This window comes from Chenopodium quinoa, unplaced genomic scaffold (assembly GCF_001683475.1).
Source record: "Chenopodium quinoa cultivar QQ74 unplaced genomic scaffold, ASM168347v1, whole genome shotgun sequence".
Classification (NCBI taxonomy): Eukaryota; Viridiplantae; Streptophyta; class Magnoliopsida; order Caryophyllales; family Amaranthaceae; genus Chenopodium; species Chenopodium quinoa.
The window spans coordinates 269,693-341,781 of NW_018743197.1; the positions used below are offsets into that span (position 1 = coordinate 269,693).

The 72,089-nt window shown below is 38.0% G+C and overlaps 3 protein-coding genes across 3 annotated transcripts; 2 read left to right on the plus strand and 1 right to left on the minus strand.

Annotated features, from left to right (window-relative positions):
• Nucleotides 1-23,488: 23,488 nt before the first annotated feature.
• Nucleotides 23,489-24,893, minus strand: LOC110733224 (protein FAR-RED IMPAIRED RESPONSE 1-like). Its single transcript, XM_021913241.1, has 2 exons — nt 24,278-24,893; nt 23,489-23,802 (listed from the first exon to the last, which is right to left on the minus strand). Exons 1-2 carry the CDS (start codon nt 24,891-24,893, stop codon nt 23,489-23,491), a joined length of 930 nt encoding a protein of 309 aa, XP_021768933.1.
• A 6,521-nt stretch (nt 24,894-31,414) lies between these two features.
• Nucleotides 31,415-35,684, plus strand: LOC110733225 (ATP-dependent DNA helicase PIF1-like). The gene is made up of 5 exons (XM_021913242.1): nt 31,415-31,798; nt 31,888-31,997; nt 33,679-35,140; nt 35,308-35,481; nt 35,556-35,684. The coding sequence occupies exons 1-5, from the start codon at nt 31,415-31,417 to the stop codon at nt 35,682-35,684; spliced, it is 2,259 nt and encodes a 752-aa protein (XP_021768934.1).
• Nucleotides 35,685-35,699: 15 nt separating this feature from the next.
• On the plus strand, nt 35,700-37,289 carry LOC110733226 (replication protein A 70 kDa DNA-binding subunit B-like). Its single transcript, XM_021913243.1, has 8 exons — nt 35,700-35,814; nt 35,924-36,026; nt 36,134-36,258; nt 36,334-36,412; nt 36,484-36,601; nt 36,690-36,856; nt 36,985-37,072; nt 37,182-37,289. Exons 1-8 carry the CDS (start codon nt 35,700-35,702, stop codon nt 37,287-37,289), a joined length of 903 nt encoding a protein of 300 aa, XP_021768935.1.
• The last annotated feature ends 34,800 nt before the right edge of the window (nt 37,290-72,089 follow it).

The window sequence follows — 72,089 nt, forward strand, 5'->3', positions numbered from 1 at the left end:
ACTTGTAGCCCTGCTATTTAATTGGTTTGGTTAGTGTGTATGCGCAGGTCTAAACAGAGAGAATTAATACCCTTCGATCCAGAAATCGAAAGAACTTTGAAGAGCAATCGTAAATCTCGATTGACGTCATCAAACTCTCAAGGAAAGGAACACAACACACAACAGGTTCCAATGGAAGACATACCGCGCCAACCTAATCGGCCAGCACCACGACCCCTTAAGGAGTTGGGAACTCCTGGGGCGTATAGAGCTTCAAGTGGGATTGCTCCACCCACTACTGAGGCCAATGATTTCGAGATCCGGCCAGCTATGATCACCCTCATCGAGAGAAGGCAGTTTAGTGGTGCCAAGCATGAGAGCCCTTTGGCTCATTTGAACGAATTTGAGAAGTACTGCAATACCATCAAGGTTAATGGGGTGAATCAAGAGTTCGTGAGATTGAAGCTTTTCCCCTTTTCACTTATTGGGAGAGCTCTCGAATGGTTAGGAGAAGGAGGTGAAGCCGAACTCTCTACACACTTGGGATGATGTCACGACAACATTTTTGGGAAGATTCTATTCTCAAAAGAAGACGGCCGATGCTAGAGCCTTGATTCAAGGGTTTCGGCAAAGGAGTGGCGAGTCGATCTATGAAGCATGGGAAAGGTACAAGGAGTACCAAAGAGAGTGCCCACACCACAGAATCCCAACATATCAAGTTTTACAGATTTTCTATGGAGGATTGAGTCCTCAAGGGAAGACCAGTTTGGATGCGGGAGCAGGTGGCCCAATAATGAACAAAACTGAAGAGCAAGTCATAGATATTATCGAAGATGTGGTACGACACCACATGGATTGGCAAGACGGCGAGCGAGATGCTGTGAACAAGAGTGGAGGAGCGGTCTATTCAGTGGACCACCTCAATGCCATTAGCAACCTGACATCACAAATTACGAACCTCGGGAAGGAGATGTCAGCGATTAAAGCCAAGCTCGATTCCGTACCATTGCAAGATCTCCCCTCCCAATCTAAGGGGAGAGGTATGAATCCTAATCCTTCCATTTCCAATATGCCTGTAGGATGTATTTTCTGTGAAAACTGTGGGTCTTATGATCATGATACCTTTGCCTGTAATTTTGATCCCTCATATGATCCTAATAATAATGATGGTAGTAGATATAATAATGAACAGGTCAATGCTATGTCTTATGATAACGGACCTAGGAATGATAATAATAGATATATGCCACCTAATCAAAGAGGGAACAATTATAATCAGGGAGGTAATGATTTTGATTATCAAAACCAGTGGGGAAATAGGGGCCAAAGGGACCAAAATTCCCAAGGACCCTATAATCAACATGGTGGTTTTGGAAATCAAAACCAATACCAACAGGGTAATCAAATGAATCATAATTCCCAAGGGCAATTCAATCAAGGGGGAAACGACATTAATAACAGGGGAAACTGGAATAATAATAAGGGGTACTCTAATCAAAATCCCCAACAATCTAATGTGCGTGGTTCCCGAGCTACAAATGATAACTATTATGCTCATGGACCACCACAGAGATCTAGCTTGGAGGAAATGATGGAGTCCCAGGCCAAAATGTTCAACACTTTTATGTCCACCACTGATAAAAAGTTTAGTGAAGTGATGACACATAATAAGATGCTTGAAACCCAGATTTCTCAGTTGGCTAGTGCTATAAAAGATGGGGTTGGAGTTTCAAAACTACCGCCTCAAGGTATTGACCCTAAAAACTCTGTAAATGCTATCACCACTAGGAGTGGAAAGACATTGAGGGGGAGCGATGAAGTAGTACCCCCTAGGAGTCAACCTGTGACTCCACCTATCACTGATAATGTTGTAGGAAGTGAGGATGAGAGGACCAGAGAAAAAGATAAAATTAATGAGGTCCCAAAGGAACAGGTGGGAGCACAAACCAATGAACCCGACCTATTACATAGACTCTCCTACCCCCAAAAATATGTGAGACATAAGCTAGATGCCCAATTCGGGAAGTTTTTAGAGACCTTGAGAGAAGTCCACCTTTCTATACCATTCACTGATGCTATCAAGCAAATGCCTAACTATGCTAGGTATTTAAAAGATATATTGAGTGGTAGAAGAAACTGTGAAGGGGTAGAAACTGTTAACCTCACTGAACATTGTAGTGCTATAATAATGAACAAAATGCCTCCTAAGTTAGGAGATCCGGGTAGCTTTTCAATCCCTTGTGCTATATACAAAATGAATATTGATAATGCTTTGTGTGATCTTGGAGCTAGTGTTAGTCTCATTCCATATTCTGTTTATCAACGATTAAATATAAGAGAAATTCTTCCCACTAACATATCCCTTCAATTAGCCGATCGATCGATCAAATTTCCAAAGGGTAAAGTGGAAGATGTTCCCCTAAGGGTGGGGAAGTTTGTCATACCTGTTGACTTTGTGGTCCTAGATATGGATGAGGATGTTCATATACCTATAATTCTAGGTAGTCCTTTCCTAGCTACTTCGGGGGCCCTTATTGATGTAAAGGGTGCCAAGATTTCATTGAAAGTAGGAAAGGAGGTTTTAGATTTTGATTTAAATAAAACTATGAAATATCCTTGTTCTAATTCTGATAATTGCATGATGGTTGACACTGTTGATTCTATTGTCTCTGATATGCGTAACGAATTATTCTATACTAATCATGATTTTGAGTTGAATGAGAACAAGGAAAACAGAGACATGGAGGAGCAATTTCTAGATGCATTAGATGTGGCCACTGCAAAGGAGGCTAATGAAGCACCAAAGGTAAAGCTTAAACCCCTTCCAACACATCAAGGAAGGGTTTCCCCTGTGTTTGTAGTACCTAAGAAAGGGGCGGTGACTATTGTCAAGAATAAGAATGGTGAGCTTATCTCCACTGCAATGGCAAGTATTGATTATGGGTAACCTGTAATCCATGTGTTGCGTCAAGCTAATGACGTTAAAGAAGCGCTTCCGGGAGGCAACCCGAGACCCAGTCAATGAGGTACTTTTCTCTTTCCCTTTTTGCCTTCTAGGTAGTCTCTCGATGCCTGACATTGAGGACAATGTCTATACTAGCTTGGGGGGGGGGTGAATGGTTTCCTTGTTGATTTTCCCTTGTTTTTCTTCATATTCCTATAAAAAAATAAAAAAAAAAACGAGTTTCTTTTGGTTTCGTTTTGGTTTGTTTCTATCTAACCTGTGCAGATATGAAGACTTATGGAGGTAGCATTAGGAGCTTCGCCGCATCTCATGTTGTCTTAGTGTGTTTTCAAGAAGCATTTGGTGAAATCTTTCCCTTTTTCCTTTAGTTTTTTTTGTTTTTGTGTGCAATATAGGAAAAGCTTCTGTTATGAGAATGTGTAGTCTAGTTTATATGATTTGCCTCATAGTCTTTTCCTATATTTTTGGATCGTGATAAACTTGTCTAATTGCATAAACTTTTGGAATAATGCTCATATTTGGATTCGAAACGTGAATGAATGTGTGTGGAATATCTATTTCTACTTAAGCCAGTGATGAATACACAGTTTGAGTCTATTGTTGATCAATGTAGACGAGTCTAGGCGAAGGTAGTTGGTTAGAACACTTTTGTCATGTGAAACTCTATGCCTTTGGGCTGTGGTAATATGGAGTCGCTTCCCATTTGTGGATTTGATCCCCTTAATTGGTAGTTGCTTTGTTTTTGAATCCCGTGAGGTTTTATTGTTCTAGCCTTCATCATTCTTCTTGAGTGGCATATTTGGATCCTTGATTACGCATGTTTCGATCTTTGTGTTGACTTGTAGCTCCCAAGACCGACTTGACACTTTTAAGGGAGGAAGAGGGCACCTTTTTCATTTTTCTTATTCTTGTTCCTTTTGTTTTGTTACAAATTAATTTTCTTTTTACATCATCTTACTTGCTAACCATGTTGGGCCTTTAATTCCATTCTTGGTTACCCATGTTACAAACCCGATGGCCGATGTTTTACCAACCCTTAGTTGTGAAGCGTTTACCTCGCAAGGTTTGTTTGAGCTTATTGTGTATAAATCAAGAATAATGATCGATAGTTGGTTTGAGCAAGTTTGAAAGTGAGCTTAATTGTAAAGATGTAATATGAAAATTTGTTTTTGAAAAAAAAAGAAAAAAAAAAGAAAAGAAAATCAAAAAAAAAAAAAAAGGAGAAAAGCCGTCTGAATTGTGAAAAAGGCGAGGACATATGAATAAAAGCTTTGAAGTTTGAAAAAGGTGATTTGAGTGTGTATAACATAGAGAGTTTTGGATGTGTAAAAGTGTGATCAATGTTTATTGTGGAATGTGAATTGCATCTTTTGAACTATTGTTTTTGAGAATTGTGATTCTTGCGCTTCATTTAGGAATTAACCCCATTTTTTAAATTGTTTTCACCTACCTTACCCATTGCCAATACATTACAACCCTTTAAGACCTTTAGACTTTAGAGGTGTTCGGTTCTCAAACGGTGGAGGGAGATACCTTTCAACCCTATGGAATGATTATGCGTAATCGAGATGTCGGGATACCTTTGTTATTTCCTCAAAATATCACTTTTTCCGGTTCCTTCGAGGAATCACGAGGGGCCAATTAGGGTGGTGATTTGAAGCAAAAGGGGAGGACATGGCCGGTTTGGTTGGGTTTAGAGGGAAGCATGACTTCTTTGTTCTCTATGCTTGGTTTAGGTTTTGTTTGCATTTTGATCAACGATACCTTGGATTGTGTGTCTCGTTGCTTGTTTGAGTGAGTTTTCATTCCGTGCATGGTTGTTCTAAGTAGGATCCATTGACTTCATTCCGTGCTAAATTGGATTTATATGTAATGGCAATAGTTTATTTGATCCTGTGTGTGTGTATCCCTTGGTTTTGCTCGAGGACTAGCAAAAGTGTAGCTTGGGGGATTTTGACAAGCGCATATTAGGGCGCGCTTTAAGGCATATAATGGGTGATTTTGGATGTATTTAGGCTCGTTTTGGTCGTTTATTGCCTTGTTACACTCGTTTCCTTCATATTACGTGCTTCACGGGTTTCGGTCTGTTTTTGGTGTGTTAACAGGTATAGTTGACCAAGTTATGTCGAGTCCCGAACCATTGGTGCGTAATCAGGCTATTATCGATCCTAGTCCACCAAGCTAAGGCTTTGCTGCGGTTCTCAAGGCCTTGAAAGGCAAGTTAAGTAGCAGGCAAGGCAGAACAGTTCACAAATATGACACCTGTTCAGTATTTTGCTCACAACTTTCGGTATACAAATGATAATGGAGTGATTCTAATTGCATTGGAAAGTAGACTTGAAGAGCTTTCCAACGATATATTGCACGCCTCAAACGGAGCTCTGGATAAGAAGTTGTGACTGTTTTAAGAAGACCAAAGTGCCTGCAACCTTCCTGCCTATGCTGCACGGCCGTGCCACTTTTAGCACGGCCGTGCCAGGCATTAGCACGGCCGTGCCAAGCCAATTTCCATGCCCGTGCCAGTGCCAGATTCAGCACGGCCGTGCCAGATTCAGCACGGCCGTGCCAGGCATTAGCACGGCCGTGCCAGATTCAGCACGTCCGTGCCAGGCATTAGCACGGCCGTGCCAAATTCAGCACGGCCGTGCCATAATTGAAGATATTGCGGATCAGCTATTGCCATGCTTGCACGGCCGTGCCACTTCCAGCACGGCTGTGCCGATTCACGAAGGGCAGCCTGCGATTTACTTTCCGATTTAAAACATATATATATAGCCCGATTGTAAGGGTTAAGAGAGAGTTTTTTAGAGATAGTTTTGAGAGCCTTTGTAGAGAGTTATTGGAGAACGTTCTTAGTATTAGAGATTCATTAGTTTTCTTAGAGATATTTCTAGAGATTTTAGTTTTCTTGGATTGATTTGAAGCAAGATTTGCGAAGATTCTTTGTATTATTCATTGACGACGGATATCAAAGTTCTGAACTTTTCCATTGATTCGCATCAATACAATTGGTATTATTCATTCTTGTTTATTAATCAAGCTTTATTATTCCTTAATCAGAATTCATGTTTATATCTATTATGCTTTTGGAATTCATTATTGCTTTGATTATGAATATGTGTGAGTAGTCTCCTAGCTAGGGTTTCGGGATGAAACCCGGCCTAGGTAATCTATGTAATTGAGGGTTGATTTTGATAAACGGATTGTGATTAAATTGATTATATGCGATTGCATGTTAATTCATTATAATAAGAGTAGCTAACCTAGAATCTTGAATTTGATTGCATGATATTCTTGATTTGAACAAGAGATTGTGAATTGAGTATTTCATTATTGAATGTGGTTTGATTATGTATCGAGTAATGTTAAGTGCATGAGAAATCCAAGCTTAGTATTGCCCGTTGTCTTCCTATCACATGATATTGATCAGACTTATAGTCTTTGCATATCCCGTTTGTCTCTGTGATTCCTTGTTGCTTAGTTACCAATGGTTAGGCGGATTCCCGTTTTCCCTAGTGTCTTAGTTTATTGATTTATTCCATCTTATTAGTAGTATTTTAGAACACCATTTTCCATTGATTTCGAACTAGCTTAGGTTTAAGATTGATTTGCAATTACTCTCGTTCCTCGTGGACCGAACCTTTATTTGCCATTGTACTTAGTTATAGGGTGTTCGTATAAGTATTGTTTGATTGAGAGTTAGATTGTAGCGACCGATTTAACCCTTGTCAGTCATCACCGGCGTAGTAAGGTAACATTTCTAAATTAGTTCTCTTCAGTTGATACGATGAATTAGCAAATTTTTTGTGTGGGATATAACCTTTGGTTTGCTGTACTTGAATGGTTATTTAGGCACCTACACTTGAAGGGAACAAGGTACTTAGTAAAGGAGAGGTTTTAAAGACTCATCATGAGAATGTCGGGCAGGTAATTCATGAGCATATCAGTATCTTTATTGGAATGCTTTACTTAGTTTATTCTGTAGAATTGAACTGATGTTGTGCACATTGTGCAGTATCCGAATATTGTCTGCCGTGTTGAGTCGTTTTGTGCTTCAGTTTCCGCGTTTGATTTGAAGCGGAAAGAGTTAGTAAGGAGTATGAGGTTTGGTGCGTTGTTGGAGTTGGATATGAAGAATATACCAAGGCAATTCTGCTATTGGCTTATGGCTAGGGTTCGCGAAGATGCAACCATGGTATTTGGGGAAGGTGAAATTCTGTCGATGGGTCCAAAGCAAGTGAGGTGTGTTCTTGGGATTCCTATGGGTTCGAAACCCGTGCCAATGGATATTGGTGAAGATGAAGAAAAGATTATGTTGGTGAAGTCTATGTATGATGCATATGGGACGGGACCGAAGAAGGAGACGATATCTTTGAAAGCTGCTTCGAGTGTGTTGTGTCCATTGGGGACTGATCACAAGCCTGTGCCGTTGCTTACAGAGAATGATGAGGAGGAGTTCATGGTGGCTTTTTTTTATTGTGGTTCTCGGCAAATTACTATGCACCACAACCAATTCCTCAAATTTGGCTTCCTCCCTAATTCCTTGTGTAACTGTGGCGAGCCATGTTTCTGAGTATGATTGGTGTAGTTTCACCATGGACTGGCTTTGTGACGCAGGCCGCCGTTTCCAGTCAAAGTTTATGAGGGACGGGTTTAGATCCGGTTGTGGAGGTAGCTTATTGTTTGTGATGGTGAGAGTCCCACCCTTTTTTTGTTTAATGTTGTCCTTTGTTGTGTGTCACTGTTAGATTTATATTAATTGTTTTGTAACTTGGTGTCCCCACAGATTTTTTATCTAGATCACTTGCACTGTAAACTTGTGAAATGGGGAGTGTTCCCAAGGGTGATGGTATGGAATTCTTTCGAGATAAGGGAAGCTCTTATGGAAGACAAGATTACTCGTGACGAGTACGGGAAGTTACTGGTAAGTGCAGTATTCATGTATTGGGAAGTTGTGGTATTGATGTATGTGTTGTGTATTCTGATTTTAGTATTTGGTTGTTTATGTTTGAAGGCATATGATATAGCCTATGGTAAGGAGCATCCCCTTGTAACAAGGGATGCTGATTGTTTGGGAAGGAATGGTACTTTAGTGGGTGACACGCAGCAGATGAATGCTATGATGAGTGATGTGGTTGACAAGGTAAATTTACTTTTTTTTTATGCAGAATGTAAGAGTTAGTTCATGTTGTTGTTAAACCATTGTGTTTGCAGATTGTTACACATTTCACCCCAGGAATGGCAACGGATTGGATTCAGGTCGGATGTGGCTAAATCCGAATCCGATCCGTTTAGTAAACAGATCCTGGACTAGGATCCGAATCCGAGTCCGAATCCGAATCCGAAAAATCCGAGTCCGAATCCGATCCGACTCGTAATTTTCGGATCCGAATCCGGTCCGTTTATTCGGACCTCCGAAATGATCCGAATATTTTTTTTTATTTTTATTTTTTGTAATGTCATATATCTATAATTGCTTGCATTATCATACTAATTAAAGTATAAACATAACATATTTAAATTATAAATTAAGTTACATAACAAAATTTTGCTACAAAACAAGCAAATAATTGTCCCAAGTTATAGAGCATATGCTTATACTCTTGGATTCGGACTCGGATCGGACTCCGTCGGACTTTGCGTAGGGTCCAAGTCCGATCCACCTCCTATTCGGATTCGGATCTATTTTATCGGATTTAGACTAATTTTAAACGGATTCGAATCGGATTTTTTCCTTTGGATTGGATCGGATTCGAATCGAACTCGGTTTAAATTGCCATCCCTAGTTCACCCTGAAGCTTGAGATCCTTGTTGAAAAAGTGATTGAAAAAACTTTTAGTTCTTTTGTGTCCAAGATGACTGGCATGGGTATGGGCAGAAATTTTGATGAGTTTGGTGGAAACATGGGTACTGGGAGTACCGGTCCTCTGAATGATAACGGCCTGTGTATGGATAACATGTTCCCAACTGGAAAAACAGAGAATCCTTTCCAAAGGGAACAAAAAGAGAATGCAACTGGGAATGGGGAATCCAAACCGTCGACAGGAACTGATCCACAAACCTCAGCTAATTCTTTAGTGAGGGACAAGCCCACGAGTGATGTCCGAAACCTCGATGGTTTGTTCGAGAAGAGGCTTGTGGCGTTTGTCAAAACCTGGAAAGATTTGAAGAATGAAAATGCGTACGTGCAATTGATTGATCTTTTTTTCCTCAATTTAGTGTACTTTGGTTTGTTATTCTATTTTGGTGTTCGTCGTGATTTATATTGGCTCTCTTTTATTGTGCAGGTCGGGCCCATCCCTTATTGAATGTGATGGGATTGATGCTACACAACGGGATTGTTATCGTGTGGTTTCGCCAAGGGCAAGGGTTGGCGATCAATATGTGAGGATGGCATCTGTACTCTACACCAAAACTTGGTCAGCCCAGTATTCTTTGAAAAGGATTCTGTTAGATCCTTCGTATGCCGTGAGTCGTCTTTGACAATTAAATAGGTCATTTAATGTCTGTGAACAATCTTTTAAAATTTGTGATTATGTTGTGTAGCATTTTATAATGCTTGGGAAAGACGAGCCCAAATGTCTTGGGAAAAAATACTGCAAGAAAGTCCTTAGTCTTCCTCTTGATCAGATTCATACTGTATGTCCTCAAATTTTCTTTGACTTTTTTAGCTTTATGGTTTGTTTGAGGAATGCAGACCTGATAATATATTGTATCTTTTGTTTTTTTTTAAGTATAAGGTATTTGTCCCGGTTTTGGTGCCGGAAAAGAATATAGAACACTGGTTTTGTCTTGCTTTGGAATTAAAATCACAAAGGATTTGGATGATTGACTCTATGTACGAGGACCTATTCTCGACACATGATGCAATCGTAGAGTTGTTGGTAAGCTTCCATTTTACCATGTCCACTGAAACTAAGTATTTCATACTTAAATTACTAAACTTTGTGTCTTGATTGTGTATTTAATGTGGTTGTTGTTGTAGTTGAAGGCGTTGGAGGAGATGCTCCAGATAAGTAACCCATTGTGGATGGCTGGAACTATAGAGACTTGGTTAAGGATGGTGTTTCCGGTGCAACAAACTGACACGTTCGTGTTTTTCCTTTTCTTTAAAGTGTTTTTTTTTCTGTTAATGTGTATTGGACCATGAAAAGGAGGTCCTCTTTGACTTATTTGATGTACCTTATTGTTATTCTTCATTAGGTGTTCTTGTGGTGCCCTTATGCTAGCAAGTGTTAAACATTGTGCCAAAGGCTTTGAGGCGAAGTTGCACCTGGTGAGTCTTGTATTAGTTTGAGTATGTTGTTGACTTGGATTGTATGGAGCTGTTTGGTGTATTGAGATAAAAATTGAGTGAGTATTTGAACTTTGTTTCCTATGCAGGAAACAATTGCAAAGGTGCGGAAGAATTTGTTTCTAGAAGATGTTAACAGCGATTTCAATGAAGTCAGGGAAAACTTGGAGACTGATATCCTACCAAAGGGACGTCGCGGCCCTAAAAGGACAGGGTCTCATACAACCTGCTGATTTGAGAAAACGATGTCTTTTTGGTGTTAATGACTGCTAACTATTGGGGTGATGTTATTATTTTGTGTTGAACCCCTCTTATTTTGGTGAATATTAATTTAGTTGCAGCAACATTGTCTTTCAATGCACGTAGTGTAGGTATATTTTGCGCATCATCTGCACTTATGTATGTGACCGTATTGGTTTTAGGTGGATTGTAGTAGCTGAATAGGAATGACGACTATTTTATTGATCGTAGCCCTTAGTTATTCAAATTATCATACTTATTTTGCTAAATATGTGTCAAATGTGGAATTTCAACTTCCGAACATATAACTCCATTGAAATGCTGTTTATTAATTCACAACGTAAATGTGAGGTGCAAATGGCAATTGGACAGCTAACGAAGGGGTTCTTAGTTTTGATGCTTCTAAGGGACGGTGAGACCTTCATGTCTATTATCGCCATCATTCTGAAGGCTTAATTGAACATCGATGTAACCCTAGTACTCCTGGGCACAAGCCACCCTTTTAGGATTATGGACTTTCATATTTTAACTACAGGGTATGCATGTTACTAGGTAATGCTTTCAAAATAAGGAAAAAAAATGGCATATTCCAGGTTTCTATTTACGAAAAGTATGAACTATGTAGTATGAGTGAGTAAATTTTCGGCTGGTCAAATTACTAAAAATCACTATCAAAACTAGTTGCCAATTTGGCAGTGTTCCAAACTCCCACTTCATCAATTCATTATTAACAAGTCTTAAATTTGCAACGTAATTACATTATGTTAATTACTTTGAGAGGTTATGAAATGAGGTTCTACTAGAGGCACTTTGGATTATTATTATTATTATTATTATTATTATTATTATTATTATTATTATTATTATTATTATTATTATTATTATTATTATTATTATTATTATTATTATTATTATTATTATTATTATTATTATTATTATTATTATTATTATTATTATTTCGGCTGGTCAAATTACTAAAAATCACTATCAAAACTAGTTGCCAATTTGGCAGTGTTCCAAATTTCCACTTCATCAATTCATTATTAACAAGTCTTAAATTTGCAACGTAATTACATTATGTTAATTACTTTGAGAGGTTATGAAATGAGGTTCTACTAGAGGCACTTTGGATTATTATTAGGAAAATTGTAAACTAATAATCCCACCTTTAGGTGGTCTTCCACAAACAATCCCACCTTTCTAAAATCCAGAAACAATCCCACCTATTCCCCCTATCTTCCATTAACGATCTTTCACCTGTTGAAACCGGTTAAAAAATTAGATTGCTTAGAACAACCGGTTTCTTCTAATTTAATTTCCAACCGTTAAAAAGCTTATACACCATTAATGCCTTCTCCCCTGTTCTTCTCTGAGAATTTTATAAATTGCCCCCCCCCATCAATTAATTTTTCATCTTTCTTCATCTTTCTTCATCTCATCTCTTCTCTTGTACTCAAAGCTTTCTTTTATTTTATTTTTCCAGTTCGCTATCAATGGCAACTCATAATTCAATTGTCTCCTCTTCAAGGTCGAGGTCAAAGCAAACCTCGTCTTCTCAAGTGGTTTGCTACCACAATGAAATTGCACCACTGAGGACAGTGCGCTACGATGGTCCAACAAAGGGGAAGCGGTTTTTTGGGTGCTCATACTGGCCTGTAAGTATTTGCACACCAAATTGTTGTTTTTTTTTAATTTGCTTTGTTATTGCTGTAATAGCCTAATTTGGGTGATTTGTAGGAGCAGAGGACTTGTGGCTTTTTCAAGTGGGCTGATGAGGTGGATGATGTTCGTGATCTGCATCATTTGGTTATGGAGAAGGAGACCAGAATTTGTGAGCTTGAGTATGAAATGGACATGATGAAGGATAAAGTGAAGAGGCTCAAGGCAAAGAAAGAGAAGTTGGTTGAAGAGGTGGAGGAAATGGGCATTGCAACGACTGAAACAATGTTTGAACTCAAGGAAAACAACACTGACAAAAGGCTAATGCTTACTCTGGTCTTCTATTGGGCATTTTTCACCCTTGTGCTGTTGATGAAATAGGGTGTGTTGATGATGGGGTGAAGGTAGTTTTTTGGGGTTGCTGTGAAGGTGTAGTATAAGTGGGTTGTGGGTTGGTTGGGACATCTGTATTTTGGGTAGTTTTTAGATGTGAAAGTGTTTGGTTTTTTTGCTTAATTTGGCATGCTAGGATGGTATTCAGTAGGCTAGGCTTGACTTAAAGAAGGAAGTAGGGCTTGACTGTAGTGTAGGTGCTGACCTTCACTGACTTTTGTAACCATGGCAATTTCAATGAATATATGACTTATGTTGCTTGGTTAAATTGTTGTTACTGAAATTCTTGCAATTTAATTGTTGTTGCAGCCACTGTTTTAAACACTTTAATACAGCATATATACTATGAAAAAATTGCACAAACAGAGAGCATATATAGCATAACATGAAATTCTTCAAAATACAAGACAAACTCTGTTCAAATGAAGATACATAAACATAGGTTTGAATTGCATAAACTTAGGAATGTCATTGATCTTAACTAACTAATACATCCTTATTACATGTTGTTCTAATTTGAGGAACCCTGACTGAAGTTGTAGGAGAAAGTAGTGGTGTATGCTGAAACATCTTGAGGTCCTGCACTTCCTGGTGGCTGCATTGAAAAAAAAAAAAAGGAGTTAGTTTTGTTTCCACATAAATAGGCTTTGTAATAAAATAGTCAATAAGTTACTGTCATACATTAGTGAATGTAGAGCCATCTGATGTCAAATAAACACCAAAGCCTTGGGGGACCTGATTTCTTCCTCTGCCTCTTCCACCCCTTGATCCTCTACCACCCCTTGTTCCTCTACCACCTCTGTTACCTCCTGTTGTTGTGGTAACACCTCTTCCCATACTGCCTGAAGCTTCCCCTCCCCTACCAGTTCTCCCACCCTTACTAGTTGGAGCATCCCTTCCCCTAGCTCTGCCAGTTCCCCTTCCAGCTGAGTTGCCTCCCCTGCTGATCACTCTACCTCCCCTTCCTATTCTTGAAGGTTCAGCTGTTGCTGTTAGATGAGTAGAAGAGCATGGGTGCATAGGCTGGGAAGTTGCAGCCTCTTTCCTTGGCCTACCCCTTGCTCTCTTTGCTGGAGGCTCATCTGGGGTTTGTGGGGCTTGTGGCAGAGTAGTTCCTCTGTTGGGGCACCTTCTCTTATTATGGCCCTTTTGTTGACACATAGAGCATGCCATTTCCATGCCATGTTTGGTCAACTTTCCTGGCTTTTTGGGGTCCTCAAATGGATCCTTTCTTCTATTCTTCCTTGGCCTTCCTGGTCCTACTTTGATGGGGGGTGGATCCATACTCAACTCTGATTGAGGCCAATGCCTTTCACCTTCAATTGGAGGGATTGAATTCCCATATGCTTTCAAGTACATCTCTTTCTTATAACACTCATCTACATAATCTTCTGCCTTCTTATGACAGAAAAAAATTGCAGCCACTACATGGCAACATGGGATCCCACACATGTCCCATTTTCTGCATGTGCAAGTTCTTTTTTCTAGGTCCACATACATAGTGTCCAAGATATGGCTCACTTGAAACACACTCTGTGAAGAAGGAATGACCTCACAATTAGCAGCTTCCTCTTTCTCTGATTCTAGCTTCTTCTGAATCCTTGGACATAAAACACTCTTCCATTTTTCCATTTCCTGCCTCTTAATCACCAACCTCCTCATTAAAGCTGCCCTTATATCCTCCAACATATAAAGCAAATGTTTTGCCCTAGCATTAATGATATACCCATTAAATGTCTCAGCCATGTTAGATGTGATGGCATCTGCCTTCACATCAGTTTTCAAAAATGCCCTGCAGAAGACATTTGGGTTGTAACTTTTGAAGCCTACAGCAGCTGCAGCATTAGTTGTCTCCAACTTATTAAGTGCATCTCTATAGTCAGCTTCACTATATGACTTTGCACAGCTCCAAAACATCAATTTCATTTCATCACCTCTGAAATTCTTGTGCCAATTTGAAAACAATATGTCTTGCACAATGTCTGTGCTCAGCTTGAGGGAGTGTCACACTAACCCCTCTTAGAATGGCCTAGTAAAGCAATATGTACTAATGAATTCAGCAAAAAAAAACCAACATAACCAAATATATGTATTAATGAATTCAGGAAAAAAAAACCAAAAACAGTTGAAGTTTATACCTGATGCTCATCTGACATAATCACAGTTCCAGAACCATCACCAAGCTGAAGGCTTTTGCTGAGGTTATTCAGAAACCACTCCCAGGAAGTATTATTTTCACCCTCCACCACTGCCCAAGCAATTGGGTACATCTGATCATTCCCATCTCTGCCTACAGCAGACATCAACTGTCCCCCTAGGAATGTCTTCAAAAAGCAAGCATCAACACATATAATTTTTCTGCAACCCTTCATCCAACCTTTTTGCAATCCCTCAAAACAGACATACAACCTTTGAAAAATCTGTGGTGGCTTATTCTTGTCCATGTATGTGACTAAGTCCAACTGTGTGTTTGAACTGGACCTTTTCAAGGCTTCAAGATACCTGCCAACCTTCCCATAATGCTCTCTCATGGAGCCATGAAGCTTTTTGTGAGCATGCCACTTTACCTTGTAAGAAAACTCTTTCCTAATGATAACCCTGTAAGCTCTCCTGACTGTTTCAATGATCTCTTTAGCTAGCCAATGAGGCCTAGCCTTAAACACATCAAGTAGTTGTTCTGCCAACCATGACCCTTTCAGCTGCATGTTTTTCTCCATAGTTCTGATGCAACTATGGTCTGACACTACTGTTTTAACTACAAAGGAACCTCTCCAGGAGTCCCAAGAGGCATACAACCTAAAAGGACACCCTTCACTGCACCTCACACCAATTCTTTGTTGCCTACTTTTATTTGCTGACACAATAGTTAGATTTCTACCTTGAAAAATTGCAAACTTAGCAACAGCTTGCTTGAAGTCCTCCCTAGTTGCAAATCTATCAACTTTCCACTGAAACTGAGTAAATTCAGTATCAAGCCCTACAAGCAGACCTCTCCTGCTCTTTCTTTCCCCAATTGTCTCCTCTTCATCACTTCCCCTAGGTGTGTGAATTTCTTCATCAGATTCTTCATATTCAGAGTTGTAACCAGCCTGTTTTCCACCCTCCCCATCTTTTTTACTAGTCTCCCCAACCTGTATACTACTCTCACCCCCTTTGTTCCCCTCCTGTTGTGCAGCTAAATTACCCTTAGCAGCTTGAACTTGTAGTGATTGTGCTAATTCTACTACACTACAATTGAAACCTTTCACTCTTTCCCTTGCCTCCCTTTGCTCATCATCACTACTATCAGCATCAAAATCCTCTGGCTCCTTCAACTCTTCAATGTCACTAACATCATCATCTTCCCCATCTAAATCAAAGTTAGCTTGATAAATCTCATAATCACCTAGCCAATCCTCTTCCTCATACTCATTTCTGAGATTAACCTCATCCTCTTTTTGAAACAAATACTCATCTGCATCAGACTCACCCTCCAAATCATCTTCTAACACATAATCTCTATCATCATCATCTTCATCACTTCCTAAACCATACAGTAACTCATCTATGGCAATGGGGCTATTAGGTCTGTCTTCCTCCCAATCATAGTCCCCTGGCACTTCACATCTAATGAATTCAGAATGAGGCTCTAATGTGTTTTCTGTTTGAGTTGGGGTTGCTGTTGTTTGACTAGGGTTTTTTGGTAATGAAATGGAGGTACTAGATCTAGGAAATGGTTGAAGTTGTTTGTTTGTTGTTAGAGTGGGGACCACTTCTACTGCTTTGCCTTTAGACTTTTCCAACACATGCAGCTTCTCTGAAACTGCACTAGATGCCTAACTCAAAATGCCAGCTCTCTTAGGTATCAATTTCTTGGGCCTATTGGGCTCATGTTCTGTGGCAACAATGGCTGAAGTGGGCTGGGTTGTGGTATTGGATCCAGTCTGGGATTGTTTAACAAATTCAGGCTGAACATCATCAACAACTACATACAAGTCTACTGTTCTGTTCTCCACCATTACCCTACCCAATTCTCTGAATTCATCATCAGTAAATGCAGACTTTAACCCACCCCTTAAGTCAAGTGCAGGATTTAAGTAATAAGGTTTGAAATTTCCAGAATAATTACCACATTTAGCAACTAACTCCTTCATATAAAACCAACACAACTCATCAACATCAACATCAAAAGTTCTGAACTTCCCTCCCAAATAAACCTAGTAACCATTACTGTCAAATTTAAACTTCCCACCATGATATGTTTTCAAACATGCAAGACCCATTACAATACGCAAACAGTCTCAATAACTACTTAAATTACTCTTCACTATGTTAATCGAAGCTATCTTCGTTTAATTGCTTTAATTCGCAAATTTAAGAAAGCTAGGGTTTGTCGAAAATTTACCTCTAATTAGCCCACCTTGAATTGCTGTGCTAAGGACCTTAATTTCCTTCAATCAATGAACAATTGCAGTCCTTTCGATGAAGATAAGTTTCTGAAAGTTAATTTTTTTGTTTAATTGTTACTTTGTTTCATAAAAATGGCGAAACTTATGTTTTTTTTGGGGGAAAACCGTTGGAGAAGAAAGACTTTAGGGAGGGAAATAGAATAGGTTCACCGGTTTAAGGGGTAACCTGTAAAAAGGATCGTTAATGGAAGATAGGGGGAACAGGTGGGATTGTTTCTGGATTTTAGAAAGGTGGGATTGTTTGTGGAAGACCACCTAAAGGTGGGATTATTAGTTTACAATTTTCCTTATTATTATTATTGTTATTATTATTATTATTATTATTATTATTATTATTATTATTATTATTATTATTATTATTATAAATATTTATTGATGAATATTATTATTATTTATTATCAGATTATTATTATTATTATTTATTGATTATTATTATTAGTATTAGTATTTCGATTATTATTTTATACTAAAAAAGCTCAAAATTTTTGAACGAAAGAGAGATGCATTGAGCCTCAAAATATTGCTACTACTGCATATGTGTTGTCTTATCACCATTATATACTTGCTCAGTTGAACAAAATAGCTGTCAGTAGTCCTCGTAAAAGAAAATAAATCTTGCACTCTGAAGTACTACTTTACTGCTCTTCGGATTTCCTCAGATTTTGTCACATGGGTGCCCTTTCTTATTCCCTCCATCTCATTTAATCCTAATTCCCCTGTACTTTCATTTCCCTTTTGATCTTCAATTCAGACTTTTTACCTTCTTCCATCAGCTAGCATAAAAAGCTCCATACTACATCTCTTCCTTCCCCTCTTTAAATTTCATACTTAATCGTTCATATCTTCCATTAATTTCTTGTTAAAAAGAGAAAAAAAAAAATTACCATGAATTCTGCAACAAATGAAGCGAATTATGTACTCGGTGCTTGGGGTAGGTACTTGCTCGACCACCCTGCCCACCCAGTGATGTACTTCAAGTCCTTCTTAACCACAAATACCCCCGAAATTGACTTCAACTCCACACCGTACTTTGAAAATCACCAACAATATGCGGATGGTGTCTGTATTGACCCTATGTTCCTCCGAGATCAGCTTTCGAACTCTATCGACCTTTTCACCACCACCTACATTCCAAAGAGCTTGATGGAAGTGGGTGATTGAAAAGTCCGACCTACTTATTACCCAGATCTGTCAGATTTGCAAGGTTATCTCCACAAGGGGGTTGGGCCTTTCGCAAAGTGGCTGTGTGAAAACTCATTCACTTCTGATAGTGAGTTCATCCCTAAGGATATAATTCCTATCTTTGATTTGAAGCCTTTAATTGAGCCCAAGCAACTCCCCATCTACAAGCTCCCTTTAGTACAAAGGCATATCTTCATAGGTGCATCTACTGCAGCTATTCATGTTATGGAAACACACAACATCCTGAAGACATTTCATGTGGATGTGCACTGCTGTATTACAGAGAAGAGGAAGGTGAAGTATTCTCGTGTTTCTTTTCATGGCTCTGAGGCGGATGTTGAATCAACCCCACGTTACTTATCTTCTGGTTCCTATGTCATCATTTGGAATGCTAGGAATGTTCACAGACCGTCGTTTGTTGAGACATTCTATGAGCTATTCTCTTTTTACGCTCCTGTTCTCGTGGTGGTCACTGAAGCTCGGTATGACCAATCCACACTGGAATACCTCAAGTTCCAGCTTCGGGGTGTCTACGACGTTGATGGGTTTGGTGGTCAGAATGGATATAGTGATGTGCTACTCATTTGGGATCTGAAGGAAATGTTCCCATGGGTGACTGAGAGAGGGAATTCATACTTTGGCCATCAGCTTGGTGTCGAGATGGAGGTAATTAGTCCCCATTGGACAAAGCGTTCCAAACGTAACTACAAATTTAATTAAAAATCTTATTAATAAAAAAATGTCATGCATGAAAAAATTAACAAAACGCTCAAAAAGTATGCAGATATATTCTAAATATTATCTAAAGACAAGTAATTTAAATTATATTTGTTTAATCAAAATTAGTAGTTGTGTTACTTAATCTCTATTTAAGTTTTATTGTTAAAAATGTTAATGTGGTGGAACATATGGGCACTATGTTGTTGTGGAATTGTACTAACTAACCCATTGAGATGTAATTGTTATGGTAATGTAGCCATTAACAAAGGGAGGAAGGACAGTGAGCCCGCCATCACCATATTCGCCGTCTACTGGAGGTGACCCCGATGATGATCCATCTGTTCATGATTGGAATGATCACCTTACACCGTCGCCTAAAGTAACGTCTTCTTCGAGTAGTGGTGACTACGGCGGAAAGGGACATGATGACACCACCGTGACTGACTGGAACGACCACCTGATGCCTTGAATATTTGTGGAGGCGTATATTTTGGTTCATCTCTTAATTAATCGGCTAATATGTAGTGTTGTAATATTTTAAAGTTCTCTGTTTCAATTGTTCAGACTTTGGTTACTTAAGTTCGTATTAGTATATGTAACTTAGCACTTGCTGTGGAATTTGCCTCGGTGGTTATTTTATGGTATTGCAATGGTGCTTTATGTTTAAGATATTGTCGTATTGATTTGTTTTTTTATTTGTTACTTGCTCGATGAAAAGGGCAACATATATAGTAAAGCCAGTGGGAAATTTAATTTACAATCCCATAACATAAATGGTAAAATGGAATACAGTAATTAGTTGACACTACTAATAAATATTCAACAACAGAGAGTCTAGAATTTCTAAGAGATTGACACCAAGTTTGTCACTAAATCACTTAAATTTTAACAACATTTCTATTACCCAAACCACAACAATTAGCCTGATAAGCTTGAATGCAAACCGCTCCAAGTTGTCTATCCTTTGACAGAGTACACCCACCGCACCGTTGTTTTGGTTGCCGATGAAATCGACCTCATTTGCCCTGTGCCAAAAATTGCATGAGCGACACTTGTAGTATGGCCGGTGTGGGTTGGCTGCGGACATCAAAATTCGAAAACTCCGCGAGAGATTGTCCTCCGCAATTGCAATTTTTAGCAGCAATCCATAACACATTTGAGCTTGGGTTTGAAAAAAACCGAGTTGTGGGAGAAGTTGATGAAGTTGAGTTTGAAGACATGTGAGTGGGTTGGGTTGTAAGATGGTGTTGGGTGATGTTTTATGAGACCAAGATCGACTTGTGCCCTTTTATAGAACTCATAAGGCAGGTAAATAATTTAGTAATTCCCGCCAAAATGAATCAAAGCTGTACCATGCCGTTGGACCAACTTTTTTTTGGTACAGCAATACAAATTTACTATCTAGTATAACTATTTTAAATCTGAATGATATTAACTTTGAGGGGTAAGACAACAGTAGTTAGTACTAAATTTACTAACTCAGTGTACCTTTGTATATCTACAATGTATTTATAATTTAGTTGCATTAGGCAACTATGTCATGTAATTGAACAACATAAGGTATTCATTAAAGCTACAAGGTAAACAACACAGTACTACCCTTGTTCATTTCAGCTGCACAACTGATGCTTTCAGTTGTACTAATAAAAAACACAGTGATATTATGTATTTGAATAATCAACATGGAAGAATAAATGGCTCCTTAATGAATAGCAAGAATTGACCAATATGACTTCATAAGTGTCATGCAACATGTAATTTTTTCCCCTAAATAAAACAAATATTAATTACGAGTGGCCAAAACACCAATTGTAACTCACCACTTAACATGTATAACACAATATAATAACAATCAATACAGTCCTTAGTACATTAGAACATAAAGTAGGTGTACGTATTTTGTGCAATGTGGATAATATCAAGATGTAGGTTTAAAATTGAGATTGAAATTAATGTGGAAATGACTTGCATATGTATTCCCCCCATGGTACACTACTATAATAATAAAAACAATGTCTTTTCTTAGGATATACAATGTTATGAAACTTTATATATGTTAGTTAAACCCTAGAAATATCAAATTGAACCCTACACATTATCAGTTATACTTTTTATAATTATAGTGAGTGCATTATATGTAGGTCTCACTTATATATTTTTATGTCCCAGTGAAATTAAATGTTTTCAGCTAAACATCCATAAACAAAGTTCTTTGTTTTTTGTAGTCGAACCCTACGACCCCTTAATCCAACCCTTGTACTACACAGTGAGATATAAAATTCATGAACGTAGTGCAGGAAGGATATCATTCAATAAAACTATTTATAGAAAGAGTTCATGCATTGTGGACTCCTTCCACTTAGTACATTTTTAATATATATATATTTTTTTTTGACAAACGGGTCTTACACTATGTAATTCATAGTTCATATGGAATGAATTTCATTAATTGAACTTCACCAATGACTTAATTACTTTCATTTACTAATCACGTTATAGCATCTTATCCAATGACTTATAACTACAACGGTTTTACAGGTATTTATCTTTTTTTTGTCCCACTGACGGACCTTACACTATGTAGTTCATAAGGAATGAATTTCATTAATTGAACTTCACCAATGAAGTTAATTACTTTCAGTCACTAATCACGTTATAGCATCCTATCCCATGACTTATAACTACATTGGTTATACAGGTATTTCTCGACATGTGTGTAGGAATAATCATGTATCCAACAAAGTAAAAATAATTAACTTAGTTATCCCGATCTACACTTCAAGCTCAACTGAGGAATGTTTGAATGTACAAGGTTTTGGGCTACGACGACATGTAATAAGTACAATTCAATATTAAACAAACCCTTAGTCACTTAAACCGTAAAAATTTGTGTTACCCTTATAACCTCCTTAAATAAAGGATACTTGCTCAGTTAAACTCTTACAACCTTCAATGTTAATTGTCTAAGTCTCAGTAATTATTATTTCATGTCATTCAGCTCCCTATAATTCGATGTCAGTATTATTAACTGATTAGTAAATGACATTTCATTGCACTTACCTAATGTGTCACTGTTGTGTGATATAATCAAACTGGATGCTTAGATGTATAACTACCCCATACTATTTTGTTTCCAACACGACAACATATATAGACATCTACGATAGAAAAACATATTTAAAGAAATAAACTACAACACAAATAATACTTGAAATTAAAGGGGATTTTCTTAATCAAGAGAAGTACCAATATCAAGACCAGTGTAATGATCTTTACAAAAAATAGGACAGGTAACCTATTGAATAATAATAGGACGGTTACCCTCTTCTGAAAATATGTTCTATACAAAAAATTTCCCATGCAACTTCTTTACAAAAATTAGCCTGTCCTAAGAGTTAAAAGTCTGCAATTATGTTGTTATATCATCGGTTACGCTTCCAAAAAGGGTGAACAACAAATATTTAGTTCACCATTAAATCCGCTAAAGGTTCCTGATACAAAAAAGGGTCCTTTGTTGGAGGACTAATGCTGGCCAATATTAGTCTGTAACAAGGGACGAGGTTGACTACTACCTTCTTGGTTACAACCATGGGTGGACAGTGGGGGTTTCGGAGCAATAGGTCTGAACATAGGCCGCCCACCAGCTAGGGAACATGATATGGAACGAGGAGTATGAGGGGAATGGGGAAAGCCTGCCATGAAACCATACGGATAAATTGGCCTGTAATGTTGATAGTGATAAGGAACAAAACCAGCTTCATACATTGCCTTAAGATCACTCTCAGAGCCTGGATAATGAGCTGCACCACTGTGCCCTCCAGAAACACCAGTGAAGTACCCAATAGAACCGTCACCATCAACCATCTGTATCCCACCAAAAGATTGGGGGCTAAAGGGGAAGACATAACCCTGCCAGACAAAGTACATATACTTATGCAATACATTTGAAAATAAATAACTAAAAGCAAAAAATAGTCGATGAAATGGGATAATGATTACCCGGTTGGTGGAGGGAGTGCTACATTGCTGCTGTTGAACTTGCTTTTGGTTAGTAGTCTTTCGAGTAGTTTTACCCTTCTTTGTTTTCTCAAAACATGACGGGAATCTCACATCTGTTGTGCGGTAAGGCGGCTTTTTGGGAATAGGAGGATCTTTGGGAATCTCAGAACAACTTCCTTGCCTTTGTGTTGATGGTGTAACAAGAGTCCCCTTTTCCAAGGAACCATTCATCTGACCATTTTTGTTAATCATGTCAACCATCTCACCAACTTGAACCTCAAGTAGCTGAAGCGTATCAAGAATGAGTTTTGTTGTTTCTTTAGTGATGGAGGACTTAGAGCAAACAGAACCAAACATCACCATCATCTTGTCAAACCTACAAACCTCCTCCGTCTTGCTAGGAACGTGATAACCAACCTTCACACGGGTATACGGCCTTATCACATCTTTCCTCCAACGCTTCAAGATGAACTTCTCGGGAATATCCATTTGATCATGCAACTCGTACACAAAAATTATGTGACGACATATAATTCCGTGACATTCAAAGTACTTACATTCACACCAAGCTTCCTTACTTCCACTATCAAAAGTAACCACGTACCTCCGCTAACGCTTGGACGGTATCTCTTTCCTAGAGTTTTGGGGCTTGTACCAAACTCTATCCTCAATAACATGCTCAATAACATGATCAGAAACCTGTCTCCTCTCAATGACACTGACATACATCATACGAGTGCATTCACGTTGAACTTCTTTGAATTTAGCATCCGTGTAAATCTTCTGGAAGATAAGCTCAGCAGGGAAATCAGTGCAGGTCTTCCTCACATGTCTAGCATTGTTGTCATCGGTCTTCTTTTCTGTTTTTTCTCTTACTGAGAGCGCTTCTTCATACCTCTCGACAAATTCATGTAACAACGTGTCTGCTCAAATACCCATAAAAAAAGCTATGAATACTTTCGACCCTCTGAGTCATTTTCATCCCTGCCCAGAACAAATGTTTCACAAAAGCTAGAACCCACATAGCCCTATCTTCAAACAAGCCTAACATGGTACCCAGATAACCACTTAGAATTAAACAATGAGAAGGATCATCCAAAGTAAATTACAAAATAACGTACATTACTACTTATATCACAAGAAGAAAAACAGTACGATAAACCAAAAAATTATGACCAGCAAAAAATACAACACATCAGCCAAATTCATTACCCAGAATGAAGAATAAGTTCCCACAAAACAAAAAACAAGCTAAATACACCATCTACTAATCATCATCAACAACAAAAGGAGAACATGATATGTTAAACTTCTGAATAACCGTACCTGCCAGCCACTCATCATCATCAACTTCATACTTCTTAACAACCTATGGCCATCGTTGTTCAAATTCCTTACAGTCAAGGCCGTCATATACCGCTTGGTGCAGTCCCATTTTCAACTCAGGGTAGAAAACACGCTTGCCTATCTTCTGACCGAACTTGTTGAGAATGTGCCAAATACACCATCTATGCGTCGTACCCTTCATAACCGCCTTCAAAGCCTTCCTCATTGCCTGATCTTGGTCAGTTAGAATCCCAATTGGAGCTTTGTCACCCATACATCTAAGCCAACTTGAAAATACCCATTCAAAAGTCTTGGTTGTCTCCCAACTAACAAGAGCACAACCAAGTAGAATGGTCTCCCCATGGTGGTTGACACCAACAAAGTTACAGAAAGGAAGCTTATATTCATTAGTCAAGTAGGTAGAATCAAACACAACAACGTCACCAAATTCCTCATACGCCGCCCTACTTCTTGCATCAACTCGTAGAACATCTTTCAACTTACCTTCTTCATCAACTCGATATGTATGAAAGAATTTGTCATTGTCCTCCACCATCCGCTTAAAGTAGTCAAACATAACTTTAGCATCTCCCTGCTCAAACACAAGTTTCTTCTGCTTTGCAACTTCATCATGTAAATCCTTCTGCTCAAACGACATATCCTCCAACCCATTCCTCTGCATTGCCATATTCCTGTATATATTTGCCACAGGTACCCCAGCCTTCCGTTCAACAAACAGCTGCCGCACAAGATGAGGGTCATCCACCAAAAATTTCTTCCGGAACTTACTAATATTTTTTTATTTCCCAGGAGTGGGATTATGCCCAACATGTGTCAGATGAACTTTATCAATAACCCATTTGCCTGACTTATTCACCTTAGCATATAAGAAAACAGTGCAATCACATTTCTTCGACTTGCGTTTAGGACACATGTCTTCATCCCCATCACTGATTTGAGCATCAGAAACCAACCTTGGTTCAGGCTTTTTCCTCTTTCTTACGGGCCTACCAAAGCATTCACAAGTCCACCTACAATTATGCTTATCTCCTTTTCCAGACTTAGCCCCACTAGCCCTTACAACCCCAAAGCCCTGTTGCTGGCCATAACTACGAAAGTATTCATCGACCTCTAGCATTGAACCAAACAACATTCCTACAGCAGGAGGCGGGAGAGGAACATCCAACTCCAATTTCATCGTCTCTTCAATCTCAACACTAAGTAAGACATTGCTCTTACCTTTCTTTGGAGTCCTAAAAGACTCCTCCCCAACAACAACCTAAAGCACACAATTCACACTACAATCAACAATCTTAGCCAATTTTACCAATTTAAAACATCTATTTACCAATATTCTATTCGAACATAATAAACAACAATTCCCACACAAATCAATAACCTTGATATATACTACATTGTCCAATATGAAACTTCATTACAAATTAAAAAAACACCAACAATACAATTATATAACAATCATACCATGAATCATCTTTAAGAAAAAATTAAAAAAAAACACTCTTCAACAACAAAATCCAATGAGAATCATACTACGACAAACTGAAAAACAAAAATAAATCAAAAACTAATTCCACCAAAATTAATAGCAGCCCAGCTTAAATAAATAACATACCCACATATTTTAACACACTATTTACATAATTTAAATCAAGTAAAAGGAAAATTTACAACTTAACACCTTAATTATCCTACGAATTTAAAATACCCTAATTTCAAACAAATTCCTCAACTAACTTACCTGATTTAACAAAGCCTCCAACGCTGCAGCGCAAGAATCACCGACTTCATCTTCAACTACTCCGGTGCGATGGACGACATCATCTACGCTAACCCCATCCTCACCACCATGGTACTTTTCAAGGTCCTCAGTTGTTTCCAGATACTCCATCTACCTCTTCCAATTCATCCAAATTGACGAAGTACTTCAGCTGAAATTATGGTAGGTTCCCCAAAATTGAGGAGCCCTGCCTTGTCGCGAATTTATTAGAGATCAAGAGTAAGTTTCTGGTGGGGATTAATGGAAGATTCTGGTGGGGAATACTCGTGCTCAAGAAGTCAGACAAAAAGATGATGGGGTTTACTTGCAATATTTTTTTATTCCACTTAGTGTCCCCACACCGTTACAAATTTTACTATACAATTATATTTTCCTTCCAAATTGCATACCCGTTACAACAATTGTTGCCTTTTATTTACAACTATGCCATGTTATGTATTTGTATATACATAACTAACCTCCTTTAGTACTTCTTGCTCTTGCGGGACCCAGCTGTGAAACAAATACATATTCGCACGGTTCTATATACCATTACAACAAATTTTCCGTTTTCAATTTCCCTTCCCCATACTTTCCCTTTCCAACTAAAGTTCTCCATTAATTTTCTTCGACGAGTTCGTAGTTCTTCGACTAGCGGTGCGATATGGGTTGTTAACTTGGTGGGTTGAGGTCGGATTCCGGTAGATTTGACCCGGCATTGTCAATTGGCGGCAATAGCGGCCATTTTGCTGAGTAAAACTTGTTGGTATAATTGAAAGAATTTGATTAATTAACTTGCTTGTATAATTTAATTAGCTAAATTTGAGTAATTGTATAATTGAATTAGCTAAACTTGGCTCTATAGATACTGATTTACTGATTCATTATTATCATTATTGATTTTGACATAATTTGGTCTATGTTGTTGGGATTTTGGATATTGAATTGATTTATATTTATTATTTAGGGATTGACGAATGTGATGTAAAGTTGATGTGAATGTGAAATGTGTTGTTCATGGTTGTCTATTGTGCTTATAATATGACAATATTCAATATGATAAATGTAATATGCATGTAATATTCATTGTCATGCTTTGTTTGATCTTATTAGAACAATCCTTTTGGTGCTTGTTGTTGATTTGTGAATGAATCATTTTGGTAATTGTCCCTAATCTATAACCTTCTAAAAAGAGAAAACATGGTTTGCTTCAAAAGGGCAGTTGCACAATATATTGTTTCCCATAAATTCCATCCATATCCCTTATTTATTTATTTATTTATTTATTTATTTATTGTTTTTAAATTTTTAAATTTTTACAAAGTTTGCTAGAGTTCAACCGTTCACATGCGTTGCAGCGTTGGCAAAGTTTGTTTTGTTTACTTTTTTGGGGCTCTTGTATTTTTATTTTTTTATACTTTATCCTTTTTGCAATTTTTTTTTATATAATGCTTTTGTATTTTAGCAAGGCTAGCAAGGATTCCCTATTAACCCATCACGTGGCAATTATTTTATTTTTTTTGGGGGGGGGGGGTTGGGTTTATTTATGGTTTTGCTTTTTTCTAGCAACAGTAAGTGTGTGTGTTATTCCATCAATTGTCATGTGTCAGTGATTTTTTGTTTTTTTTTTCTTTTTATTTTTTGTTTTATTTATGGTCTTTGCTCTTTGGTGGCAATGTTGTGTCTCATTCTTCCGGCTTTTGTTCCACACGTGGCATCACCCCCTCTTTTTTTTTTAGGTGAGTGATAATTCTCAGTTATAAAATTTATATGCAGTTATAGGAGCAGTCAAATCTGAATTGATAAGTATCTGTATTGTTAAGATATGTACAGATGTTGTAGAGTATCAATCTTTTGCCATGCATTCTTTGTTGATGATAATGATTGAATTACTGTTCATGTTTTGGATTTTTTTTTACTGTCTATATAAGTAAATCTTCGATGCAAAGATCATATATCACTCCATCTTCGTCCTAAAAATATTGATATATCAAATTAATTTCTTTCCGTTCCGGTGATTATACTAATCAGAATCGGCACATAATAAGGTATTATTAACAGATTATTGTACGATTGTAGCATTCGTAATTATTATAACAATTTATTATTTATTTTTTTTAGATGTTTTAAAGTTTAAATTTACAGTGGTTATACTAATTAACTTAGCTTTAACATGAAAGATATACCTAAAACCTCGTGTGTTCTAACACATGAAAGGGTAACAATGTGGTAGTAGGGTTTTTATCTTAAAGGTCCTACATACCCTACCTTAGCCTACATATATTGACCAAATTTTGATTAGGGAGTGTATGAATATTAATTAATTAATCTTTTAAACAGTGATCCCAAAGTAATTATTAAGTCAATCATTGTTTTCCATTTAGCAATTTTAGTGGTCAACTGGAGCTGATATTTTTACCTACGGTCGCTCCACCGATTTATATCATATGAATTACGGAGATTTGATTTTTGAAGTTACTCATTACTATGCTTGTTCATGCATGTGTAGGACTTTTTTTATGTTACGAAAATTTTATTTGATTGGAGAGTTTATGATTAGAGATAGTACTGTGTTTTTAATTAAACAATAGAAATTATGTTTTGTTTTTTCCCTCTGAGAATTCATTTTTTCATTGGCAAAGTATTTTAATTCCTACAATTTATTGTTTTATTTATGTAGGAGAGGTTCTTGTGTACCAAAGGCTATTACTACAAAATATTCTGGAGATCCATTTGTTGTAGATAAGTTTTTAACTTTATTATAGTAATAATTTACATACAAAAGATATTCGTTACCTATAAACATGTTCATATATTTTAAGAGTTGTTTATTGTTTATTAGTACTAATATATAATATATATTTATAGTTTTGGGTTGTATTTTAGAGATGGAAAAACAAGTAAAATGAGTAGTAACGAAAAAGTAGGACAGACTAATTAAACAAGCTTTGTCACTAACTAAAATAATAACCCATATCATTTTGTAAACTTTCCTGGAGTATTTTAACATGTTGAAAAAAAATACATGAATCCATCTACAAATAATTATTAACTTGTGAAGACCATTACTACAATAATTAGTCCCTGTAGCAATAACGACTTGGAAATTGAGTTTAAAAAACACTGACTTAATAAGACCATAATTTGGAACAGTTAAGTAATTGATAAATCAACTTAGCTACATTTAATAGTACTTGATCTAATTGGAAGAGCACAAACATATAACAATTATTGTTTTTTTTTTTTTTTTTTTTTTTGGAATAAAAACATACAACCTATTCATTTCATGCAATTCAAAGTCTTAACTGTTGATACACTAAATTATACAGCGTAACACAAAAAGAGCTCATTTTATATCATTTTGCAAATAGTATCAATAATCTGAAACTATTTTTAGCCAAATTTTCTAAATTAAAATCGAGACAGCATTAAAAATTAATTTTTTTTTAAAAAAAACAAATAAAACATACCACCGAAACTCTTGCCGCAACAAAGTATAGATCCTAATGTCATGTCCCTCTTTCTCTCCTCTAAAAAATTTACGGTTTTTTTAAAAAAATTTTAAATTCCCGATTGAAAGAATGAATTTTTTTCACAAAAAAATGAAGAAACCCAGAAAAGTAATTGAAATCCATTTCACACTACACCAAAAAATAAATTTTGATTATATAACGTAGGATAACCAAATAAGGAACCATCAGTAGCAACAACAATAATACAAGCAATGACAACATAAAATATCACCTTTCTTTTGTAATCTTTTGCTTTCTCCTTCGCCACTACCACCGCCCCCATCGATACTGCTGCCATTACCGCTCACCTCTTGCTAAAATGAATGAATTCGAACTATAATATTTTTTATATGTATATATGTATGTATTTCTTTTTTTCTCGGTAATAAGTTATATATGTAGTTACCAACTACCTTACAAAGAAACAAACAAGAAATGAGGACATGAGAGAAGAGAAGAGGAAGGCTAAAATTAATTTTGATTATATACAGTAGTGGGAATTAACTTTTTTTGGTTTTTAAAAAAAACAAAATCTTTTCTTAGAAACAATTCTGTACCCTTTTCTCTCTCTAACGACATATACTTCGTATATCACGTTACTTGTTTTTTATTAGAGGACTTGTTAGTTGGTATTTATATTAAAATAACTTGTAAATCCAAATATTGTTTCTATCATATGGTTTTAGAAATTAATAAATAAATCATGTTACATGCAAGCACTGCAATTGGAGTAACGTAAAAGATATTTTTTCCTCTCTCATAATTAATGGATTGACTTCACGGTTTCTTTTATACGTAGTACAAAACTTAGCCCTGAATCTTGGTATTACATAAATGAGTCAAAGATCAAAGCTAAATACAAATAAACATTGACAATTTAATAACATCAATTCCCAATTTTAAAATTTTATAGTTTTCACTCTACAAACAACAAGAAAAACTAAATCTAAGTTTTATAAAAGTTGGATAATTGATTTATTGATAATACTTACTGGGTATTTACTTCACTTTAATACTTCCTTCTAATCTAGATGGAAGAAGTGTACCACATGATGGGTTTATATCCATTAAATGATGACAATGGTTAGGTGAGATACTGTAGCAAAAAAAAAAAAAAAGTAATTATTTTTGTCATTATTGGTACTTTAATTTATAAAACAGAGAAATTAATTAAAACAAACTCAAATACTTTAAAGCAATTAAAATAAATGCTAATACATCTTTAGATTATTGCAATATCATCTTTTACAATTTAAAACTACTTACACTAAATAGATTACGCAAATAAAAGTGATAGTCAATTTTTGTATACACTGATTCTTTATTTAAAATTATTATGTCCTACATTTTTTTTATCTATTTTTGCTATTATTTAGTAATACTAAATATGTCAAGTCAAATCAGAATTAACGACATGAAAAGACCTCCGACGTGCGTACGTTCTTCCGGTCCCAATGCTTTGTGAGCATTGCGGGGCAAAATTGTTCAGAGGTGAAACAATTAACCTATGTTGCAACCAAGGGGAGATTCGACTTGCCCCTATCCATATACCAGATAGTATGCGCAGCCTTTTTTTGTCACTAGACAGCAGCTCTGAAAGTTTACGCAAATACATTATTCTATACAACATGTTTACGCTCACATCTTTGGGTGTGAAAAAAGACAAGGAATTAGCACAAAGGCATCGTGGTATTTATACTTTTAGAGTTCAAGGACAAGTTTATCATTACATAAATGATATACATCGAAATGATGAGCAATCACGATATCTACAACTATATTTCTACGACACATACGTCGATTTTCAACGTCGGGTGTCGATGTTTAAGGACCTCGATCCACATGTTATTGGCCAAATAGTGCAACTAATGGAGCTAAATCCGTATGCCCAATTTTTTTCGCTCGCTCAAGGATGTTAACATGACTGACACGAGTCAAATTATAATCCGATCTGATCCAAATCAAGATCAACGCACTCATAATGCACCTACTACTTCCCAAGTTGCAGCAATTTGGTTGGAGGATGCAGGTTCATCTGCTCCACTTGAGCGCGATATTGTGGTTCGTGCACATTCAGGTGTAAACCATCACATATGGCATTACTATGGATGTTATGATCCATTACAGTATCCGCTTTTATTTCCTTACGGACAAACTGGTTGGCATCAACGGATATACAGATACAAAACAAAGTATAAAAAACGACAAGAATGTCCTACGTTTCCAATCAATGAGGTTCTGGTTCAGACTGTTGGCGAGCTGCTTGAAGATGAAGAACAAGGTGCACTATTTACCAGTTTACGTGTAAATAAGGTTACTTTTAAATAACAAAAAAAAGGTTAATTCAATTTTTTGTCTTTTTTAATGTAGGAATTCACTCTTCTGTATTTTAGAAAAAGGTTTCTTGCAGAGAGTATAACTGCTATCGATTACAGATTCGCATAAAAGATTCCTCCTTTCTTTTGCGATGTGGTCGTTTACTACAGCAGTTCATTGTTGATATGTACATCAAAATTGAAACTTCACGTTTAGATTTTATTCGTCTCAACTAGGATACAATCAGAGCTGAACTTTACCAAGGTATTCTCGACAGTTTGAATATTGGTATCTTACACGGCTCAAATATTGGACGTGGCTTTATTCTCCCTCCATCTTTTATTGGTGGTCCACGAGATATGCGGCGAAGATATCTTGACGCAATGGCTTTAGATCAGCACTACGACAAACCTGATATTTTCTTAACCATGACCTGTAACCCATCATGGCCTGAAATCACAGACGAGCTGTTGTCAACTGAAGAGGCGCAAAAAATAGGCCCGATCTAATTGCTCGAGTTTTTCATGCAAAACTAGCAAAACTAAAAAAAGACATTGTTGAAAAGAAACTGTTTGGCGAGGTTGCAGCGTATGTTTACGTGATTGAATTTCAAAAAAGAGGATTACCACATGCACACTTTCTTATTATTTAAGAGTCATTCGCTAAGATTAGTACTTGAGATCAATTCGATGAACATATTTGTGCAGAAATACCCGAACAAGAACATAATCCTTATCTTTAAGAAGCTGTGTTGAAGCATATGATGCACAACCCCTGTGGAAATGATAACCCAAGAAATGTATGCATGCGAAATGGTAAGTGTAAAAATCATTACCCCCGAAGCTTTGCGGAGACAACATCGACGAGTCACAACTCATACCCTATATATTGGTGCCATGATGATGGAAAAAACATTTGGTACGAAAAGTACAGCTTGACAATAGGTGGGTAATACCGTATAATCCATATTTACTTGTAAAATATGATTGCCATATAAACGTAGAAGTGTGTTCTACAGTAAAGGCTGTTAAATATTTATATAAATACATATACAAAGGTCATGATCGGGTTGTTTTTGCACTATCTAACCCCGACAACACTAGCATGGTAGGTGACGAGATCTCATCATTTCAGAAAGCAAGGTGGATATCACCACCAGAAGCTTCTTGGAGGATTTTCAGATTCCCTTTGAATGCCATACACCCACCCGTCTGCCGAATATGCAAACAGTGACATTCCGTGCACAAGAGAACTTACATAATATTACATCCGCTTCAGCCAGCCAACGAACTATGCTAACTGCATTCTTTGAGATCAACCAAGTTGATGCTTTTGCGCGTACATTACTGTACCAGGAATTTCCTCAACATTACACATGGCATCCAAAAAAAAGGGAAAAATTCTAGCAACGACGTCGATCGAAAGCTGCTGCGATTGACCGTATTGTACATGCGCATCCCTCAGAAGGTGAACGCTTTTATTTGCGGCTATTGCTTGCACGCATTCGTGGTCCAACCTCTTTTGATTATTTGCTGACCTTCAACAACATAAGATATTCTTCATTTCGAGAAGCAGCATTCCACGAGGTTTACTTGAAGCAGATGACACTATAGACAAGTTCCTACAAGAAGCTTGTCAAAGTCAGATGCCGTTTGCCTTGCGACGGCTATTTGCTACATTGTTAGTACACCGCAACCCTGAAGACCCTAACAGTTTGTGGGAAAAATATTACCAATATCTCGCTGAAGATTATAATAATAATTTCCCTACCGACAAAAAAAAGGCTCGCAAACTAACTGTGAAAAGCATTTGTTACCTTGTTGAATCGATGGGAAAGTCTTTTGATACTTACAATTTTGGCTTACTAGAACTCAAAGAAGACGACTTGGAAATAGGAATGAAAGAATTGAGGAAGAAATTCAGATGCCTATACGTCTAGAAGAAATAAATGTAGTTGAGTTGCTTAATGATGAACAAAAACTTACGTACAACACTATCTACAATAAAGTGTTAACTAATAAACCAGCTGCTTTCTTCGTAGATGGGCCTGGTGGCACTGGAAAGACTTTCTTATATTCTACATTACTTGCTAATGTAAGAGCAAAGGGTATGATTGCTTTAGTAGTTGCGAGTTCTGGAATTGCTGCATTGGGCTTGTCTGGAGGTAGAACTGCAAATTCTCGGTTCAAAATCCCTCTTGATGTTGACGAGATTCCAAGCTTCAGTATTTCTAAACAAAGTTCTCTAGGACAACTCATTCGTCTTGCAAGACTTATTGTATGGGATGAAGTGCCAATGGCAAAGCGTCAAACGATTGAATACTTTGACAGATTGCTACAAGATGTTTGTTCGAATCAACAAAAATTTGGGGGAAATGTTGTTGTATTTGGTGGTGATGATTTCCGACAAGTATTACCTGTCGCACCGAAAGGAAGTCTGCGTGAAGTTGTTGCAACGAGTTTTGTGATGTCTCCTTTATGGCATGGGCTCCAGAAAATCCACTTAACACAAAACATGGGAGCAATCAACGACCTACCTTTTTGTAAATTTGTGTTGCAAATCGAAAATGGCACGCCTCCTTATGAAGTTGGGAAAAATATAGAGCTACCCAAGCCGTTAGTTATTCCATACTACAATGAACACTCATCTCTACATCTCTTGGTAAATAGTATCTACCCTGATATAGCGAATACGACTTCTGAATCATTCTTTGCAACAAAGAGAGCTATTTTAATCCCCAAAAATGAACATGCTGCAACAATAAACTCTCTATTAGTTCAACAACAGCCAGGAAAAGCTTACGAGTACAGAAGTTTTGACGGATGCACAGACGACTCGAGCGAACAATACCCAACTGAATTTCTCAATAGCCTTTTTCCGTCTGGTCTTTCGCCTTATCATTTAACTTTGAAGGTAGGCAGTCCAATAATTTTACTTCGAAATATAGACCCGACACCAGGCTTATGCAACGGAACAAGATTAGTATGCAAAGAATTTTTCCCTAATGTTATTGATGCTGAAATTATTGTTGGACATCGTTGTGGCGAACGAGTTTTTATACCTCGAATCCCGTTGCAGCCTTCAGCTATGGATAAGTACCCATTCAGATTTACCCGCAAGCAATTTCCAATCAATCTGAGCTTTGCAATGACCATCAACAAGTCTCAAGGTCAAACACTTGATAGAGTTGGCATATATTTACCACAACCAGTTTTCTCTCATGGTCAGCTGTACGTTGCACTGTCTCGTGCTAAGAAAAGTAAACATGTTCAGATATTGATAAAGCCCACTACAGATGAATTAGATGGATGGAAAAGAACTAAAAATGTTGTATGTTATGAGATCTTAAGGCGCGCTGGAATATTGTAAACCATTTTTTTTTAAATATACGGTATTAGCAGAAGGTTAACACACTTATTTTTTCTTTTACTTTACATTATACGATGTTGTTGCTATTTTATTGCTCATAACGTGTACTGACAATGCATTGATGACAGGTTCAAATTATAGTGCAGAACAACATAATGGCTACTCAACAACTTACCCTCGCCAGACTGACATACCAGAGTAGAAACTTTACTGTGACCGCTAAACTAATAAAGAAGCACCCACCTAAAAAATCCCGCAGCGGAACAACAAATTTACAGCAGCTGATTTTTGAAGACTCAGAGGTATATTATATACAACTTATAGAATATTAATTATCTTAACATATTTAACGACTATTTAATATTGAAATTGACAGAATACACAAATGAAGGTTGTGATCTTTGAACGAGATATTGAATTATATCGTAATCTTCTTCTTGAGGGAAAAGAATACAACATTACCAACTCTATCATAACTCGTACACCTGAAACGTTTACTGGATAACAGTAGTTGTATCAGATGACAATCAATTCTGTAACACGAGTCTGTGAAACACAACAACAGTTTGAACCATGCTCATACTTTGTCCCACTTAACCAGGTTTTGGGTCTTGTTGGCAGATCCGATCGAATAGGTAAATATTACTTACTATATATTAAAATGTTGTAATTACTGTGTGTGCATAGTGACTACATCTAAATTAATTGACATATGATTAATTTTTTGTTTTACTTTTTTCCTAGATATCATTGGAATTGCTATTCACATACATGATACAGAAACCATTCGCTCTAAGAAATCTGGGCTGCCTAATGACGTGCGTAGGATTGAGATAATGGATTCCAAGTATGTGTATACACTATATTAATATAAATTGGTTTTCCAATACGTATGTTCTTTAACTTAATTAAATCTATGCTTATTGAACATTTAATTTCTTCTCTTTTTGCCAGCATGAACCGTATTAAATTATCAATGTGGAATAGTTTGATTACACATGAAGCTGTTGTTGTTGCTGACATTATAGACACAATGTCTGTAATAGAAGTTTCTCGCGTCAAAGCATCAACTTTCGATGGTATACAACATTAACAAATATTTATAAAATAATGAGTACGACTTCATTAATTATCTTTTGCACATATGTTTACAGAGGGTTCATTCAACACAACCTTCGCTTCTACAATGAAAATTAACCCAAGTAATCCGGAAGCACAACTTCCGCGAGATTGGTAAACATAATTTCTCAAACTGGTTCTATTTAAGTACTAATTTTTACCTACCTAACAATGTTCCTTTATAGGGCGGAAAATAATAAGGATGAAATTCGAATCCTTAAAAATTCATTCGCAGCCGCAGCAACAGAAAGCTCGCAGCAACCTGAATTAATGATTCCAGTTTCACAATTATCTGAACAAGAGGTAAATTACATAATATGTTTCACTACACAAATTAGAGTGAAAAATATAATGTTTTGTATAACTATATCATGCATTTTTTTTGTACAAGTCTGGAAAAACACTGCGGATCGTTGGATGCGTTATTGACATCACAAACAAAAACAATATAGTATACAATGCCTGCAATGTCTGTAGCAAACGATGTGACGTTGAAAAGGGATCGGTATTTAACTGTCGTGCATTTAGCTCCCCGCATGTAGGAACGTCCGAACCATGGTAATTGATAAATTACTAATAATAACATAGCATACAATCACTGCTTTTCTTTATTCTGTTAACTATATAATCATGTGTAATTATACGCGTTATATAACTGTACTGCATATCACTTTTGCTGATGATAGTGGCGACATACCGATTACACTTTTTGGTCATCTTGCTGAACAACTGATAAATGATGATGCTAATCACATAGCTACGCTGACACTACAAGTACGTATGATTTGACTTATTACTATTACCTAACAATTACAATTTATATTAAGTTCAAAGCTACAAACAAACTTACGAGAAACATTAATCATTTTTTACACAATTACAGGAATGGAGATCTCTTGTAGACAGCTGCATTGCAGCGTTGAAAGACAGGGAGCTTAGCATGGAGATAACCACGTACATGTTGGGAAAAGGATTTCAACATCTCCGCTGAAAAGCTAAACGCATAATTGAAGCTTAGATGTATAACAATTTTCAGTCGTGTTTATGAACGTATGTTTGTGTATAATTTCACGCTTTTAGTACAAACTTTGTTTCCTTAGACAATTTCAACTTTAAAATGTATAATAAATAATGTTTGTTTGAATACATATGTATTTTTACATGTAGATTCACATTAAATAACCTTTTGTTTTACGTATTTATCATATTTTAATGCTTTACTCTACAACATAATCAATCGTGTACAATTTATTGGGATACAAAATACATAGAATTAATATAATATATTCTAAGCACATAGGATTTAATAATAAATTAGAAATGAATGCACACCCACACACACACACACGTGTAAATTGTACAATTTACACTATAGACAATTGTGCAGTATACATAAAACATAATACGTGTCTGACATGTGTACTGTAAAACATTTTTTGTTTTGACACGCGTGTTTGAAACTCAATACGTAATAAAAGTTCAGTACAAGGTTTCTAAAGTATGCCTATAAATAGATATAGAAACTGAGATTTTCTCTCAAACCAATAGCTACTGCAAATTCACTTCATACGTAAAAAATTCATTAGCTCACATTAAAATACTAAGTTCTTAACCAGCATATAATGGATGAACCACGGAGAGTCGTGGAAACAAATATCAAAATAATTCTACACGATATACTACTTCAGCTGGGATTACCTCAAGCAGAATTCGGTATATATGTTGTCACCAACGATGAAGTAAAAGCTTATATAGATATAAACAGTATTCCTAATGTCCCATGTCCTGTACGATTTATTGGGACACCTGCTATTCGAAATAGTCCATCACAACAAAACGCTGTTAGACAAGCACTCAAATTTCTTCAGCAAACTTACAACATAGATGTTGGCGACTATAACTACTATCAATTGAAATTAGAAGAACACAATCACAAACAACATTTACAACAAATGTCAGCAAATTTTACTAAACTTAAGCTTTAAATTATATTTATACATGTACTTATCTTTATAAATAATATATTCAGTTTGTACGTCTATTCTTTTTCTCCCAACTTTTTCATATTTTGTAACTATTTGTATAATACTTAAAACTGCCAAACATCAATTGATTAAAAAAATAAAAAAAAATAAAAAAACCTAATTAACAATACTTAAATATATACTAACCAAGTTGTTGCCCGCGTGCGTAGCACGCGGTGCCACAACTAGTAAGGAAAGATAGAAAGAATGAACATGTTGCTGGTTGTTGTTAATTTGTGTTTGAACATAAGCATATTAGCTTTTACACAGGGATCTGAGCATGAGCATAAAACAATTATACCTCCATTTGTAGAATGCTTCCTTTAACTGATTTACCTGATCATGAGGCACTTACTGCTGTTTAAAGCATGACAAATGAGAAGGATGAGAAGGATTTTATGTGCATAATTTTTATAGTGTATGTGCATATTTTAAACAAAATGTGCAAAATTAATAAGTGCATATATGAATATGCATAATCTTTATATAGTATATGCATAATCTTCAAACAATATGTGCATATAAAATGTCAACCACTGCCTATTTCACACACAGATCGTCTACACATATATAGATTTTATTCACCGCAACCAGGATACAATTAGAGCTGAACTTTACCAAGGTATTCTCGATAGTTTTAACACCGGTATCTTACACGACTCAAATATTAGACGTGGCTTTATTCTCCCTCCATCGTTTATTTGTGGTCCACGAGATATGCGGCGAAGATATCTTGACGCAATGGCTTTAGTTCATCATTACGACAAACCTGATATTTTCTTAACCATGACCTGTAACCCATCATGGCTTGAAATCACAGACAAACTGATGTCAACTGAAGAGGCGCAAAATAGGCCCGATCTAATTGCTCGAGTTTTTCATGCAAAACTAGCAAAACTAAAAAAAGACATTGTTGAAAAGAAACTGTTTGGCGAGGTTGCAGCGTATGTTTACGTGATTGAATTTCAAAAAAGAGGATTACCACATGCACACTTTCTTATTATTTAAGAGTCATTCGCTAAGATTAGTACTTGAGATCAATTTCGATGAACATATTTGTGCAGAAATACTCGAACAAGAACATAATCCTTATCTTTAAGAAGCTGTGTTGAAGCATATGATGCACAGCCCCTGTGGAAATGATAACCCAAGAAATGTATGCATGCGAAATGGTACGTGTAAAAATCATTACCCCCGAAGCTTTGCGGAGACAACATCAACGTGTCACAACTCATATCCTATATATCAATGCCGTGATGATGGAAAAAACATTTAGTACGAAATGTACAACTTGATAATAGGAGGGTAATACCGTTTAATCCATATTTACTTGCAAAATATGATTGCCATATAAACGTAGAAGTGTGTTCTATAGTAAAAGCTGTTAAATATTTGTATAAATACATATACAAAGGTCAGATCGGTTTGTTTATTGATAGGTTGTCGTACACTTGTCAAAAATAAAGACCTAACAAACCAACTAACAATGTAGTAGGGTAAGTAGGGTCGAATGCACAGAGAGATGGCTATTTAATCTAGCTTTCAAGGTATGGAGAAACTAAACTACGTCACGAAATTGAGATAAAAATATAGTCTAAATTAAAAGAGGGATAAAATAATTAATAAAAAGACCTAGGGTTATGGTTCACCATGTTTATAGTTCTAAATCTATCAAATATCAATAACAATTCAATCAATCAATTATCTAGAGCAATTGCTAAGCCTACGGTCGGGTCTTAACGCTCTCAATTCAACATATGTAGTTCGGTCGCTAATATTATCAGAATTGCTAATTGTAGGTAAGCCTCTAAAAGTAAGATCTTTCGATTCAAACTTTTATTAACAAGAATTAATCAAACAATTCATCAGGTTGCAAGATTAACAATAAAACACTATCAATTAGAGAAACCAATAATCAAAATATCAATAATATCAATCAAGAGTTATTATATAAACATGGATTCCCAAACCCTAGAAATAAACTACTCAAAAATGAAATAAATAATAAAAACTAGAAATAATAAAGAAAGCATAATTAAAATAAAGAAATAAAATTACCTCTTTAAATTAAAGTAACAAATTCAAGGACAAATCCATGGAGGAATCCATGGAGTTGTCATTGAAAAACTAAGGCTAGAGAGAAAAATAAAACAAACATAAAATAATCAGTATAAAAAGGCATAAGGAAAAAATAATATCCCTTAGAGTATTTATATTATCCTAAAACTAATCTAAAGATAAATAAAGAAAAGAAATAAGAAAAAAAAATACATAATCTGCATTACTATTGGACCATAGACGATGACGTGGCACGAAGATGATCGATGCAAGAGGGACGAGTGAAGACGTGACAGCGACAAAGCCTCGTGGCTGTTGTTCACTCGCCAAAAGCTGCGAGCACAGGTCAGCCCCGCGGCCTGGCAGTAGCGCTGGGAAGTTCGCGTGGGCGCGGGGTTTGGTCGCAGGGTACATAACACAAATTAAAATGGCCATAACTTCTGTTCAAAAGGTTTCTTGGAGCGTGTAACCTGTCATTGGAAAGCTATTCAAGTCTAGTTTTTAACGCAATTTGAATCACTTCAATCCGATATGTAAAACTCAAGTTATGATCAAAATAGTGGACAAAAGTCAGTTTTGCCACTTTGTAAAATATCGTTTTTCTTTGTTTCTAACTCAAATTCAATTCCGAAAAGTGCACAACGACCCTTGTGGATGCTATATTCATTACTCATTAATACAAATCTCAAACTAATCTTCCACAAACATATATCCTTCATTGAGAAACCTTGATTCATTGACTTTTTATCCTTTCATTGTCCGATTCTTCCAAACTACTCCGAAAGCGTCCAATTAGATGTAGAAACCACCTGAAACATTAAGAAAACACAAACAAAGCGTAATAGAGCACAACATGGACAACTTATGCATTTGCAACCTAAAAAGCAACAAAAAGACCTAAAAAGAAATAATAAACTTAGCATAAACGTGCCTATAAATCCTATATAAATGTGATTCATCAAATTCCCCAAGCGAAACCGTTGCTTGTCCCCAAGCAACACTAAACCCAAGATGGAGAAAAGAGAAAAATAATACTTATAGGGAACCAGAATAAGACCAATCTGACTCTCAAGCAAACAATCAAACCAAAGTTATTAAGACCAAAATCTAGCTCAGATACAAATAAAACCACTCAACATCATGATCCGCAATTGTAACCAAACTTGGCCACAAACGATTTCCCAATCAAGCTGGTCGTCGTCGCACACCTTGTAGAGTATAAATATTTGATGCAATAGAGGGTAACTTGACGATAGCAAGTGATAACGTTCACTCAATCACAAAACACAGATGCCGATCAAAAGGACTTTATAAGCTTATAATGGGGATAAGGTAAAGGGGTAGGATAACATTTAGGAAAACGTGAGAGAGAAGCCAACTTGGGGAGCAAAAATATTTATAAACGTGACCAAATAATGATCTCTTCTCCAATTGACATCACCAACTTTCTCCAAACATAATAAATAACAAAGATTGAAATCAACTATACATCGTCATGAATAATCTTTTTCTTTCTTTTTTCCTTTTTCTTTGCCTTTTTTTTAATTCTTCGGCTTTTTCAATAAGTACATACAAACAAGCTTTTTATTCTTTTTTTTCTTTCTTTTTCAAGTAACACTTATCAACTATAAATACACCTTTTTTCAAACTTTATTCCACCATGTTTTACATAAATTGAAGCTTGACAGACAAACAACGACACCACATCAATAAGCTCCCCAAGCTAGCTAGACTTGGGAATAATAAACAATGGGGCTAAAGAGGCTTGTAATGTAGCTAAAATCAATGAATGGGGCAAGGCAACAACATGGGTGAGCAAAGGGAACAATTTTATCTAAATATCATCTGAAGATTACCTAAAGAATATGGCCTTTATCATATGCGGCATGTGTGAATCATAATCAAATTACTGATAAATTTCAAGCCAAAATCATTTGAATAACAAATTGCATCGATCACACAAACACAGAGTAAGGTGACCTAACAAGAGAATTGGCTAGCTATACTTGATATCGGACAACCAATCCTTCCACAAACCATTCAATTGATTCATACATTGTCAAGCAGTTAGCAATGTATAGCACAGACCGACTAAATTTTAGAATTATAACTAAGATCAAAAGAACCTGAAGTGAGTCAAATCAAATCCGCACACGGTTCAAAGTCAAAAATATGAAAAATAGACACAAGTATGCACTATCAAAACAACTAAAAAAATCTCAGAAAGCAATACATTGTTTTTCATTGTATGTAAACTCCCACTCCTAATGAATGGTACAAACTATACAACACCTACAAAGCAATAAAAAAAGCTAAACACAACTAACGTGCAAAAAGTGATGATGACAATCTTCCTCCCCCAAGCTAAACATCACATTGTCCTCATTGTGAACAAAGAGGAACTAAAGCATAAATAAGGGAGAGACACAACTCATAAAGGGGTGGGTAAGCGAAGGGAGCATTAGAGGTATAGACACCTCCACCACAATCGGTAGTTGTAATTGGGTAGCCAACGTAGCCAAGAAACTTAGCTATGTTTGTACCTAGCAAAAGACGTCATCACTAGATAGAACACACATTAGCATTATTATTTAAAAAACAAAAAAAAATTAAAATAAAAAAAAAAGGAAGAAGAAAAAAAAACACAGAAAGAAAATTGGGTTGCCTCCCAATTAGCGCTGGTTTTTAAGGTCCCGCACGACCCCACTCAATTCATCAATCGGAAGAATCCAATGCCTTGAGTAACTTATCATACGCCCCTGCAAACATATCATTGAGCACCACATATGGCTTGATAGCAAGCACACAAATCTTGAAACACAAGGGGTTAGAAAAAATAAAAGAAAAATAATCGGAAAAAGAAAATTTAAAATAAAAAGAAAATTAATGTATACACCTTACCCCTACTTGCCCCTTAGGCAATGTACACCTTTTTGAATAATCATCAAGGTCCACATGACCAAGCGTATCATGAAATGGAGACATTTTGAGAAAGTATGAAGGATTTGACATAGTGATTGAAGGAACTAGATCAAGCCTATGGGAAAACGGGACATGAAGGGGAGATTGGTTAGGCTTAACATAAATGTTTTTACCTTCAACTTCATCCTCATGAATAAGCTTGTCAACAAAATTTTCGGCTACCAAAAGATCCAAAACCATTGGTTTCTCAACCAAGGACTTCACGATAATTGGTTGTTCTTCCTTCTCCACTACCTCTATATCATCATTCCAAAAAAATTCACCATCAGAATCATAGATAGATTTGAAATTATTCTCCTCTATTGTACTTTCATTTGATGGGGAGTAAATATCATGAGTCAAATTAATGCTTTCCTCCACTGAAATACAATCCTCAAAACCAATATCATTATCATCATGTATCACCTGTTGGTTAGTATATTGTTGCACAACAACTAATTCAATAGATTTTGAAATACGTTGACAATCATGCATCAATCCATTAAGTTCTTCATGCTGATTAAAAATAAACTCATTCATCATATTAAAAAGTTCCCTACACTCCGATGAATTGGGTTGAGAATAATTATCCACTTGAGGTTAGTAAGAGGAATTGAAATCAGGCATATAAGACTCACTAGGATAATAAGAAATTTCATAGGAATTCATGCAATTATTATGGGAATTTTGATAATCATATGATGTATCAAACATAGAAATATTAGCATTACAATACCCGGAATTATAACCATATTTCCCCTGATAATTAACACCATTCATATTATACGAACTATAATTGTTTTGGGTGTTTTTGTCCCTTGGGAGAGTTACAACACGAAGGCTGATCCTGCGTGAATTGTACCTTCAAGACAAACGGAGAAACCGGTTGGCTGGTGCTTCGCCTCCGACGAACAAGTTAGTAACTTGAAGGGAGAGAAAAAGGTGCGGAAATTTAGGTGGGTATCTGCTCGGATTCCAAGCTCAGATGTCTCTATCACAGGGACAGTGTAATAAATGATAAAACGTGCCCTCCAAAAGAGGGAAATCTCCCTATTTATAGGGTCCTCGGGATTTGTGCCCTTGATTAGGTCATTAATCCCTAATCATTGGGGGGCTGCGCCACATTGCGGCTTTTTCGGGATTTGGGCCTGAAGGCCGCCATTTTCCCCCTAATTTCTGGAATGACACGTGTCAAGCAGGGATTGGTCCACTTTGGGCTATCCTGAGGCTGACACGTGTCATCCTCTGATTGGACCACGTGGCGGGGTAAAATTACCCTAAACATTTGCCCCTCACAGATGTGACGTGGCACGCCACGTGGCATCTGTGACACGTGTCACGCTCCGATTGGTAGTAATTTTACCATTAAAGAGTAACCGTTCGCCTTCCGAGTAAATTACGAGAATGCCCCCGTATTTACCCTCTATATATAGCTGTTTACCCTCATAATTTTGCACGTTTACAAAAATTTTCTAGAGAAAGAACTTTGAGAGAGCAGAGGTCATCCGTTTGACTCAGGCGCAAGCAAGAAAGCTCGTACTCCATCAACCCAGCCGGACCCGCCTGTCTTCAGATATCACATCCAAAGGTACCGTCTATGCCTCTCTCAGCTCTTTTTCTTGTTTCACCGCTTGTACATATTTCTTGCAATAAATGGATGCATCACCAACACACACGGCACAACCTAGGTTAGAGTCCAGCTGGTCACCAGGGACGGCTGAGTCTAGGACTGGGAGTGCCGTCTCGGGGTGTTGGGACCACCCTTTGCCTTGGATTCCGACCATTTATGTGTCTGTGCAGGACACAATGGCTCGGACTATGCAGACGGCCACCGATCCGAATTACAGAAGCGAGGGCTCAGGCGGCCAAACGTCTGGTCATAGAGACCAGACGGCTCTGGAGAGATCCCCTCCGCGCGCCCCTTCAACTCCCGCAGATTCCTTTTTGGAAGAATGCGACCAAGGCAGCGATGAGGCCGTCTCAGCTCCTTTGACCCAGAATGAGGAGGAGACGGAGAGCGACAGCTCCGCCTCCACCTCTGAAAGCAGCGATGACCTGCCCTCGCTTGAGGATTGTGAGGAAGAGGAGAGGAAGAAGTGGAACGAGAAGGACAACCCTTCAACATCCACGTCTCCGCCAAAGACCGGCTCCAAATGGAGGAGAACTTAAAGAACTTCACACAAATGCACCCGTTAGGAGACGGGTATAGAATCAGGGTGCCACCTGAGAACGGCACCATCGCCTGAGAGGATGATCAAGAGAACGCCAACAGCTACTTTGGCTGTTATGAGGCGGCGTTCAAGGCTGGCCTTCGTTTTCCCCTTCACCAGGCGATAATAAAGGCAATATTGAGAGGCTACAGCCTCGGAGTCTGGAAACTTACCCCAACTCTTGGACAAATATTTTAGGGTACGTTGCCGCCTACGAATTCCAGGGGCTCAACCCGGCTGGGAGGCTTTTGCTAGCATGCACTATCTCAGCCGAAGCCCAGGCGGCTGGAGGGCGTGGTACACTCTAACCACGCATCCCCAATACATGATGACCTTGGACAAGGTCTCCAAATTTGATGTTTGGAAGCACAGGTTCTACCTGATGTCAGCTCCCAGCAGGCGGGAGAATTATGAATTCCGCCAGTACAATAAGAAGCCCGACCTGATGGGCCAGAAGTGCGCTCTTCCCTGGATCCCTGAGGAGGATTTTGACAAGATAATTGAGGCAGACTTTTTCGGCCTCACAGACGCGACCTTGTCAACCGGGGAGACAATAAAAGTTCCCAAGAACTTGATCCCCAAAAGCGCCTGGTTCAGGGACAAGTGTTTCCTAGCCGCCTGCGGGCTAGGGCACATGTTTACCAAACGTATGCGCCTGAGTTTATATCTGCATGCAGTGCTTTTGTATCATAATTAATTTATGATACTAATCAATTTCTTTCCTTTTTTGCAGAATAAGCTTTAGACATGTTTCAGACGGAGAAGACTCCCAAGCGGTCCTCTACAGTCATCCGCAAGGAGCTTGTGGAAAAAGCTGCGGCCGCGGTCAAAGCCAAGGTAAAAATCGCCTGACCCTTTCTTAGATTGGTCTTAAAGATTATTTTTCCCGGATGCTAACTTTAACTTGGTTATTTTCGCAGGGGGGAGAGGTTGGAAAGACGTTTGAGAAAAGTCTCAAACGGGCTAGGGAGGAGACCCCCTCCATTCTCAACAAAACCAAAAAATCCACCTCCGCTTCAACTCCTGGCGCCTCAGCCGGGAATCAACAAATGCGAATAGCGGGGCGAAATGAGAGGGTAGGCGGCAGCCTGTGCCTCGATCTCGTCAACCCTTTATCCGCAGCCGGGGGGTTCACTACGCCTGCAAGCGGTTCTCGCTTGGCCGGCTCTGAAGGTAAGAACCCTTTTGAATCCCCGCCCGAGCTGGGGTGGCCTTTGCGAGTGACATCCCACTCCCAACAGACGTCATCCTCAAACGGTCGGCAATAGATAGGTGCTGCCTTAGTTTCGCACTCATCACGTATTGATTATGGTGCAGATCAATCTCCCCACTGGCCAGACGTCCAGAAGCATGCCAAGGCCATGCTTGACGCCGTCCACAAGAGGGATAAAGACAACATCCCGGGGATAGACACGTTCAATCTGGAACGCATTCTATCCCTTCTGGCTGAGGTAAGAGCCTTAGCAATTTTATTTTTTCAAGTGCTTTACCCCGCCTGCAATACTAATACCACTTGCTTTTTTTTGCAGGCTATGCTGCGGGTAGACGGGCTCAAGCGTCCTTATTCCCGCAAATGGGAAGAGGTAAAACGGGCCAAGAAGTCCTCCACAGATGCTGATAATATTGTTTTACACTCGACTATCGTAAATGAACTTGAAACTAAAGCAATCATAATGACACAGACGTCTAGAATCCAGCAGCTGGAGACGGATCTGAAGACGGCCAACCAGCGGGCGAGTGATGCTGAGGCGGCCCAGAAGAAGGCAGAGGAGGCCTAGAAGAAGGCGGATGAGAGCGTCAAGAAAGCTGACGAGGTGCTCAAGAAGGCCCAGGCGGACCTTGGCACACTTCAAGGTGTTTCTGAAGAGAACACCAACCTGAAGACCAAGGTTGAGAGGCTGGAGAAGGAGGCTGCTCAGGCTCAGATAAACATTGCAGCAACCCTGGAGGCAGAGCAAAACCGCCTAGTTGCTGAGAGTGCTACTGATAATGACGCCCGCATGAAGATCGTCTGGGCTGCCTTGTACCCAGACACGGACTACAGCATCTGGGCACTGGCTCATAGTTACGCCGAGTACGTGGTGTACTTGTGAGATAGAGGTGAGCCAGATCCTGAGTCTTTTGATGCCTGGGTCAACTCCAACAATGAGCCTCCCGCGCCTGACCTACCTGGTCCGGGTGTAGCACAAGAGATACCCTCAGATGATGAGGACCAGGAGGCACCGTCTGCAGGCCAGAAGTGATCTTTCAGCGGCAGTATGCCAATCTCTCTTTTTTATCTTTTCTTTAATTTAGCGGCAGTATGCCAAAACTTGTTTTTTCGGCCTGCGTGCCGAGTATATTTGTATTTACCGGCTAAGGAGCCGGGTTAATTAACAATCTCTTTTCTCCCGGACGGGGTCCGGTTAACATTTGATCCACTACAGCCATTTGGTTGAGTGGACTTTTAATGAATGCACCGACCAAGTCGGTTTTGATTATTTTGCGTTTGCGTTTGAATTTCGATTTTGCATTTTTGCCTAACTTATCAAAAGCATGCGGCGATTTTTTGCCTAGCTTATCAAAAACCTGGCTGTCCTTGCCCTTGGACGGCTGTGTGATTGGTTTCAAATGGAGTTGGTTGATTGACTTGGAAACGTCTGATGCTGCAAAGAGCATGATACGTTTGCAAGTCAATCAATCACAGTAGTTATTGCTCCAAACCAAGTGCACAGCCGTACACCAACAGGCGTTCCTGTCACTAACAGACGAAAATTATCCGTCTTGGTAGAGATTTCATAGCCATTGCACAATTCTTTTGCCCCAATTGGGATAGAAAGTGTAACTTTAGGATAAATATCCTAAGTGAGAACTTTAGTCGGTGACCGATTGATGCCCCAAGGCATCCGGTATTCGGTAACTTGATCGTTCTTCACAGATCATTCTAGTCAGACGACTATGAGTTGACCAATTCAGTCGTTCAATTTTTTTCGTCTACATAGGTACGTAGAACCGACAAATAGTCTGTTCTCTGTGACGATTGCACCCGGAGGGGTGTCGCTGGACGCCTTTGTCCATGTTGGGACAGGCGATTTTATAAAATGAGCAACCATCCGGCCATTTTAGCCTTTGGTCTTGTTTGAGACCGGTTTTATAGCCACTAATCGTTTTTGTGCTTAGTTTTTAATCGAAGCATTGGCCGAACGTTACTGAATTACCCTAAGTATCGAATTTAGTTAGTTAAACAAAAAGTCCGTCTGGGTCATTACCCAGGTGAACTGACAATTAATAAGTCAAACTTAGTAAAATAAATAAAGAATCCATCTGAGTATTACCCAGGCGGTTGAGTAGTTATAACATTTACTAAGTGTTAAACTTAATTAGTTAAATGTAGAATTCGTATGAGTATTACCCAGGAGGAAAAACAAAATAAATTTGCAAACAAAGTCTAAATTTTCATTAATTGACTCACTGTTTACAAAAAACTTACATTCTCAGAAGTAATATTTTTTCAAATTGTCTACATTCCAATTTCTTGGCAGGCGCCTGCCGTCTGGAGTTTCCAAGCAATAGGTGTCGTCCCTTACTTCTTCATAGATCTGGTAGGGGCCTTCCCAAGTTGGAGTTAGCTTTCCCAGCTCATTGGCACTACCGGTTGCCTCCATTTTTTGTAACACTAAGTCGTAAACTTTCAAGGGACGCTTGTGTACTTTCTTGTTGTAGGCTCTAGTCATTCTTAGATGGTAAATCTCATGACGCAAGGCGGCATTGCCCCTGCGTTCTGGGAGTGAATCCAATGCCAGGCGCATTGCTTCCCAGTTTGCCTCTTCATCATATAGCATGACTATGAGAGTTGTCTCGTAATGTTCGATGGGCAAGACGGCTTCAGCACCGTAAACCATGAGAAATGGGGTTTCACCGGCTGCCCCCTTTGATGTTGTCCGGATGGCCCATAGGACATGGATTAACTCTTCTGCCCACAAGCCACCGGCTCTTTCTATTTTCTTCTTAATGCCGTCTGAGATGAGTTTGTTGAAGGCTTCAACTTGGCCGTTTGCTTGGGGTCGGCCGACGGATGCAAAACAGCTTGAGATCCCCTAATCTCCCAACTAGGTTTTTAGCTGAGGCGTCTCAAACTGAGGACCATTATCAAACACCATAGACATAGGTACCCCATACCGGGTGATAGTGTTCTTCTAGATGAAGGAAATTACGTCTGAGGTCTTGATGTTCTTAACCGCCTCAGCCTCCACCCACTTGGTGAAATAATCCACAGCCACCAAGATGTAGCGCTTTCCGCCTGGAGCAGAAGTGTAAGGACCTAGAATGTCCATGCCCCATTTTGCAAACGGGATTGGGTTGTAGATGGCCGTCAGATTAGTAGCCGGACGGTGAATGAGTTTGCCAAATTTTTGGCACTTGTCACATTTCTTCACCAACTCCTTGGCGTCTGCCTCAAGAGTGGGCCAAAAGTAATGTCGTCTGGCGCCTATGTGGGAGGCGCAGAATCCCGAGTGCAAGTCTTCGAGAACTTCCTTCCCCTTTTCTGGGGTGACACACTTCAATAGGGGCTTAAGAAACCCCGCCTTGAAGAGTTCTCCGTTTCTCAACTCGAAGCTTGTAGCTCGCTTCATCAGGACGGCTGCCTCCTGTGGCGAATCAGGAAGTGTGCCGTCTGAAAGATAAACCCGGATGCCATCCATCCAGGTAGAGCTTCGGTCTAGAATTCCAATGGGATCTTCATAGATGCTTCTTTTTTCAAGAACTTCCCAAAAGACTAACCGAGGCGTGTCGTGGCAGGCGGAAGATGCCAATTTTGACAATGCATCCGCCTAGTTGTTTTCCGACCTAGGCACTTGATTCAGACGGAATTCCTTAAGTGCCCCAACCTCTTCTTTGACTACCTGAAGATATTTGACCATAGCCGGATGAGTTGCCTCGTAGCTCCCCTCATACTGGCTAACGACCAATTGGGAATCAGAGTAGGCGTCAATTTTCATGGCCCCTGCCACCTTACACATACGGATGCCGACTAGCAGGGCTTCATATTCCGCCTCATTGTTTGAGGCCTGAAACTTGAAGCGTAGTGCATACTTAAATCTGTCCCCTTCAGGAGACTCGTAGATTACACCTGCACCACAGCCGTTTTTTGTAGAGCTCTTGTCTACGTACACTTTCCAAACCTGATCAAGATTATCCGGAGCCACCAGACGGGTCATTTCAACAATGAAGTCGACAAACGCCTGACCCTTCACTGCCTTTCTTGGTTCGTAAGTGATTTCAAGACTTTGCATTTCAATAGCCCATTTCAACATTCTTCCGGATGACTCCAAGGTAGACATTGGCCGCTTGAGTGGCTGGTCAGTGTAGATCACCATCAGATGTGCCAAAAAGTAAGGCTTCAGCTTTTTGAACTCCATATACAAAGCAAGGCCAAAGTTTTTCACCATGGGGTACCGGAGTTCAGCATTTTTGAGAACATGGCTAATGAAGTAAACCGGGAGCTGCACGTCGTCTCGCTCAGCAAGGAGAACGGCAGTGAGAGCATGATCTGAGACGGCTAAATACATGTACAACGTCTCCCTAGAGAATGCAAATGCTCTTTCAACTTCTGGAATGGCGCCTCAGCATCATCCCCCCATTTTAATCTGGTCTTCTTCCTGATTGCTTGGAAGAAGTAAAGGCATTTGACGCCTGACCGGCTGAGGAACCTCCCCAGGGCGGCCAGACAACCGGTGAGTCTCTGAACTTCCTTAACAGAACGGGGTGACTTCATGTCAATCATCGCCTGTATCTTTTCGAGGTTAGCCTCTATCTCCCTTTGATCAATCAGGAATCCGAGAAACTTCCCAGACTCAACACCAAAGACGCACTTCTTTGGATTTAACATGACCTTATGCCGCCTGAGGGTGGTGAATGTTTCTCGGAGATCAACAAGGTGATCCGTCTGTAGCTTGGATTTGACTATCATGTCATCAATGTACGCCTCCACATTCCTCCCAATTGGATTAATGAAGACCGTATTAATCATCCGTTGGAAAGTGGCAGGCGCATTTTTCAAGCCAAACGGCATCACACTATAACAGAATAACCCCTGATCAGTGACGAAGGCCGTCTTCTCTTGATCCTTTTTCCACAGGGGTATCTGATGGAAGCCAGAGTAGGAATCCAAAAAGCTCATCAAGGCGTGACCAGCTGTAGAGTCGACCAGACTATCGATCTTTGGAAGCGGGTAACTGTCCTTTGGACACGCTTTGTTGAGGTTTGTGTAATCAACACACACGCGTCAGGTCCCATTCGGTTTCTTAACAAGGACCACATTGGCCACCCATTCGAGGAAGTTACAAGGCCGAATGAACCTGGCGTCTAGCAGCTTTTTGACTTCGGCAGTTGCCGCCTGACTTCTTTCCTCACCGTGGTTTATTTTCTTTTGCCGGATGGGCTTGTTTTTGGGGTCCACGGCGAGTTTATTGGACAGTGAGATCCGGGCTGACACCTAGGATCTCTTCCACTTCAAAGGCAAAAATGTCTTTGAATTCCTTCAGCAGAAGGTGCAAGCTTTCACCCAAGGTAGCATGAGCTCAATGTTTTCACCAGCCGGTTGGGGACGGAGCTCATCTAACCGGTCAGTGATTGCTATTTTTTCTCTTTCTTCACCTCCACCAGCAGAGGTGACTTTCTTTTCTTTCCGGCTGCTAGTGGGGCAGGTGCTGGGTCGGCATCCTTGACATTGTCAAGGTCTATTAGTTCCTGGCCTCCTGGGGTCACACTGTCTCTGACGGCTAAGAGATAACACTCTCGGGCCGTCTTCTGGTCCCCATTCAGGGAACCAATAGAGCCGTCATCCCTCTCATACTTGATGAGCATGAGAGACGGAATGATTACTGCCTTGGCTACATTGAGGGTTGGCCAGCCAAGGATAATGTTGTAGGCGGTCAACTCCTCAACGACCAAGAATCTGACGACAATATGTCGTCCCTGGCCTTTCTCTCCAAGCCAGATGGGTAAGTCAATTCTACCGGCTAGGTAGACCATCCCACCCCCAAAACTAACCAAGGGGTGGGTGACCGGATGCATGCTGCTGACATTGTATTTCAGCTTTTGCAGGCACCGGAGGCTGATGATGTCCGAGGAGCTGCCGATGTCAATAAGGATCCGTCCAACCAACTGGTTGGCCACCTTACATTCAATGAGAACCGGGTCATCATGCGGACGGCGGACGCTGCCCCTATCCTTCTCAGTGATCAAGACGTCTGGGAAGGAGGAGCTTGCAGACGCCTGCTCATCATAATCTTTGTCCATCTTTCGAAGATGGCTCTTGGTGCCCCGGATGGTAGGCCCACCACACGAGAACCCGCCTGCTATAGTGTAGACCGGATCCTTGTCAGTATCCGAACTACTAGCAGGCTGGGGGGTAGTCTTGGAGGTCTGACCCTTGTTTTTCTTTTTTGCCCCGGCTCGGGACTTAGAAATGTAGGACTTCAACAACCCTTTGTCAGCCAGACGGTCCAACGTCCGCTGAAGACTAAAGAAGTCGTTGGTGTCATGGCCAACCTCCTCATGGAATTGACAGAATTTATTTTTGTTCCGTGACTGAACAAAACTCTTCATTGGATTCGGTTTTTCAATGGACAGCCGGTCCTTTACCTCCATGAGGATGGAGTTGCAATCTTTATTAAACTCGTACTTGGGGACGTACGGTTTAAACTCTTTCTTTTTCTTCTAGGGCGGCTGGTCAGAGTCATTAACCGCCCAGATTTCTTTTCTTTTCTTGCTCTCTTCTTTATTTTTGGCCGGCTGTCTTTCTGTTTGTCGGAATTCTTGGAGTCCGACTGGCTACCAGGCGAGCAGAGGTCGGTAGCTTGAATGTAGCTTTCCGCCTCCCTCAGGGCCGCCTGTAAGGTGAAAGCCCCTTTTCTGACCAAGTCGAACTTAAAGGTCGACCCGTCTCTCAGACCCTTGAAAAAGTCTGTAGATGCTACCTCATCAGACAGTCCTTGAATCTGATTTCTGATCAGATTGAACCGCCTGACATATGAGCGCAACCCTTCTCTCTCTCCCTGCCTAATAGTGCTCAGATCAAGGCTTGTTTTCTTAGCATGGATGTTCATTGAGAAGTTGGAAGCAAATAGGAAGGCGAGCTTCCTGAAATTATCAATGGACCTAGCTGGCAAGTTGCTAAACCATTGTTCGGCAATGCCTTTCAATGTAGCCGGGAAGCAACGACACCAAGTGGCGTCATCCAGCTCCTGTAAGTACATGAGGTTGGTGTATGCCATAAGGTGGTCTTCCGGGTTGGTAGTACCATCGTAGGTACCCACCAACACATTCTTAACCTTGGCTGGCTGTGGCGCCTCGGTTATCTCCCGGGTGAACACAGAAGGTTGCTCACCTAGGCGTAGCAGACGGAGCTGCCAGTCTAGTGGCTGGACAGTTTGATATGTCGCCTGACCTCCGAAGAGAGCGGGCTCCATGAAGTGAGGAGGATACTATCCGTAAGCCTGAGTAGGCACATACGGTATAGCTCCAATCATCTGAGGGCCAGAATGGACGGTATTACCGCCTGTCTGGCTCTCATTCAGGGAGAGAGTATTCCCTGCAGAAGTGTTGTTGAAGCTGTCCGGAAAGTTCGACGTTGAAGCCGACTCAGAAAGCTGCTGATTCCTCTTCCGGTTGATTATTTCCCGGGCATCAGGAGTTGATTTTTTACTTCCCACCGGTTGTTGAGTCCGGCGGGTGTTGTTGTTCCTCTTAGGAAGAAGAATTTTTTACCAATCAATGGTCCCGGCTGCCTTCTCCTTTGGATGAGGAGTGGGCTGTCGGTCTCTGACTGACTTCCCCTTCTCCAGAGGAGTCTTCTTGGCCGACTGACCTTTACTTGGGCCAGCCCGAATTTGGGTGATTAGCTCTTTAATTTCACCCTTGAAACTTTTCATGAATCTCATGAGTTCGTCTCCGGTGACAGGGGCTGATCCAGCGGCCGTTTGGGTTTCCCCTTCCGGCTGCCCAGAGGGTCGGCTTGTACCCGCCTGGGAGGCACCCCGCTCCAGAGTGTCTCTAGGTCGGATGCGCTTGGTTCTGAGAGAGCCGTCATCGGCTGTAAAGGTTTCGACCTAAAGATCTTCATCCTCATGGTCTGTAAAGACTTCTGGGTCATCGCCCAGACGGTTAGGGGGTGGTACAGACTCTTAAACCATCTTCGAGGTACTCTCCCTACAGACGGCGTCAAATGTTTTGGGTGTTTTTGTCCCTCGGGAGAGCTACAAAACGAAGGCTGATCCTGCGTGAGTTGTACCTGGAAGACAAACGGAGACACCGGTTGGCTAGTGCTCTGCCTCCGACGAACAAGTTAGTAACTTGAAGGGAGAGAAAAAGGTGCGGAAATTTAGGTGGGTATCTGCTCGGATTCCAAGCTCAGATGTCTCTATCACGGGGACAGTGTAATAAATGATAAAACGTGCCCTCCAAAAGAGGGAAATCTCCCTATTTATAGGGTCCTCAGGATTTGTGCCCCTGATTAGGTCATTAATCCCTAATCATTGGTGGGCTGCGCCGCATTACGACTTTTTCGGGATTTGGGCCTGAAGGCCGCCATTTTCCCCCTAATTTCTGGAATGACACGTGTCAAGCAGGGATTGGTCCACTTTGGGCTATCCTGAGGCTGACACATGTCATCCTCTGATTGGACCACGTGGCGGGGTAAAATTACCCTAAACAATAATCATACCACTCCATGATAACACAATATGAGTAAAACAAAAAGAAAGTATATACAAAATAATATATATATATATAAAGAAAAATAATAAAAAAAATATATACACAAGTTTAGTTCAATGAAAAATAAAAGTCAAATCAAATTATACGTCTCCCCGGCAACAGCGCCAAAATTTGATAGATTGACGTACACCTGTCAAAATAAATTCCTAACAAACCAACTAACAATGTAGTAGGGTAAGTAGGGTCGAAACCACAGAGAGATGGCTATTTAATCTAGCTTTCAAGGTATGGAGAAACTAAACTACGTCACGAAATTAAGATAAAAATATGGTCTAAATTATAAGAGAGATAAACTAATTAATAAAAAGACCTAGGGTTATGGCTCACCATGTTTATAGTTCTAAATATATCAAATATCAATAACAATTCAACCAATCAATTATCTAGAGCAATTGTTAAGCCTACGGCCGGGTCTTAACGCTCTCAATTCAACATATGTAATTCGGTCCTAATATAATCAGAATTGCTAATTGTAGGTAAGCCTCTAAAAGTAAGATCTTTTGATTCAAACTCTTATTAACAAGAATTAATCAAACAATTCATTAGGTTGCAAGATTAACAATAAAACACTATCAATTAGAGAAGCCAATAATCAAAATATCAATAATATCAATCAAGAGTTATTATATAAACATGGATTCCCAAACCCTAGAAATAAACTACTCAAACATGAAATAAATAATAAAAACTAGAAATAATAAAGAAAGCATGATTAAAATAAAGAAATAAAATTACCTCTTTTAATTAAAGTAACAAATTCAAGGACAAATCCATGGAGTTGTCCATGAAAAACTAGGGCTAGAGAGAAAACTAAAACAAATGTAAAATAATCAGTATAAAAAGGCATAAGGGAAAAATAATATCCCTTAGAGTATTTATATTATCCTAAAACTAATCTAAATATAAATAAAGAAAAGAAATCAGAAAATAAAAAATACATAAGATGCATTACTATTGGATCATAGACGATGACGTGGCAAGAAGATGATCGATGCAAGAGGGACGAGTGAAGACGTGACAGCGACAAGTGGCTGTTGTTCACTCGCCAAAACCTGCGGGCGCAGGTCAGCCCCGCGGCCTGGCAGTAGCGCTGGGAAGTTCGCGTGGGCAGGGGGTTTGGTCGCAGGGTACATAGCACAAATTAAAACGGTCATAACTTCTGTTTTAGAAGTCTTCTTGGAGCGTGTGACCTGTCATTGGAAATATCTTTAAGTCTAGTTTCCAACGCAATTTAAATCACTTCAACTTGATATGTACAACTCAATTTATGATCAAAATAGTGGACAAAGGTCAGTTTTGCCACTTTGTAAATAAAATATCGTTTTTCTTCGTTTCTAACTCAAATTCAATTTCGAAAAGTGCACAACGACCCTTGTGGATGCTATATTCATTACTCATTAATAAATATGTCAATCTAAGCTTCCACAAACACATATCCTTCATTGAGAAACCTTGATTCATCGACTTTTTATCTTTTCATTGTCCGATTCTTCCAAACCACTCAGAAAGCGTCCAATTAGTTGTAGAAACTACCTGTAACATTAAGAAAACACAAACGAAGCGTAATAGAGCACAAAATGGACAACTGTAGACACCAATTTTTGATCTTATTTTTTTTAATTATCATTAATAATTATCTTTTATTATAGTTATCATTTTTTTTTTGCAAATAATCATTATTATTTTGCTAAATATTTTTATAAATTTAATAATGTTTGGTTTATTATTTAAAACGAAGAAAACGAGTAATAATAATGATTTTTATTCATTGTTTCCAAAATACATGTTACAATTTGTACTTCTAAACTACTAAATTACAAAATATTGAAGTACAGCTAACACTACGTGTATTTTTACCATGCTCCACCGAAGTAGTTTTCGGGATTTACTTATGGATACACAAGTGAATTAATACAGCTATTAGAAGGACCACTAGCCCCACAATGTACATGAAATACACCCTTATCATCCTCATGTCTTCCTCAAAGGTGAAGACATGCTGATCTTCTTGGTTTTCTTGATACATGGTGGCCGAGTTTAATGGTTTTTTTTTTGGTTTGATTTTTTCGGGTAAGAAGGAAGATGGAAGAAGATAAGAATTAAGTGGTGAGTGGAGATTTTGGATAAGGTTAATTTCTTTTTATAGTAAAAAGTGAGTATTTTAGACCGTATTTCTATATGTATAATAATCGTATAGTATAAAGTACAATATTTTTTTTGGCTCGCCAGGGGAATATGTCATTTTCTTTATAAAAAAGCGTTGTTTACTCCTTTAGAATATAATAAGTATGTTTGTATGTTCTCTAAGACTGCTAGAGTAAGTTTTATTCTTTTTATTTTATCTAGTGATTTTTGCAATTTGTGCACTACTCTATTATTTGACCAGTTTACCTAAGCTATAAAGTCCACTACTCTAAAGACTTATGCCCAACCAATATAGGGAAATGACAAACTTCTCCACACCTAAATGGGTACTATATGTTGTAGTGCTAAAGGGACCTCCTTTTATGTATGCTTGTTATAATGTCTTTGCCCTTTTGTCCCGCAGTTAATAAATATAAGTTCGGATCAAACCCATCGATATTTATCAAAGGATAATTGAGTATTTTATGGACAAGAGTAAACGGGAAATACTTGTGAATACAACGCATAGAAATGAAGTATGTATGAATAGTAAAGACAGTTGAAAATTCGGATCGTGTATTGAGTTTCTGTGAATGACGAATTACGAGCTTTTGACATTCACATTTTGCTAACTGAATTGCGGGCTGCTGACATTTACTTTGTGATAAATGAGTTGTTCTGAGAGCTTATGACATTTTACTTTTTGTTTGTTTCTTTTCGTTTTTTTTTCTTTTTGTTCTTTTATCTTATTTTTCTTTTGTTTACTCAGTCTAGTGTGTGAATTCTTTCGTCAGTTTTGATAAGCAATTGTCAATAGTGAAATAACGTTACTTTCTTTTTATCCCCCGCGGTTAATATTGTATCCAATACATTTCAATTGGGATCAATTGTATCAATATTTATCTGACGCTAATTGGGACGGCTGGCTTTCACATGTGTCATGTATTGCATATCACTATTCAAACACTATTCCAAATAGTAATTTCCGTTACATTGATTTGCTTCGCCGACGTGAATTTGGTCTTCTGGTTTTATTTGTTTTCCTGTTGTTTTGATCTAGTTTGTATCTTTTATTTTTATTTTTACGACTATGATAAGTATAAATTTGTGTTTTAGTATAGTAAAGCAAGATAAGAGTTCATCACTTTTTTAAGGTCATTCGGTTAAGGGAATATATTTTACTCTTGACCACCTTAAGTTTATGTCGTATGACATAATATTGTATGATGTATTTTCACGTTGACCATGTCAATTTTATGATTTTATATGATTTACTTTACTTTATATTTTTAATAAGTGTTATTATTTGTAATGCTCGTATTTATAAGGATTTGTCCTATGTTTAGATGTTCTTGGGTAAATTTATATGTACTATCTAATAAAGGCATGGGTTATTTTTCTTTTTACTTACTTTGAAATATTTTGTCCAACCCTATTAGTATTGTAACCTAAGGTCTTTGTGTATCTTTTAGAGCTGACATCTCAGAGCTGATTTTTATTGTATAAGTATTGTTTTAACACCTTTGTGAGTGTAATAATCAATAATTAAATTTAGGCACCCTGATATCGTATACCATGTGAGTATTATTTTTTAGTTATGACATGGCTTGGTCATTTATATTTTTTTTTACCATGGTATTTTAGAACCTTTTTATTATGTGAATGTTAGAGTTGATTTTATTACGATTTTCTTTATTTTATCAGTTTAAGTGTTGCAAAACAGATTAAGAAAGTTTGTTACATATAAAACGAAAGGATTTAATATCAAGATTCTCATTATTACCAAAATCTTGATATTTACCAAAATAATCCTTGAATTTTAATTTATTTACTTTTTTTATTTACAATTTAACCCCTTTATTTTTCTATAAATACCCTCCTAATTCTCAAGTTTTAAGACCACCAAAATATTCCAACAAATTCTCTCTCTAAAATTCTCTCTAAAATTTTTCTCCTCTAATCTTTGCTTTAGCTAAAATTTCTCTAATTTAGCTTTATTTTTAAGTTATAAGCTTATTAAAAGCATCTTATAATTAAATTGTTATTTATTTTTTTTATTTAAGTGTTGTTATTATCTTTAATTCCTATAAAAAAAACACACAAAAATATTTCAAGTTCAAGCATTACTTTTCTTTATTATCCTTGTAAAAAAAATAATATTAGTTTAATTTCTTAAGTATTTCTAGCCTATATTATAAACCTAAAAAAAAGGTTTATTTCTTAAGATTTAGCTTTATTTTTCAAGTTTATTTTCTCTAATCAAAAATCATAAAAAAAAAGTTCTTTAGCTTTATTTTGCATTAATTTCTTTTAATATCTCAAAATTCCAAAAAAAAAAAAAAAAAATCACTTAGTCTCTTTTATTACACTTTAACTAAAGAGTAATCATCTTTTCATTCTTGATAAGTAAGAAGGGTTAACCAAAAAATTGCTACATCTAGTTCGAGGTGTCATCTTTATTCCTTTCTTAATTTCCTTAATTATTATTATTATGCTAACTAATGTGTTTGTTTTCATGTGGTGTTACCAATAGGGGTAATGACGATATTAGGTGCAAAATTAGCCCTAAATCTTTCATTACTCCACATTAGAAAGCCAAGCCTATTGGTGAGGTGATAGGTTACAAAGTGGAGGGTTAATTGCATTTTGCAGTGTATCTCTTTATAATGCATTTTAAATATGAAAGGTTAATACATTCACGTGACTGCCTAATATATATTTTAAAGTGATTTATTTCTTAAAGTGAGCTTAAATACCTAAGGAATCAAGAGTTTAAGCAAAGGTTGTTCAAGAGTAAAGAACTATTTACCATGTCCCTAAGATGGCCTGTAAAGTAACCCTTATGACCAGAATCAGCTGTATTTCTTTAGCTCAAGTGATAGAAATTTCCAAGATCTTTACAACCATATCTCACAATAATTTGTTCGATTTTTCTATGATTTTTATGATTTTTTTAGTTCAAGCTATCAAAGAGATGAAAGATGCACGTTTTCCTCTTAATTGCTTTTTAAAATTGTATTAATTTATTTTTAAGAAACTAATGGTGGTATGAAACCTATATTACACGGCTTCAAAAAAAAAACCTATATTACACTATATTATATATATACTCCTTAACTTATGAAGTTTTAATTAAAATGTCTTTAATCTTATTTTTAAAAAGTAATTTTAGAAATAAGAGTTTTAACGAGCCTTAATTCTAAGTATTTATAAGAAACTTTAATCTTATTTTTAAAGATGACTTCAAAAATAAGAGCCTTTATTTCTTAATGTAGTTGTTTTAAAAATCTTTAATCTTATACAATGATGTCTTAAGGACTTTAATTTTATTTCAAGATGACTTCAGAAATATAAGTTTTAGCAAACATTGTTTCTTTTATAATTTCATGAACCTTTTTATTTCAAACCCTTTTTTGAAACAAGAATGAATCATAACCTTGCTTGTTTATTTCTAATAATTAATGATAGTTAATGAAAGGTTATGGCCTCATTTCCAAACATGAGGTTAAGATTAATTATTTAGTTGTATAAGGTTGTAACAATTATCCATCTCCACAAAAATAAATTAATATCCCATCATAAATTAATAACGTTCATTAGGTTAATGAACGTCTGGAACTCGTCTTCCCTTCCTTAGAACGGAAGGGAAGACGAATTCCAGACGTTCGATTCTCTTAACCTAAACCTCGAACCCTGTGCCTTATTTCTTTTTATGGAGTTAGCAATTTTTTTTTCTTAAGATTTATTTCTTAAAATTAACTGTTTTTAAATCCGTCCTTATTTGGATAAAAATAAGGTGGCGACTCTAAGTTTTCAATTATAAGTCTTATTAGATACTTTAGTGGAGCCTTTTATAGACTAATTTCTGTCCACTAAAAACCAAGTACCACAACAATGTATGCATTTGCAACCTAAAAAGCAACAAAAAGACCTAAAAAGCAACAATAAACTTAGCATAAACGTGCCTATAAATCCTATATAAATGTGATTCATCATTTACGCACTATCTAACCCCGACGATACTAGCACAGTAGGTGACGAGATCTCATCATTCCATAAAGCAAGGTGGATATCACCACCAGAGGCTGCTTGGAGGATTTTCATATTCCCTTTGAACAGCATACACCCACCCATTGTTTCTCTACAAGTGCATCTGCCGAATATGCAAACAGTGACATTCCGTGCACAAGAAAACTTACAGAATATTGCATCTGCTTCAGCCAGCCAACGAACTATGCTAACTGCATTCAACCAAGTTGATGCTTTTGCGCGCATGTTGCTATACCAGGAATTTCCTTAGCACTACACATGGCATCCAAAAAAGAGTGAAAATTCTAGCAACAACGTCGGTCAAAAGCTGTCGTGATTGGGCGTATTGTACATGCGCATTCCTTAGAAGGTGAACGCTTTTATTTGTGGCTATTGTTTGCAAACATTTGTGGTCCAACCTCTTTTGATTATTTGCTGACCTTCAACAACATAAAATATTCTTCGTTTCGAGAAGCAGCATTCCAGAGAGGTTTACTTGATGCAGATGACTCCATGGACAAGTGCCTACAAGAAGCTTCTCAAAGTCAGATGCCATTTGCCTTGCGATGACTATTTGCTACATTGTTAGTACACTGCAATCCTGGAGACCCTAAGCATTTGTTACCTTGTTGAATCGATGGGAAAGTCTTTCGACACCTACAATTTTGGCTTACTAGAACTCAAAGAAGATGACTTTGAAATAGGAATGAAAAAAATTGAGGAAGAACTTTAGATCCCTATAAGTCCAGAAGAAATAAATGCAGTTGAATTGCTTAATGATGAACAGAAACTTGCATACAACACTATCTACAATAAAGTGTTAAATAACAAACCAGCTGCTTTCTTCGTGGACGGGCCTAGTGGCACTGGAAAGACTTTCTTATATTCTACATTACTTGCTAATGTAAGGGCAAAGGGAATGATTGCTTTAACAGTTATGTGTTCTGGAATTGCTGCATCGGGTCTGTCTGGAGGTAGAACTGCAAATTCTCGGTTCAAAATCCCTCTTGATGTTGATGAGATTCCAAGCCCCAGTATATCTAAACAAAGTTCTCTAGGACAACTCATTCATCTTGCAAGACTTATTATATGGGATGAAGCACCAATGGCAAAGCGTCAAACAATTAAGTACTTTGACAGGCTGCTACAAGATGTCTGTTCAAATAAACAAAAATTTCGAGGAAAGGTTGTTGTATTTGGTGGTGATTTCCGACAAGTATGTCTTACCAAAAGGAAGTCTGCATGAAGTTGTTGCAACAAGTTTTGTGATGTCCCCCTCATGGCATGAGCTCTAGAAAATCCACTTAACACAAAACATGAGAGCAATTAATGATCTACCTTTTTGTAATTAACTTTGTGTTGCAAATCGGAAATGGCATGCCTCCTTATGAAGATGGGAGAAATATAGAGCTACCTAAACCATTAGTTATTCCATACGACAATGAACAGTCATCTCTACATCTCTTGGTAAATAGTATCTACCCTGATATAGTGAATACGACTTGTGAATCATTCTTTGCAACAAAGAGAGCTATTTTAACCCCCAAAAATGAACATGATACAAAAATAAACTCCCTGTTAGTTCATAAACAGCTAAGAAGAGCTTACAAGTACAGAAGTTTTGACGGGTGCACAGACGATTCAAGCGAACAATACCCAACTGAATTTCTCAACAGCCTTTGTTCGTTCGGTCTTCCGCCTCATCAATTAACTTTGAAGGTAGGCAGTCCAATAATTTTACTTCGAAATATAGTTCCGACATCAGGCTTATGCAACGGAACAAGATTAGTACGCAAAGCATTTTTTCCCTAATGTTATTGATGCTGAAATTATTGTTGGAACACATCAATGTGGCCAACAGGTTTTTATACCTCAAATCCCGTTACAGTCGTCAGCTACGGATAAGTACCCATTCAAATTTACCCGTAAGCAATATCCAATCAATCTGAGTTTTGCAATGACTATCAACAAGTCTCAAGGTTAAACACTTGATAGAGTTGGCATATATTTACCAGAACTAGTTTTTTCTCATGGTCAGTTATATGTTGCATTGTCTCGTGCTAAGACAAGTAAACATGTTTAGATATCGATAAAGCCCACTACGGATGAATTAGATGGATGGAAAAGAACTATAAATGTTGTATGTTATGAGATTTTAAGGCACGCTGGAATATTGTAGACTATTTTTTTTATTGATACGATACTAGAAGAAGGTTAAAATATTTTTTTTTTCCTTTAACAATACATTATACAATACTGTTGTTATTTTACTTCTCAAAATGTTTACTGACAATACATTGATGATAGGTTCAAATCATAGTGCAGAACAAACATAATGGCCGCTCAACGCCTCACCCTCGTCAGACTGACAGACCAGAGCCGAAAATTTACTGTAACCGCTATATTAATAAAGAAGTACCCACCTAAAAAATCTTACAGTGGCACAACAACTTTAGAGCAGTTGATGTTTGAAGACGCTGAGGTATACTTTATACAACTTATAAAACATTAATTATCTTAACGTAATTAACGATTATGTAACATTGAAATTGCAGAGAACACAAATGAAGGTTGTAATCTTTGAACGAGATATTGAGCTATTTTGGAATCTTCTTCTTGAAGGGAAAGAATACAACATCCCAACTCGATCTGTCATAACTCGTACACCTGAGATGTACACAAGAGAACAACAGTTGTATCAGATGACGATCAACTCTGTAACAGAAGTCTCTGAAACACAGCAACAACAACAATCTAAACCAAACTCATAATTTGTCCCACTTAACCAGGTTTTGGATCTTATTGGAAGATCCGATCGAATGGGTAAGTATTACTTTCCATTTATTAAACTATTAAAATTATTGTACATGCATTGTGAATACATCTGAATTACTCGGCATATAATTGCGTTCTTTATTTTTTTTCCTAGATTTCATTGGAATTGCTATTCACATACATGATATAACAACCATTCGCTTCAAGAGTTTTGGACTGCCTAATGAAGTGCGTAGGATTAAGATAATAAATTCCAAGTACGTGTATGTACAATAATATAAATTGGTTTTCCAATACGTAGGTAATTACAAGTGCTCTTATCGAAGATTTAACTTCTTCTACTTTTGACAGCATGGCGCTAGTTAAGGTTTCAATGTAGAACAATTTGGTTAAACACAAAGCTGTTGTTGTTGCTGACATATAGACACACTCCTGTAATAGAAGTGTCCCGTGTCAAAGTATCAACTTTCGCCGATATAAAATATGAATAAATATTTACAAAATAACGAGTACGCTTTCATCAACTGCTTATTGTACACATGTTTTACAGAGGGTTCATTCAACATAACCTTTTCTTCTACAATGAAAATTAATCCAACTAATCCTGAAGCACAACTTCTCTGAGATTGGTAAACAGAACTTCTCAAACTGGTTTAATTTGTGCATTAATTATTACTTACTTAACATTGTTGCTTTATAGGGCGGCAAATAATAAGGACCAAATTCGAATCCTCAAAAGTTCATTTGCAATTGAAGCAGCAGAAAGCTCCCAACAACTTGAGTTACTGATTCCAGGTAATTACATAATACGTTTCAATACACAAATTAGAGTGAACAACATAGTGTTTTGTATAACTATATCATGCATCTGTTTTTGTACAAGACTGGAAAAACACTACGGATCGTTGGACGTGTCACTGACATTACAAACAAGAACAATATTGTATACAATGCATGTAGTGTCTGTAGCAAACGCTATGACATTGAAAGAGCATCGGTGTTTACCTGTCGTGCATTTAGCACGTAGGGACGTCTGAACCACGGTAATTGATGTAGCATTACTAATAACATAGCATACAATAGTCAATGTTTTTTTTTATATATGTTCACTATATAATCGTGTGTAATCATACACGTTGTAGAACTGTGCTGCAAATAACTTTTACTGATGATAGTGGCGACATACCGATTACACTTTTTGGTCATCTTGCTGAACAACAGCTAAATAATGACGCTAATCACATGGCTACGCTCACACTACAAGTATGTAACTATTACCTAACAATTACAACTTATTCTAAACTTAACACTACTAATTTTTTGCGGTTGTCATTACATAAGTAAAAAAAATTCAATTTATTCACATTTGTAGGAACAAAGGTCTGCTGTAGAAAGTTGCATTGCAACTTTAAAAGACAAAAAGCTGACTATAGAGATGACCACATACATCATGGGAGAAGGATTTCAACAACTCCGCTAGAAAGCTAAACGCATTATTGGTATTTAAATGTGTAATAATAATCAGAAACGTTTATGAGCGTAGATATATGTATAATTTCATGCTTTTATTACGAACTTTATTTCCTTAGGCAGTTTGAACTATAAAATGTACACTAAAAAATGTTTGTTTGTGTACATATGTACTTATGCATGCATTTTACATAAAATAGACTTTTACTTTAGGTATTTATCATATTTTAAACTTAACTCTATAGCATAGTAAATCCCGTACAACTTTTATATTAGGATACCAACTACATAGGATTAATATGATATATTATAAGCACATAGGATTTAAATAATAAAATTTAAAATAATACATTGATACACACAAATAAACACACACACAAGTGTAAATTGTACAATTTAGAGTATGTTATGAAAGGAATGGTGTCCTTCAAACAAGTGTATTATTCTGATAGCGGGTTCAGAATTATTAGAAAGCTAATATATTCAGTAAGGTCAAATGATCGGAATGCCTGGGTGGAGGCCGCTTCCGATCAGTAATATAAGGAAATTTTAGAAAATAACACCACAAAAAAACACAAATTTTGATTATAACACCACAAAATTTAAAATTTTGTTTGTAACACCACCAAAAACCAAAAAATTTGATTTCACCACCACTTTCTAACACCATCCAAAAAAACCGTTAGTGAGCCCCACAAAGTACACGTGTTAGATATATATTAGATTAAAAAAAAGAAAAATAAAAAAAAAACAAAAAAAATGAAAAACCCTAAAATCCAAACCCAACCACCGTACTCACCACCGGCGTCGGTTTCTCCTGCCCACCGCCGCTACTGGTTCACCCAGTTGACCACCCTCGACCCCCGACCACCTGAACGACGCACCTCCCTAACCCTTAAACGCCGTACCCATCTTGGCCTCACCCCCAACTCCGATTTAATTCGAAATCTGGAAACGGGTTAGGGTTCAGGTGAGGGTGGTTTTCGACAACGGTTTTGGGTAAGAGAGAGGATAATCGGCGAAGATGATAGTGTGGGAGAGGATTTCGGCGACGTGGGTGGTTTTCGGGTTGTGTGGGAGTTGATTTCGTTGAAGCCGGTGGTTTTTGGGTTGGTGCGGGTGAGAATTTCGGCGACGTGGGTGGTTTTCGAAGAGGGGGAAGGCAAAATACGGCAGCGTGGGTGGTTTCGCCGGTTTTGGTGGAGGCAAATGGGTGCCGGCGACCTTGGTTACGGTGTCGGCGGCTGAGGTAAGGTGGCGCCGGTGGTGGAGCTAGCTGTGTTAGGGATTTTCTTTTTTTTTTATTATTATTTTTTTTCTTTTTATTAATTCAATTTTTAAACCTATAGGCTATTGACACGTGTCAAATTATGGCCCCACTAACGGATTTCATCCAAGAATCTGTTAAGTGGTGGTGAAATCAAATTTGTGAGTTTTTTGTGGTGTTACAAACAAAATTTTAAATTTTGTGGTGTTATAATCAAAATTTGTGTTTTTTAGTGGTGTTATTTTCTAAAATTTCCTAATATTAATTTAATTAACATTACAGTTTAATCTTGACTGAACCCTTCGTATCACACCCAAGCAAAATATACGAACCGACTCGACGAATTAATTCGGAAGAAATTAATTCGTCGCTCGAGTGTTAAATATTTAGTCGTCGGTAATTCGAGCTTGATCGTCGGAAGTCGAGTAAAAAATAATAAAAAGACGAGATGCGCAAAATAATAATAAATCGACCATATTCCCAAAATACCCCTAGCATCGGAGTGCCCCGAGCATCCGAATGCTAGGGGCAAAAATGTCCAAGCATAGGTGGCTAGCAAGCGCACCAAGCCGAGCCTAGAATGGCTGGCTAGGTGCGTGCTAGCAGCCACACACAGCAGCAGCTAGCAACCGCACGTGGTGCGTACAGCAGCTAGCTGCCGCAAGCTAGGCGTGCTAGGAGCGCACGCACTAGCAGCCACGCTCAGCAGCAAGCCCGTACCAAGTGCGTGGCTTGCGCGCACAGCAGCAGCCCGCATCTTGGTGCGGGGCTGGGCTCGGGCTGGGATTGTGGCTGGGCCATAGGGCCGATCACTATGGGGAAGCTTGAGGAATATGGGAACAAGTGGGTAAGGACATGTGGCACAAGGAGAGTATTGAGTGGGGAGCAAGTATGGTCCCCTACTCTCCATGTAGTCCTCACCAACTCATTTCACATGGTAATGCCACTTGTAGATTTATTATTAGTTTGCAATTTTAATTTAATTTAGCTTTAAATTAATTTGTGGAATTTCATGATCCCACATTGATGGGATAGAAATTCCCACTCATACTTTCCTCTATAAATACCAACCTTGGGATTTTGAGTAAAGTGCTTGAGTGGGAGTTATAAAGAGCATTCCATATTTTGGAAAAACTCTTAAACTCAATTAACACTTGGGTTTTGGTAGGACCTTGCTAACTCCAAGGTAGCGGACCTAAAAAGTCGTGTACGTCCTTTGTGGGTGGATACCGTTGGAGGCACGACATTTGCGGTGCTCAAGGCTTTCAAGTAAGAGCCCGTTTTGAGAGGGCGAAGCTCGCTTCAGGGGTATGATTCGTTCTTCTTTTTCTTGTGCTTATTTATTTATGCTTTATGGTTTTATTAATTACGAGTGGTTCCTTGGGTCGGGGTTGTTTCCGCGGTGAGTCAGACTCACCAAACCCCAACAGCGGTCGGGGTTGGTTTTATTTATGCTTTATGTTCTTCAAGGTTTATTTTGGCTTATTTTTCTGGTTTAAGTTGCTAATTAGATTAGTAGCTCGGTTTTCTTTATTTTAATCCCGTTTTTAATGTCGAATTTGGCCCAGAACCCATATTTTTGCCCAAAAATAAAGAATTTTGGGTGGAAAAGGTGTTCTGGAAAGGTTTTTATCCCAAAGGGTCTGTGATTTTAGCCAAATTCTGACCAGAAATGCCTTTTTTAAGGGATTTTTCGTTTTTGACGAAAAGTTTTAAGTCTTTTCTAACCTTGAAATTAATGGCATAACTTGTTGATTATGTGGTTGATTATTTGCATTATTTTCTGCATTTTTATCCCCTTAAAGCACACTTACTTGGTAGTATTTGATGCTTAAAGGTTGATTTATTTTCACATAATCGCAAACTAATTGCTTTTTAGTGTGAAAATTTTTGTTTTGAGGCTTCCTAAGTGTTAAAGATTCAATCTTTATTTGTGATAAGTGATTGAAACTTTAAAAACCACTAAAATTCCATGTTATTTTGTGTTAAACTTTGTTGTTTTAATCATTTAGAGTTGATTGGAAACATAAAGTTTTAATTTTGGTGATAGAAATTTGGGTATCTTCATGTTGGAAGATATAATTTTCAAGGATTCACAAAATTTAGATGTTGGAATTTTCATTTGAACATTAAAGTTCATATTTTTCCAACTTCCCCTTACTTTGTCAAATTCTCAAGTTTAATTTAAATTGATTAAATTAAAAGTGAAAAATTGCCTCAACTTTGTTATTGCACCAAGCTAAACCAATTTAATTAAGAATGGTTCTTGGAATTATTTTGGTTATTTGCACTTTGAAATTTTATTAAGTTAGACTTGTTTAAAATTTTATGTTTTTGCTCATTGAGTTAGTTCTAAAATTAATTTAGAATTAATTAATTATGTCTCGCGAAATGGGATCAAATCCCGAGGCCATGGCACGCAAAACGAGGCAAAGAACCACCCTTGGCTAGCCGGGCTGCATAGCAGCCTGCATGTGGCTGCCCCTCCTTGCGTGCAGCCACACTCGCGACAGCAGCACACGGCCGCAGCAGCCATGGTTGTGCGTACGCGTGCGTGCGGCAGTGGCAGCAGCCCATGGTTGCTTGCCGCGAGCCGTGTGTGCGGAGTTTTTTTTTGTTTGTGCATATGCTTGGTGCGGTGAGGTGAATAGCCGTAGTATGCTTGGTTTGCATGAGCCGCGATTATTCGAGTTTCCTTGGCAAAACGCTTAAAGCGAAAGCCACTTGAAATGCGGTTGGCTTAATATTGCTTATTTTGCCGTTTTATTTATTTTAATTAATTTTGTTTATTTTAATTAAAATTTTGGGAGGCTAGGCCTCAGTTTTGAGTGGCATTGGCAAAATTTTATTTTGACAAGTTTGGGTGCTACCGACTTAATTAATTGGATTAATTAAGGGAAATGCGGAATTTAGTGGGAGCTTCAATTAATTAATGACGTCAAATTACATAATCGGTTAAACAACTTTGACTAGTTTTAATTAGGCGTATTAATCGGATTAACCACCTAGATTAGTTACTAGTGCGCGCGTTGTTTAAATGCATTTTACTTGTTTGATATTGTAAATTGCATGAGCCATTCACAAATAGTGAATGGATGAATGGAATATATATTCTCTCTCACAGGTTTTATGAAATGGCAACTAGTTGGACCCGATTAGGATAAAAAATACGGACTACGTGCCGTTATGTATTTTTGTAAATCTAAATATGGTCTACGCACCGTTAAGTATTTTTGTACCTTAATATTTAGATTATTCCTAGTCGTAGACACTAGTATTTGCATAGTTTGGTTAAGTCTTGAAGACGGTGTGTCTTGGAAGACAAAGCCTTGAATTGCAAATGAAGACCTTTTGAAGATTTGAAGAATTCAAGGGGTCATGCTAGTTGCCAATATGCATCTATAATTTCGCTTTATATTTTATGCTTATATATACATGTGAATTATTCGTTAGATGCATGTTTAGGTTTTCTTTATGTTTCGATGATTAGTTAAGTTCACTTAAATCAACCAACATAGAAATCCTAGGTCCCTAATAATATTGAGTCAAACTTGCCTTTCCAAAACAACACTTACCAACCGAACGAGGGTGATGGTAGACTACGCCAAAGCGGGGTTCCATCACTTCTCCAAGGCTCATAAGGCACACTGGGTGTGCACGTTGGTTTTGGTTTAACTCATCGGTATGAGTGAGGAGTCCTCACATACCCGTGGCAAAAGAGATACATCGTCAAAGATGCATTAGATGCGACGATTTTCTAACCAAGAGTGGATTAGAGCCATTAGCAAGGCAATGCTTACCCTAGAAGATTGAGTGTTAAGACAAGCCAAAGCATGCTTAACCACTCTTTGTTTCTTCGGATCTTGAAATCGCCTTATTTTCACAAAGTAGGGACAATTTTACGTGTAAATAAGACGTTAAATAAGTATTGAAAATTTGCAAGAATAAAATTCAATCTTATTTAAGTAATTTTGAATGGTTTTTCATTAAAATTCTTTCAATTGTAGAATCATGTCTTCAACCTCAAACAACCAGTTTTCATTACGCTCAATTCTCGACAAGGAGAAGTTGAGTGGTACCAATTTCCTTGATTGGCAAAGGAATTTGCACATCGTTCTTATGCAAGAACAGAAAGAGTATGTCCTTGATGAGGAAATGCCTGAGGCTCCCAATGAGGAGGTAACTCAAGCAGCCCTTAACCGATGACAAGTAGCCGATCGGGATGTCAAGTGCGTAATGCTAGCCATTATGTCTCATGAACTTCAAAAAACCTTCTTCGAGAAGGAATCGTCCTATGAAATTATTTCTGAGTTACAAAATATGTTTCAAGAACAGGCTCGAACCGAAAGGTTTGAAACCCACAGGCAGATCCTTGAGACTAAGCTCAAGAAAGGAGAGCCAGTCAGCCCACATGTGCTCAAAATGATCGGATTATTTGAGAACATGGGAAGGCTTGATGCGGGGTATTCAACTGAAATGGCTATTGACATCATTCTCCATTCCCTTCACAAAGGCTATGACTAGTTCAAGATGAACTACAACATGCATAGCATGGAAAAAACCCTCACCGAGCTTCATGGGATGTTGAAGCAAGCTGAGCAGACGCTCAAGGATGAGGGAAGGCATGATATGCTAATGATTAAGAATGGCAAGCCATTCAAAAGGGCGGGCAAAAGGAAGAAGGGCTTCAAGGGGAAAGGAAAGAAGAACTTTTCGCCTAAGCCGAAAGCTACCAAAGACAACAAGGAGAAAAAGGTAGCATCTTCTAAGTCTGATTCCAAATGCTTCTATTGTAAGAAGAAGGGACGTTGGAAGAGAGACTGCCTCAAATTCAAGGAAGATAAGAAGAACGGAACCGCTGCTTCTACATCAGGTATTTACGTTATAGACTTTAACTTCACTAGCTCGGCTTCATGGGTATTAGATACCGGATGTGGCTCACACCTATGTTCCGATTCACAAACACTAAGGAACACTAGGAGGCTAGCGAAGGGAGAGATCGAGCTCCAGGTAGGAAATGGAGCAAGGATTGGTGCTATATCCGTAGGATCTCTTAGTTTGTCTTTGCCCACGGGGCTAGTTTTGTAACTTGACAATGTTTATTGTGTTCCCAA

Excerpts from the sequence above, each read along its gene's own strand:
- LOC110733225 (XM_021913242.1), top strand. The coding sequence starts at position 31,415 with ATGACTGACACGAGTCAAATTATAATCCGATCTGATCCAAATCAAGAT. Across the intron at positions 31,799-31,887 it reads CACTATTTACCAGTTTACGT|AAAAAGGTTTCTTGCAGAGA; the intron begins GTAAATAAGGTT and ends TCTGTATTTTAG. Across the intron at positions 31,998-33,678 it reads CAGCAGTTCATTGTTGATAT|AACTCAAAGAAGACGACTTG; the intron begins GTACATCAAAAT and ends TTGGCTTACTAG.
- LOC110733226 (XM_021913243.1), top strand. The coding sequence starts at position 35,700 with ATGACAATCAATTCTGTAACACGAGTCTGTGAAACACAACAACAGTTT. Across the intron at positions 36,602-36,689 it reads CACAATTATCTGAACAAGAG|TCTGGAAAAACACTGCGGAT; the intron begins GTAAATTACATA and ends TTTTTGTACAAG. Across the intron at positions 36,857-36,984 it reads GTAGGAACGTCCGAACCATG|TGGCGACATACCGATTACAC; the intron begins GTAATTGATAAA and ends TGCTGATGATAG.
- LOC110733224 (XM_021913241.1), bottom strand. The coding sequence starts at position 24,893 with ATGGCAATGCAGAGGAATGGGTTGGAGGATATGTCGTTTGAGCAGAAG. Across the intron at positions 23,803-24,277 it reads GGTATATGACGGCCTTGACT|ACACGTTGTTACATGAATTT; the intron begins GTAAGGAATTTG and ends GTATTTGAGCAG.